Raw genomic sequence first — 71,623 nt, 5'->3', positions numbered from 1 at the left:
AAGTTGTGCATGTACAGGCTGAAACGCCATGAGTATGGGCAAATAATGATTACCAGGGAGCTGTAATTTCCAGAGTTTAGACTTGGTTGGGGACATGCATACTCTAGCTGGTTAGAGGGGAGAGAACTTGTTTAATATCTGGGGTATTCAGTAGAGACTTCAAAGGGGTCATAATAATAAAGGCTACTCTAAAGCTACCTTAATAAAGTTTAAAAAAGAACCACACTGATCCATAAGTAACTAAATTGCTTGCCCAAACAAAATAAACTTCAACATTCTTTAAAGGAAGCAAACGAAATTTAAACTCTCAACAATGGAACATTCACAATATTTAACACCTAATAATATTCCCACTTGTGCATCCCCGTGTGTGGAATGATGCCAGGCTTGATTCTGTGCCAGTCCTGAGAGCTGAGACGAGAGTGCAGGTGTGCCTTCAAGAGGTGGAGTGAGGCACCTACAAATCATTACTGCAGACAGAGTCTCTATTAATTCATTTCTCCTCAGGGTCCAGGTCACGACAGGAAGACTCAGTTGGAATTTTTGGCAGACAAATCCCGGAAGACTTTAACACTCCAGGTTTCAGGAGCACAAGGACAGGGAAATCACAGATCGGGAGACTATCAGCCCTGATCTAGCCTGATAGGATGACCTCATGATTGCTCTTGCCTCCTTCCTAGTCTTCCTGGCCACAGGCTCACCGCTCCCTAACCTCCATTCCATCCCACAGTGCTACACAGCAATCTTTCTACATCAGAGACCTGGGTGTTTTGGTGAAAGATGGTCTTGGGCGGTATGTCTGGCTCCACCTCTGTTCAGATCACCAGTGTCATATTTGCTTTGATGAAGTCTCGCTGGTCCAACAGATTGAGAACAGCTTCAGGCCTAGGAAATGGGGGCCTGACTTAGTCACTTTCTTAGTCCCCATCCTACCCCTATGGTTGAGGCTGTTGGAGGTGGCTCAGGACCTGTATAGTTCCTTAGTCTTGTTTCTCACAGTGGCCTAGTTCCCCTTCTGCTCAGCAGATATCCTTAGCAACCTGTAGGATAAAATGTACTGGCCTTTTTTTTCTTTGAATGTTAACTTTTTCTGAAAAGCCCTTTCTTGTCTCTTTTACCTGGATACATTCTAGGTGCTCTTCAGTGCTCAGCTTAGGTGTACCCGGTTCTGGAAGCCTTCCCTGATTCCTCTCAGGTGGCTGAAGTGCTCCTTCTTCTCCTCCTCCTCCTTCCCCCCTCCTTCCCCTGCTCCTTCTCCTTCTTATCTCCTCCTCCTCTGTCTCCTTCCTTTTTCTCTTAATTAACACCAGCTGCACAAAATTGGCTTATCTATAATCTTGACTCATGACACTATCATTAGTCCTTGTACAAACCTCCTCTCCTTCCCCCTTCCTTCCTTCCTTCCTTCCTTCCTTCCTTCCTTCCTTCCTTCCTTCCTTTTCCCTCCCTCTCTCTCCCCCACCTCTCTCTCTCAGAAGCTTACAACTCAACCCAAGAAGGAACACCAACAAAAATTACATTTAAGTATCCATTCCCTTTTCCATCCCCAGAAAACACCATCTTGGAATTTGTATTTGTTATTTTTTTGTTTTTAAACACACACACACACACACACACACACACACACACACACACACACACACCATGCTTTTAATTTTTTTGAAATTTATAAAAAGTATCATTCTGCATGCAATATTCTGAAACTTGCTTTTTTCTTTCAGTATGTTACTAACTTTCATCCAAATTGTAATATGGGCTGTGGCTAATTCAATTTTGCTGCTATACATAAAATATTTTTTTGTGCAAATATATCACAATTTATTATCCATTTTCCTGTCAGTGGGCATTGGAGTTGCTTCCATTATTTTCCTATTATGAACAGTACTGATAAAATAGTATTGTACATGTCTTCTGGTGCGTGTCTCCTTGTACACACTCACACTTACATACTCATATGTACATATCTTGAAGAGTAATTTCTGGGTTGTAGAATATATGAAAATTCAACTTTACAAGATAACACTAAATTGTTTTTCAAAATGGTTGTCACAATTTACATTCCCACCAACAATGGATAGTAGAAAGATTGACTCACATTCTCTTACATTGCTTTTGTTAGACTTCTTACTCTTTGTAAAATGAATAGGGGTAATTGGGATATCATTGTAGTCTTTATTTTCATTTGCCTAATTACTAAGGAGGTTGAGAAAATGTTTACTGAAGATATAGTTTCCTTTTCTGTGAAAAGCCTGACCATGATTTTTGTTCATTTTTAATTGCTTTTCTTTCTCTGAGTATTATAGGCATCATGTAGATTCTTGGTATAAATCCTTTGTTAGCTATCTGTTATAATTCTTTTTCTCCAGTATGTAAATTATTGCTTATCTTTCTTTAAAATATCTTTTATGAACAGAGGCAATTATTATTATTTTTTTAAATAAACCTTTATTTTAGAACAGCTTTCGATTTGTAGAATTACTGCAAAGATAGTACAGAGTTTTCATGTACCTCATGCCCAGTTTTTAAAATTTTTTTTTTTATTGCTTAAAGTATTACAAAGGGTATTACATATGTGTCCTTTTTTTCCCCCCCGCCCTTGACGATCCCCTGGCCTCCCCTACCCCCTAGTGTCTTATGTCCATTGGTTATGCTTATATGCATGCATTCAAGTCCTTCGGTTGATCTCTTACCCCCTCCCTCCTGCCCCCAACCCTCCCCGGCCTTCCCGCTGCAGTTTGACAATCTGTTTGAGGCAGCTCTGCCTCTGTATCTATTATTATTTTTTTAATATATTTTATTGATTTCTTACAGAGAGAAAGGGAGAGAGAGAGAGTTAGAAACATCGATGAGAGGGAAACATGGATCAGTTGCCTCCTGCACACCCCCCACTGGGGATGTGCGCAACCCAGGTACATGCCCTTGACCGGAATCGAACCTGGGACCTTTCAGTCCGCAGGCTGACGCTCTATCCACTGAGCCAAACCGGTTTCGGCCTCTGTATCTATTATTGTTCAAAAGTTTATAATGGTCTCTATTATCCATGAATGAGATCATGTGGTATTTTTCCTTCATCGACTGGCTTATTTCACTTAGCATAATGCTCTCCAGTTCCATCCATGCAAATGGTAAGAGTTCCTTCTTTTTTATAGCAGCATAGTATTCCATCGTGTAGATGTACCACAGTTTTCTAATCCATTCATCTACTGATGGGCACTTAGGCTGTTTCCAGATCTTAGCTATGGTGAATTGTGCTGCTATGAACATAGGGGTGCATATATCCTTTCTGATTGGTGTTTCTGGTTTCCTGGGATATATTCCTAGAAGTGGGATTACTGGCTCAAATGGGAGTTCCAGCACTTGTCGTTTGTTGATTTGTTGATGATAGCCAGTCTGACAGGTGTGAGATGGTACCTCATTGTTGTTTTGATTTGCATCTCTCAGATGATTAGTGACTTTGAGCATGTTTTCATATGTCTCTTGGCTTTCTGAATGTCCTCTTTTGAAAGGTGTCTATTTAGGTCCTTTGCCCATTTTTTGATTGGATTGTTTATCTTCCTTTTGTTGAGTTCTATGAGTTCCCTATAAATTTTGGAGATTAGGCCCTTATCAGATATGACATTGGCAAATATGTTTTCCCACGCCGTGGGTTTTCTTGTTGTTTTGTTGATGGTTTCTTTTGCTGTGCAGAAGCTTTTTATTTTGATGTAGTCCCATTTGTTCATTTTCTCTTTAGTTTCAAGTGCCCTAGGAGCTGTATCATTGAAGAAATTGCTTCGGCATATGTCTGAGATTTTGTTGCCTTTGGATTCTTCTAGAATTTTTATGGTTTCCCATCGTACATTTAAGTCCTTTATCCATTTTGAGTTTATTTTTGTGTATGGTGTAAGTTGGTGGTCTAGTTTCATTTTCTTGCATATATCTGTCCAATTTTCCCAACACCATTTATTGAAGAGACTATCTTGGCTCCATTGTATGTTCTTGCAGAGGCAATTATTTTAATGTAATCCAATTTATTATTTTTTCTTTTATTATTAGCTCTTTTTTGGTAAATTGTTTAAGAAATTATTTCCCAGGTCAAAGTTATAAAGGTATTAACCTATATTTTATATTAAGTGCTTTAAAGTTTTATATTATCCATTTTGGTTCTTAGTCCATCTTAAATGTATTGTGTGTGTGTGTAACAAAATATAGATTCAATTTCATGTTTTTCATTTTAAAAAACATTTAAAATATGTTTTTATTGATTTTAGGGAGGCCAGTTGTAGAAAGATCTCTTGGCATCCCTCTTTCCTTGGAGAGGTTTGAGCACCAAGGTCTCCTTAGGAAATCCCAGTGCGGGCCCTCCCCCCCCCCCCCCCCCCCACACACACACATAATGAGGCCATATTAGATCTGGGGCCCTTCCAGCTGTGCTTGGGAGCAGTAATTTGCTAAGGGATCAAGATCTCGAAAGGCCATCACAGGGGCTGCTATCCTTGGATAGACCTTTCCTATTCAGTCAATTTGAGAGATAAGCTAAGACTTTTCTATGGGCCCCAAAGTGACCAGTTAGCTCTGATTCCTCAGAGATCATTGGGTCACCATCTACCCTAGCAGCCCATTCTCCCTTGACCTAGCTGTGACAGCAGATGGCCTGTAAGCCTTCAGCCTGGGAATTCCTGGAGGTGGGGGAAAGTCCACAAAGGGCCCATCCCAGGATCCTAGCCTTAGGCTGCAAAAGACCAGTTAAAGTTGCATCTTCAGCCTAAAGCTGTGCAGCTTTTGTCAGGTTGGGAGTAGCCAGACCTAAAGTTCAGGGACTCATATTAGTGAAAATAGTCTGGAGCTTAAGGGTAGCCATGGGTGAGAGGAAATGTTCCCCCATCTATAGCAACATCTGTCTTATATTGCTATAGAAAAGCAGAAGTCTCATCCAGAAGTCCTGAAATATTATTGGGGGAGATAAGGATGCCTCAAATAAAAGCTACATTGGGAGCATTATCTCAATCCATTGAGGTACTGCTTCCCAGCAATTGTCGACAGTTTGGCTCAAATCCACTCACAAAAATTCTTAAAAAGAAAAAAATCTCAGCTACTTTCTACATCACAAATGAGCATTATGGTTAGTACTGAGCTCCCTGGAAGCCAAGGCACAAGGGGAACCACGACAGATATCAGCATTTTGTTTCATGAAACCCACCCATAAGCTGTTAATAAAGGTGCCTTCAAAGGAATGTGAGAAGCACTGCATGGACTACACGCACATTCCGTTTGCAGATTCCTAAGGCATTAAATAGTGAAGGCTCAGAAGCATCTTGCAATAAAATTCCTTTTACTCAGAGTTTCCCACATGGAGATCCTTTTTCATATAAAATTTATTAACATCTTAGAAAAAAAGGCAGCATTTTGGGGATTTAAGAAAATACTCATTTATATAGTTTTCCCCCTGATGCTAAACTCTCAGGGAGGACCAAGTATGTCTCTGTTTCCCCGCCAGTTTGTCCCTGCCCATCTGTCCGATCCTCTCTCTGCCCATGTGACTCTTCGTCAGTATCCATGTCCTCCTAAATTTCTGTGGGTTTTGGAGCCCAGGATAAATTTCCCTGGTGGAAACCCACCTAACACGGCTTGCCAAAGTTAGCGAGGTGGAGCCAAAGCAAAGCTTTGTAGGTGAGCACAACGCCCTCAGGAGCTGGTCCAGGAATCCCAGTGGGAAGGTATTACAAAGGGCAGCAAGGTCTTGAGAACCTTACCTGAATACAAGATGGGTTTATGCTCAGAGACAGCTGTGGGTCTAAGCAGTTGACTTTGGTGACCCCCTTCCACATTTCCCTGTTTGCTTCTTTGGGGGAGATGGGCTCGAGGAGCAGAAAGAAGGATTATGCCAAGAGATGCGATGATTAGAGGCCTGCAGGTCACCCTGGACTTGGTTTTAGCCTCTTCCTTTTCAGGCCTAAAAAGCTGGGTCCTTGGAACAGGCTAACCCAGTGGTCGGCAAACTGCGGCTCGCGAGCCACATGCGGCTCTTTGGCCCTTTGAGTGTGGCCACGAAGTTTCAATCGCACTGTACATGTGCGCCTGCACGTGGTATTTTGTGCAAGAGCCACACTCAAGAGGCCGCAGTTTGCCGACCACGGGGCTAACATAACAGCAGGTCTTTCCTTGACTCCTCCAGGCACACACAGTCTGCATCCCACCCTATTTGCCTGAAGCATGACTGTCTCTCCCACCAAGAATGGAGCTCCTCAAGGGCAGAGCCAGCTTCTTGTGTCATCCTGGGGCTCCCAGCACCCAGCATGGGGGGGAAGGGGCATCAGGAAGTGCTTGGCTATTAACATTTGTGGGGTAGCTCAGGTTTTCTAAAACTTCCACAGGTATGATCTCATTTGGGATTCCCAGCTCCTCTGCAAAACATGCCAGGGACTGTCACCCCATTTTATAGCCAAGGAAACAGAGGCTCAGAGAGGTGCTGGTAAATGGCTGGTCTATATGGTACACCCTATGTGCAGCTTCTGGAGGGATTCCCATGTGGGATGCTCGGTATAGGGGGGTTCCTACTTATGAGTGAGGAGACAGGGGGCTCTGTCTGGTCTTAGCATCCTGTGATTTTCTTCCTAGTGGAATTTTCCCATTTTGGCCAGCGGAGGGAAGCATCAAAACACAGAACTTTCTGAAGCCTAGGACTCATTAGGGAGCACTCCCACGTTCCATTAGAACCTCAGCAGAGTTCTAAGCAAATATAATGACTGCTATTTACTGCCATGTGCCACAATTATATATATGTTATTATTTCTAATCTTTAAAATAACTAGGCATGGAAGGGATGGCCATCTCTATTTCCCAGCTAGGGAAACTGGCTCACTTGCTTGAGGCCATGGAGTTAGTAAATGGTATACCTGGGGTTTGAACTGGGTCTGCTGGTCCCAAAGGACTGCTGCATCAACCTTAGCAGGCCCAGCACAAATGCCTGTTGAATGAACTTGTTGAATGAAGTCAAAGCAGAATCCTCCCCCTTCCCAGATACCCTGCTCCTCCCAGCCATTGTGCTTCTCTAGTCAACACCACAGCAGATCCCCAGCTCAAGGAAGAAACCATCCTGCTCCTGGCTCCTACCTCCCAATCTGCCGCTATCGGACGACTCCCAAATGCCTGCTTCTTTTTGAAGGTGCCTTCAATGCTTCTTTTCCATTCTAAGCTGCCACCGAAAACAAGAGCTGGGGAATAGAATCTGGGACGTTCGATCAGGCTAGATCCTGATCTCTGGCCTCTGGCCTTCCTGCTAGTCCCACATCCAGGTGACCCTCAATGGCCACTGCCCTGTTATAAGCCTCCTCCTGCTCCCCCATCCTCCAGGTCTTTCTACCTCCCCACATTAATCCTCATATCATAACCAGAGTGGGCCTTGCTGGCAATGCCTCAATTTCCTTTAAACCTTCTGGTATTCCCCATGGCCTCTAGGACATGATCTGGGTTTTGCCACCCTCTCCATCTTCTTCCTTCAGTCTCCACCCTCATGCCCAGTCCCCAAGCTTCTCCAACAACTGGCCAGCTGTCCCCTGTTTCTGTGGCCTTGGTCACCCACATTACTTCCTTCTAGACTCAGCTCTAGTCACGAATCTCCTGGGAAAGCTTCCATGACCTCCCTTTCCATCCTAGCTAGAACAAAGTCTTCCCTCCACTCCCCTCCCTGTGGTTCCAACACCAAAAACATGTGACCACCCTAATTTGCGTTGTGTCTTTCTCTCTCACTCCTCTGTGAGTTTCTGGACAGCAGAAACCATGTCTGAGATTGCTCTGTGTCCCAGCCCTCAGCATTGGGCCCAGCACACAGTAGTAGCTTAGTGGGTGTCTGTAGAATGCATTCTGAGATGACATTCATCTCAGATGGCTTAACTGCTCAGGCCGATGCTTTCAGGTTGCTGCTGCTCTAGTCTCCTCTGAGATTATAAAAAAACTGTGCAAAGTGGTATAAAGAATGATCTAGCTTCAGCGTCCTGTCTCTGATCAGACAGCCCCTTCTTCCAGACATTCTTCCACAATAAAGGCACATCTTCCACCCCATCCCAGCATGGCCAGATGGAGACCCTGCCTTTGAGTTCTGTCTTGTCATAAGCTTTGAGGCACATTCCCTGCTTCCTTCTTCCCTAACAACTCCCCTTTCCAAAGGTCTGTCCACAGTCTTTATAAAGTCTCTGCACAGCTTCTAGCCTCCCACATTACTCACCCTCTGCTGCTGTCATTTATCAGGAGAGGAGAAAGAGAAAGTGAGGTTGGAGATAGCAGAGACTGAAGGTACAGAGGGTGAGTAATACAGTAGTCACCCCTTACCCACGGGTACACGTTCCAAGATCCCCTGTAGATGCTTAAAACCATGGATAGTACCAAACCCTATATACAGTATACAGTTATGTTTTTTCCTTATACATACCTATGATAAAGGTTACTTTATAAATTATGCAAGTAAGAGATTAGCAGCAATAACTGATGATCAAATAGAATAATTACAATGATATACTGTAATAAAAATTATGTAAATGTGGCCTCTGAAAATATGTTATTGTAGTGTACATACAGTGTGGATACACTGGACAAGGGATGATTCATATCTCAGACAGGACACAAAGGAATGGTGCAAAATTTCATCACACTCCTCAGAATGACATGTAATCTAAAACTTATGAATTGTTTATTTCTGGAAATTTTCATGTAATATATTTGGACCTTGGTTAACTGTGGTTAACTTAAACCTTGGAAAACAAAATTGTGGATAAGGGGGGACTGCTGTGCCTTTATATTCTAGGGCTTCACTTCTTAAGAAGTGGCAAGCACTGGTTAAGAAGAAGTAATTCCTCCTCTTCAGCATGTGCTGCAGGGAAGGGGGTGAATGATTTACTGCCAGAATCCTCAGCATCTTCCCTAGGGAGTGCCCTCAGAGACAGCAGGAGATGACAACCCATACCTTCTTCTTTTTGGTCTTCTTTTGGCAGAACTGGATTCACATCTTTTGCCCTTGTCTTGTCCTCTCCATTCACATACGTAATACATACAGTCTGATTGGTTTATTATTAGATACTAATCATGGTGTGGAGGAATTCATTTTTTAATGTATCTGTGCTGATTTTAGTTGCCTGATTTAGTTTGGGGGTTTTGATCATGGAGGAAATATTACCTAGCTCTGGGTATGTCCAGAAGAGTCTGTGTCAGTCCCAAAGTCAATTCCAGATGCTCGTTCCCAAGTCTGGAAATTGCTCTATCCTCTCTTGTGGCAACATTCCATTAAGCATCATAAATGTTACACATTTATCAGATTCCATGTGCATTCCATGAAAACAAACCCTGAACACTTCCAATTGCCCTGGGTTACTTATTTACCAATGTTTTCCAATGCCCAGGGCAGGGGGTGGTGAGTTTACTGTCTACTAGGAGTGTCAGATGAACTGGTGTCACTGCCTTGGGTTCTTCAAAGTCCTCTAGCCTCTGAGATCACCCTGTCCTTTGCTACTCAAATAGAATCATCTGGGACCTACTTCCACACACCGTGGGAAGACTAGCATGACCTTCACAATCAATATTTCAGAGATTCTCAGGGGCTTGCATTTTTCCTGGAGACCTTTTGTTTTTTTGTGTGGTGATTTTACACATGTCTTCGAATTCTTTGATCCTCTCCCTATCAAGAGGTGGAGTCTAACTCTCCTCCCCTTAACTATGGGCTAGACTTAGTGATTTGCTCCTAATAAACAGAATGAAACAGGTGATACTGCTTGATGCCTTAGGCTGGATCATACAAGATTTTGGAGTTTCTGTCAGGCTCTCTCCCTCTCTGGAAGCTTGCTTTTGGAACCCAAGACATTCAGAAAGGCCATGTGCAGGTGTGTTGGTCGATAACCTCAGCTGAAGTCCAGGTGTCATGTGAGTGTCACATGAGTGAGGAAGCCTTTGAGAGGACTCCAAGCCAAGCTATGTCCTGACTGCCATCACTCTATGTCCCGGTGGTTCTGTTCTCTTTCTTTGCTGTTTAGGTTCATACACACCATTGCCCTTCTTCCTTCAGCCTCATGAAGCATCACTAATATGAGGCTACTATGTGTAATGGGTGATGCTAAAGACTAGGGGGCACAGAGGGGAGCTGCATCAAAAACCAATGAGACTGTGGTCATGGGCGTGAGAGACAGCATTTTGTGGGTGTGGAGCCAATAGGCTGGTGCTTCGATATTTTGGAAAACAGAAAGTGGAAGACAGGAAGTGGCAAATGATGGGAAATCTGGCTCTCCCCTAAGGGCACGGTTTCTCTGAAGACTTCAGAGCTGGTGGCTACTATCTATTATTCTTAGAGTCTCTGAGCCTGGAGGCAGGATTCAAGAACTCACAAATTCACTGTGACCTCTTCAAACGTGTGAGTGAGGTGAAGCAGGCAGAGAAACACATGTTTTAGTGTTGCCTGAATCTCAAAGGTAACCACAGACTCTGAGTTGAACAAGACCACCAAGATGGTCTGGTTCAACATCTTTACACTACAAGATAACCATCTGCTTGAATTGTTATCCAAATAAGGTCCATATAGTCAGGTCATGTCAGATGAATGGCAGTGTGAGAGATCCCTTTTGCCTCTCCCTTGGAAACTTTAACAAGTTGATCAACTATAACTCAATAAAGTATTCCCTGCTCAATATAGAGGCATGTCTGAGAGACCCACACATTGAAACATCTGAAAGCGTCTTTTGTATGTTTTTGTTTTGTTTTGTTCTGTCCGCACCAGCACAACAGCTCACACAATGCAGTCAGGGGTGAGCCTCACAGTCAACCAACGTGAGGAGAAATCCCACCCATGAACAGGACAACATTCAAGACCAAATGACAACAGGAGAGCTCAAATAACTCATCAAAGGACATTCCTAGAGCATCCAGCTCAGAAGATCAAAGAGACTGAACCACTGGCCCCTACAGGACAGTTACTACATAAGACCACTCCATGAAGACTGGGAAGCATAGCGGTTCTATCTAATACATGGAAACAAACACAAAGAGACAGCAAAAAGGGGGAGACAAAGAACCCCAAAATGAAAGAAAAAGAGGAATCTCCAGAAAAAGAGCTAAATGAACGGGAGGCAAGCAATTTATCAGATATATAGTTCAAAGTAATGGTTATAAGGATGCTAAAGGAACTTAGTGAGAATAACTGAAGGTTGCAGGTAGGGAGGGAACATCAGAGTGACCTGCAGGAATTAGAGTGTGCCAGGCCTGAGTGGCAAAGGGTTTGGCTTCCATCCTGAGGGTAAGAGGTACAATTCCGTTGATAGCTTCTAGACAAGGGGGTGCCATGTTTCAAATAGTTTTCTCTCTGTTCCCTCTCCTGTTATTTGCTCATTCCACTCTCCCCATCTGAAGTGGCCAGTAGTGGCATTCTCTTCCTTGCATGGGAAGGATTTCTGGTCTCGCTCAGTCCTGCATCCCATCTTCTTCCCCTTTACTCCTAAGCCCTGCATCTCATGGCATCTTCATTCAGCTACCCTGAACTTGCAACTTATGAATATCCTCCTCACTTTTCTACCTCCAGGTCTTTGCATTTGCTGTCTCCTCTACCTGAAACACCCTTTCTAGACCCTTCTCTGCCTGATTATCTTTTACTTATCCTTCAGGCCTTGACTCTGTAGCTACCTCCCCAAATCATATCAAGCTCTCTTCCCACAGATGTTTCTGACCTGTGTCTTCTCTAGTGCCTTAAAGGGGGACCCACACTAGTGCTTGGCCTGTAACCTCAGCCCCCAGCTCAGACCTACCTGGGCAAGCTGGCTGAGTTGTTTCCTGCAGTGGTTTTCTTGGGCAGAGGCAGCAGAGAGGTAGGTGTGGGCACCTGGCACCTGTTTCTGCCCAAGGTTAAGAGCACATAGTGTACAATAGGATTATGGTGTAAATAATTTGGCAACTACAAGGGAGGATGTGGTCCCAGGGAGGGGAGCAAAAGCTCATTCTCTGGCCCTTACTCCGGCTTCAGAGTCAGAAGATCTGGCTCCTAACTCAGCACCTATAAGGACTTGCTATGAAACTGGCAAGCCTACTTTCTCCTCCCCAATTTCCTTATTTACAAAATGAAAGGGTCAGACTAGATAGATGATCTGTCTCTGGGGTCTTCTCAATAAATAATCCTGAGTACCTTGCTGAGTCTGCTGGCGACACGGGGATGAACAGACCCCATTCCTGCCCTAAAGGAGCACACAGTCCAGAAGTGGGGCAGATTCATACTCAGATGGTTCCAACACAGAGACAAAGTTTAAAGGATGGACTTTGTGATCAAACTGAACTGGATAAGTTCTGGCTGAGTCATCTCAGGCAATTGCCTTTACCTGCCTGAACTCCAGTTTCCCCTTTGGTAAAAGGAGGATGATAACTTCTGTTTATGGAGGCTGTGTTATGAAGGATAAATGAAAAAACAACAACAACATGTCTAAAAAACTTGGTGCTCTAGTCATTATTGTGGGAATTTCAATTATCAAGAGAGTCCTGTGGAGAGAGGGGTTCATTCTGCTTGGGCTAGGCAGGTCCACCTAGCCCACCATTGCTAGCCAAGGGGCTGAGCTTTCCATCCAAGGTGTTTGCCATCCCTGTTCTGGCATATTCTGCTCTCCTTCAGCTTCCCTCAGTATTCTGGGTTCCAGCTCTGCCCTGTGTCCTTTCTGACTGTCCTGAGCTTCTCTGGATGGCCACCATTTCCTACTCATCTTTCCTACTCTGCTCTGCCCAAAACCTGCCTCCTCTTGCCTAAAAAGGATCCAGCAGTATCCTTCTTGGTTCCCTCAAAATTCCAACCCCATTCTCATGCCTCTTCTCCACGTAGGAGAAGCCAACCCTTACACTGCAGTTCTCATGTCCTCTCTCATGCTTGGCACCTGGACCCACCTCTTCTGCTCCCCTCTGTCCTGAATTCACAACCTTGTTCTCTACTAGCATCTTCCCTTCAGCATTACAAATATTCTCAGGTCTCCCGCTCTTCAAAGTCAAACACCTTTTGGTGCTCCTCAGCTTCTCATCACAGCCATGCTCAGAGTTCACTGTTGACCCTCACTATTTACATTCCTCACCTTCCACTCACTCCTCCCCCCAAACTGCGTTCTGTTTTCTGGCCCGAGTGGTTCCTAGGTTAGCAAGGCACTCCCCCAACTCGCTATTGTTGCTCAATCCATAGGACCTTTCTCTTTTCTTAAACTATTAAGTTTCCCTGAGGGCCAAGCAGTGTTTGTTTACCACAGAAAAGGGAATCTTTCCCAGGGCAGGGCAGAAGGCTGAGCAGGGAGCCAAGGTACTTAGTGAGCTCTCAAAGGTTTTGGAAGCTGTCCTAAGCCTACGTGTTCTTCACTTGCCTGAGCAGGACCCATAGGATAGTGTTACTATAACCTGAGCCAGTAACTTGATCACTTGCCCTGACCTGCACCTGACCCAGCATCCTTGGTTGTCCTGGTTAGAGACGGGACCACCACTGGGCCTGTTTTGCTGAAGTGGAGCCCTGCTCCCTGAATTAGAGAGGGAGGAGTTTCTGAGGGCATTGACTGGAACTCTGTCTCACTGACTGGAACTTCAGCTCTGCTTGCTCACTTCCAGTGATGGCGAGCTCACCATCTCATAGCTCAGAGGTACCTGCTTGTCAGGCTAGTTGTGTAATGGGCCTGGCATGGTAAGAGCTCTGTAACAGTGAGTTCCTGTTCTCTTGTTCCTTCTCTCTCTCCAGGAAGTGCTGCATTTTCCTACCATTGGGTGTGATACCAAGCCTTAAAAAAATTATCTTTACTGTTGAAAGTATTACATATGTCCTCCTTTCCCCCCCATTGACCCCTTCTAGCCCACCCAGGCCTTCACCTCCCTATTGTCTATGTCCATGGGTTATGCATATATGCATACAAGTTTTTTGGTTGATCTCTTCTCACCCACTCCTGCCTTCCCTCTGAGATTCAACAATCTGTTTCATGCTTCTATGTCTCTGGATCTATTTGTTCAACAGTTTATTTTGTTCATTAGATTCCATATATGAGTGAGATCATGTGATACTTGTCTTTTTCTGACTGGCTTCTTTTGCTTAGTTTCCCTCTCTCTAAGAAGTGCTGCATTTCCCCCCACTGGGTCTGATACCAAGCCTTTTTGATGAGTCCCTACAATTGACTCAGCCCTGCCCCATGGCTCAGGAGAAGAAACCCAATGAAAGATGCACTAAACTGCATGGAGCACCTTATTCATATGCATATGCAAATGAAATCTTGGCATCTAATCTTCACAAGAATCCTGGTTGGAATAGGTGGTATGTTTTGGGGGTGGAATGCGGAGTACCTGGAGTACTTGTTTTTAGCACTTACATAACAAGTACTTCACTTTTTACTTATATTGTACTTCTAAGGGACATGTTTATGGGAGACTCTTGGAGATTATTCAGGGTTTGGGTGGGCTAGGACACCCAAATTGCTTCTTGGGTACTGTCACCAAAAGTGTCCTCAGTATGCTTCTGTAGAAATCCCCCACTATCCCCCTCTCTGCTGGGTGCAACATTGTTCCCTGCCCCACCCTCCCTCATGGGGTTATATCATCTTTCTTCCATTTTATTTTGTGCTTTTTAGTTTTTATTTCTATAAAAGTTGGCTTTCCCTACTTTTTCTGTATTGCTCTTTCTTTTCTTTCTCACTTTCTTCTGGATTAATTGATCATTTTCTCATTCTATTTTTCACCTTCAAGTTTAAAAGTTGTTAAATTATATTCCTCTTTGTTTTTGTTGTTAATTCTCACTGGACGATATTTTTTCCATTGATTTCTAGAGAGAGTGGAATTGGGGGGTGGGGGAGGGAGAAAAACATCCATGTGAGAGAGACACATCAACAGGTTGCCCCTCGCACCAGCCCTGACCAGGGTCAGGGATTGAGCCTGCAACTGAGGTACATGCCCTTGCCTGGAATCAAACCCACAACACTTCAGTCTGAGGGCCAACACTCCAGCCATTGAGCCAAATGAGTTAGGGCTAAAAGTTGTTAAATTATATTCTTAAGTGGCTACCTAGAAATTTTAAGGTGTATACTTTACATAGCCAATTTTAGCATTAAAGTAAAATCAAGACTTTATCCCCTCCTGAATAATTTAAGGACCTCTGAACACTAACTCTTACCTTCCCCTCCTGCTGCCTACATATTATTAATATCTCACTAATTAATAATTAAATAATAATTTCCTCAAATTGTCTCTCCTCTGTGCTCTCTCTCTTCTTATTGTAGAATTCTGATCAAAGGGGAGCGAAAAAGGAAGGACAACAGCATGAGTAGAGGCACAGGGCTGGTATGATCTGGTGAGATGAGGCAGATTTGTGAGCAGATGTCTTCAACTACTCACTGGAAAACCTGTTTGGAGGTGAGATGGGGCCAGATTGTCATCTTCCCTCAGTCCTCACCTCCCCATTGTTCTACTGGAGCTGGAGACTTGCTTTTCACCTTTGGCTCCAGGTTGTACCCTCTGGATAGACTAGAGAATTAGAGAAGGTCCTGGAGTTTGTTCCTAGGGAGGCAAGATAGTAAGAAGCTAGGGAAGTTCCTGAACAAGTGAAATGGGGAAACTGAGACAAGAAAATTAAACACAGCCAAACAATTGGAACAACTTACAGCCAACTGGTGAATTGCAAGACCTTATTTTCCTTAAACAAGGACACTTGAGAGCAAATGGTTTATACTTCTTCTCCCTAACCAGAGAATACATGGCTTAAATTACCTTGGTTGGGGACACAGAGGCCAGAGACCCAATTAATGCCATTTGTGCCAGCTAAACCCAAGGATGGATGAAGTCAGAGAAACAAACCACAAAAACCCCATTAGAGCCAGACAGGCCCAACATAAAAGTAAAACAGTAAAGCAGACCAAAGAATAATCCCAAACTCCCCTATACGTTCATTTTTTTAATTTTAATTTTTAAAAATTCTTTATTGATTAAAGTATTACATATGTCTCCTTTTCCCCCTATTGACCTCTCCCTGATCACTCCCACCCCCCAGCACATGCCTTCACCCCCTACTGTCTGTGTCCATTGGTAATGCTTATATGCATGCATACAAGTCCTTTGGTCAATAACCTCCCCCTCCCCCTCCCCTGCCTTCCCTCTGAGGTTTGACAGTTCATTTGATGCTTCTCTGTCTCTAGATCTATTTTTGTTCATCAGTTTATGTTGTTCACTATATTCCACAAATGACTGAGATCATGTGGTATTTATCTTTCTCTGACTGGCTTATTTTGCTTAGCAAAATGCTCTCCAGGTCCATTCATGCTGTTGCAAATGGTAAGAGTTCCTTATTTTTTATAGCAGCATAGTATTCCATTGTGTAGATGTACCACAGTTTTTTAATCTATTCGTCTGCTGATGGGCACTTAGGCTGTTTCCAAATCTTAGCTATTGTAAATTGTGCTGCTGTGAACATAGGAGTGCACCTATATGCTCATTTTGATGTATTAGCATATTAAAACTGCAACTAGAAAGCTAATGAATTTTCTACTGAAACCCTCCCCTAAGACTCTCTCACCCCAGAAGAAAGATCAAAACCCTTAAGACAAACGTTCATTGCAGGCACACTCTAGAGCAGTGGTTCTCAACCTTCTGGCCCTTTAAATACAGTTCCTCATGTTGTTACCCAACCATAAAATTATTTTCGTTGCTACTTCATAACTGTAATGTTGCTACTGTTATGAATCGTAATGTAAATATCTGATATGCAGGATGGTCTTAGGCGACCCCTGTGAAAGTGTCGTTCGACTGCCAAAGGGGTCGAGACCCACAGGTTGAGAACCGCTGCTCTAGAGCATACCCATACCCCTTTTTGGGCATAAACTTTTACTTTCTCCTAAACTCTAAGTGTTCTCACGATACTTTCAACCAGTGGAGCAGCAAGCAGTGGCAGCTTGTCCCTGGCTTACTCCCTTATCTGCCTCCAAGTTCCCCTTTTTTTTTCTGACTTTCCAGTGAGCTAACAGCAGTCCACCTTGGCTCACTTCTTTCTTATAATGTTTCTAGGGAGCCAAAGCAGAGCACTGTCTAAACCAGGGGTGGGCAAACTTTTTGACTCGAGGGCCACAATGGGTTCTTAAACTGGACCGGAGGGCCGGAACAAAAGCATGGATGGAGTGTTTGTGTGAACTAATATAAATTCAAAGTAAACATCATTACATAAAAGGGTGCGGTCTTTTTTTTTGTTTGTTTTATTCATTTCAAACGGGCCGGATACGGCCCGCGGGCCGTAGTTTGCCCACCCCTGGTCTAAACTCTCTCCTGTTGCTTCTTCTACCCTTAGTCCTTTCGTTGTTTCACTGTCCCTACCTTTAATAAACATATAAATATCCTGGACTTGTATTTAAAAATCTTTCCTACTCAAAGTCAAGAACCCACACTACAGGCTGGCCAGAGGCAGACCTGCTTTGGGCTGGTTCCTGTCTGGTAACGCTAGGACCCCTGCCCTTTGAGCCACAGAACTCAGGACCCTCGGGTTTCTCCCACTTGCCAGGGACTCTTTCCAATGAGGTCTGCCTCCCCACTCTGGGCTCCATCCCCTGAATAGCTGAGACTTCATGCCCCCCTTCCCTGTGCAATTTTCCCTCGGGGCTTCCAGCTCTATCAGGGACTTTTGTCTCAGAGATGGAACAAATCTAGAAATGGAAGTTCTCTTCCCAGCTCTTTCAGTGACTTTCTGGTTAAGTTCCTCACCTCTCTAGGACTTATCCATAAGCTGAAGGACTTACCACTAAAATTCCCAGCCCTAAACTGGGTAGTTTTGATTGTAGGAAACGGATACATTGATCATTGGCCAAAAAGCTGGGAGTCAAGATGGAGGCATGTGCCTGTGTGCTACTGGAGACAGAGCACATTTGCTGGAGGGATCTCAGATTCTGAAGAAGGCTTCATGGCAAAGAGAGCTGCCTTAGTAGTTGGCAACTTTAGGCAACAATCCCACCCCATTGCCAAACTGGAACCTTCCTTGATTCTGGGACTGTGGAATGTTGGGTGCTTGCTGAACTGGCAGCAGTGGGTCATCTGGGAGCCAGGGCTCTGAAATCTACTCCCAGCTCTGCCCAAGACCCTCTGGGTCATCTCAGTCTGAAAAAGTCACTCTCAGCCCTGGGTTCTGAGTCCAGGATTGGGATCTTCAAGCAAAATAAAAGTAGCATTACTTTCTATCTCCTTTTAATACTCCAATGAGAAAGCTGGATTTCCCACCTTCCACGTCTCTGAGAACGCCCTTTGCTCCTCTCTGGATGTCCTGCTGCTGTGACCATCTCAGGAAATCCCCAGGAACTGGCTGGGATCAAAAAAACACTTCTGGTTGAGTTTTGCTCAGGTGAGTCCCTCTGGAGCCAGGAAGACACCATAACTATCATTAGAAGCTAAAGAGACCATCTCCTCACCGTATTGCCACTGCCACTGCTGAAACCTGTCACGAAATCATGTCCCATCTGAGGCCACTGTCACACTGCTCCAAGCCCTGCCACAGACCTAGTACACACCTCATCCTTACCAAGGTGATGCTTTAAATTTAGGTCTTAAATTATGAGACAATAGTTCAAACAAACTGAAAATACAAAAAACAATATAACAGAACCTATTAACCTACCTCCCAGATTTAATTGAACAGATGTGAATATTTTGCCAAATTTATTTCAGATGCCTTTTACTCTTTTAAAAGCAATTAAATGTTACATATAGCTAAAATCCTACCCTCTTCCCTTCCTCTCTCTACAAAAGTCTAACCTGAAATAAAGAATGTTTCCATATAGGTTTTATAGTTTTTAAAAGTATGGTATGTGTGTAATACATACTATTGCTTTTTGTGTTTCAGTGATATTGAAATATCATCTATGACAATAGTATAATTACAAATCAGGAGGGATAAATGAAATAAATACTCAAATAGTGCTGTGACTATTGACTGTCCATGTGGAAATGGGAAAATTAGATCTCTATCTTATATCATGCCCAAAATTTCAAATGGATCAAAGACCTTCACACCCCACACTGTTTATTCCCAGGGACCTGATTCTGGCCTTCCAGCGAAAGGCCCTGATACCATTATAGAGGCAGAGTCCTGGCTTGCCTTCCTGGATAGTGCCTTCATGGAACACGGCTGTCTTCCAGGCCTCCTGATCTTGCCCTGCCCTACCCACACTCCACAGTCAGAGCCTCCTCCCTCCACTTTATATACACCCAGGCTTAGGCACCAGCCAGGGGCAGCTGGGATTATTCTGAAGCAACTCTGTCTTAGTGAGACAAGCCATCTGGAAGACAAAGGAACCTCAGAATCCCGACTAGAGGCTAGAGGTTATCTCACCCATTCTCTTTTTATTAACTATCCATCCAAAAAAACAGCTATGCAAATATTTAACTTAATTGTACTGAACACTCCGTGTAGAAGCTGGATGCTTTACACATGTTATCTTATTTAATCCTCCAAATAACTTTATGAAGCAGATACTATTATAACCTGTTTTCTACAGACTAGCATCTGAGATTTAGAAAGGTTAAAAAACTTGCCCAGGGTTGGATGTGTAGTCAGAAACTGCAAGATGATGTTCTTATAAAGCTCCTGTCTGTCTCAGGCATTTGGTATGTCTGATGAAGAGGCCAGTCAAAGCTTAGGTAGTGGGTGGCCTGAATGCTAGGGTAAGGGTTTGGCTTTCTCCTGGCTGCCCCCGTCAGGCCTCAAAGGATAGAAACCATTGGAACCATATGTCTGGAAGACGCCAAATTGGGTAGAGTTGGACTGGGAATTATAGGAGGTCTGTAAGCCCACGTGCCAAAGTTAATTCTCTATCTGGGTTCCTCTAGAGGGGAACAAAAACACTGTTTGCTTGAGGTCACACTGCCAACTGGTCTAGCTAGCCAATCAGGAAAAATTCTGAGTCCTCACCCCTGAAGATAAAAGGGAAAGGAAAAGGAGAAAAGAAGAGAAGGAAAAGAGACAAGGAAATAGGTGTCTCCAACCTTTGGACTACCATCCTCAACTTGATCCCTACCCCAAATTCCCAGGGATATTCATCAAACTGAGGAAGTGGTAAGTGTGAATTCCTGATAGGGAGAGGAGGGACCAGATTACATTTAGGGGAAGGAAATGTTATGTCTAGAATAGTAGTTCTCGATCTTGGCTGCACACTAGAATTACCTGGGGAGCTTTAGAAGCATCTGATGCCTTCACGCATCCCAATCCTCTATGCTTGCCCACATCTGTATCTCCTACTTGCATGGCCTTCTTCATGGGGTTGTGGTGAGGATCTTGAGAGCATGGCATTGCTTTGTGCACATTATAAGGCTGGTGCAGGGCTGAAGGGTGGTTTTCATTGCTACTGTGGTTAGTGCTCAAGGTGAGTTGGGGGAAGTAAGGGGTCAGGTTGAGGTGAACTTTGAACTTTGAACTCCCCACCAGGCTACTGGAACCCAAGCACAAAAGGTGCCAAATGCACTGTCCAGTCCTAGCTGGTTTGACTCAGTGGATAGAGCACCAGCCTGCATACTCAAGGGTCCCAGGTTCAATTCCGGTTAAGGGCATGTACCTTGGTTGCGGGCACGTCCCTAGTGGGGAGTGTGCAGGAGGCAGCTGATCAATGTTTCTCTCTCATCGATGTTTCTGACTCTCTATCCCTCTCCCTTCCTCTCTGTAAAAAATCAATAAAATATATTTTAAAAAATGCACTGTCCAGGAGGGCACAGATTCTAATATATTTTGCATTTGCCAGACAACCTTTCCTCACTTTCTCCTCCCCACACCTATAATTGCCAATCCCTCTTACATCCATTCAACAAAAAATTATTTATTAAATGCCTACTGTGCCAGGGAAGTGGAGAGGACCTGAACATGGCGCCTCCCTGAGTGTGGTAGGTGCACATTGCCAGCACTCTCTCAACTCACACAAAACTCAGCACCTGCAGATTTCTCAAGGTGGTCCATTCTCTCATGTATATACTTGATCATGGGTTCACTGCATGCTGGTGTCTTGTCGGATTTCAGCCAGTGAGTGGAGAGCAGGATGTGTGACAAATAGACTGTGAGTGCTGGGCCAAATTGCTGGCAGGAGAAGGAATGCAGGACCTCTAAGGCCATAATCAACAGCTACCCTGCTGGTTCTCTCTGACTTCCTCTTCCTGATTGCCAACCGAGGCCCTATACCGCTTCCAACTGGGCTAGCTCAGGGCTACTGACTGCACCCACACAGAGGGGGACATCGTCCTGAAGCATGTCAGTTGTTCCTCTGTTTAAGACCCCTCTGTGGCTCCCTGCAGCACAAAAAAGTCCAACCTCCTTACTCCTCTGTTAGAGACTTCGTGTTAACTCTGCTCTTGACACTCCAGTTCCCTAAGATGCTCCTCTGCTTATGTTTTTGCTTCATACCTCATACTCAGGTAGTGGCTTTTCCAAACCATGCCCTTCACTTTCACCAAAATCAGATTATTTCTTGCCCTTACTTATGGGAGGCTTGCCCAGGGCAATCTCATTTAGAATTCCTCTATGAGCCCTCTCAGTACTTCTCAAGTTAGCTCCACTACTCCAAGCATACCAGGTTCATCCCGCTTAACCCTTCCCATGTTAATTCCATTCAGTTTGTCACAGGCTAGCCCCCTAAATATGTTTCAGCCCAACTAAACCAAGTCTTTGCCACTTTCCTGGGCTTTCCCCAGTATGCCACTTAGGAAACCTTTGGATTCAAGTAACAAAAACCCCAACTCAAATGGAATTTAAGTAATAAAGTAGATTTATTGGCTCACATCATGTAAAGATCCAAAGGCATTCCTAGCTATAGGTGAAACTTGATCCAGGAGTTCAAACAATGTGACTAGTATTCAGTTTTTCCCTGTATATTTCTCAGTTTAGTTCCTTTGGCATTGAGTATCTTTTTAAAAAATATATTTTTATTGATTTCAGAGAGGAAGGGAGAGGGAGAGAGAGATAGAACATCTATGACGAGAGACAATCATTGACGGCTGCCTCCTGCACGCCCACACTGGGGATTGAGCCTGTAACCTAGGCATGTGTCCTGACTGGGAATCAAATCGTTACCTCCTGGTTCATAGGTCGAACTCAACCATTGAGCCACACTGGCTGGGCGGCATTGAGTATTTTCTTGTCAGGCTTTCCTCACATTGATTACTCCTGAGAGCACATGCTTCCAGGTTCAAATCCAATATCAGAGAGTCTGTTTACAGAGGGCTTAAATTATAGACCAAAATTGAGTGTCATTAGCCCTGATTGACTGACTTTGGTTGAGAGCCTACCCTTGACACAGACTATGTGAATGCAGATTGTCATAAAGAAATATGGGTCAAGCCCACTGCACCCCAAAGGCAATAAACTCATGGTACTGCTTGAAAAGGGGGAAGCAGGGCATGGATACTGGGAGTCAATCAATAAATACCCACTGTACCCACTTACCATCTTCTAGGCTAGTCCTATTCACTTCCCAGGTGCATCCTAAATGGTTCTTGCCAGGATCCATGGCTCCTTCAAGAGGTGGGAGCTCCCTCAGGCTCTCCTCAAATACTCCATTATACCATCAGGCTGAGATCATATGATAAACAAATTCACCTTAAACTATGGAAGTCTTCTGGTAGCTCTTTATGCACCCCTACTCTCTGACCTGGATGACTTCCATTTTAAAAGGAGCACTCCACGTCCTGATCTAATGAAATGAAGCACAAATGTGGAATTTCAGGAACTCCCTGCGGTTTCTCTGCTTATGGGTAGGACTAAATAGGGTGTCTCCCAGGGGAGGAGTTGGAGGCCTTGTTGGCATTGTATCATTCTCTGAGTCAGAACCTGTCATCTGAGTTCTAGGTTTACCTGTTTGCTGGTTCGCCCACTGCTGCCTCCATGCCAGGCCCAGGCTTTGCTCTTTGCCGTGCTGGGAGGTTGATTTCTGCATGCTGACTCCCTCAGGCTCCCTTGCCATCTCACTTCCGGTTGGGTTTGGCTGATCTCATCTCACTCAGAGAATGGAGGGGGTGGAGAGGAAAGGTGGGACATTTCTTCTCTGCTCCTCCCCTCTCTAGAGTAATTTCTCTGGCAATAGCTGCCCCCATCAGCTACAAGAATGCTATATTTTCCCCTTGTTCCTTTAGCTTAGGGGTGTGAATGGGCTTCCTGCTGCTGCTAGTCTCTGGAAGCCACACCCTACCTTGTTTGATTCCTTAACTCTGCCTATCCCTCTGAAAGGAGCCCTGCATCCATGTCTTTTCATCTGAAACATATGCAGTGAATTGTTTCCTGTGGGGCCCTGACTGTTACAACCTGGGACTAGAGGGAGAAATAGCAAACTCTCCCCAGGAGAGTTATACAGCTGGGACCTGGATCAATCTTGTTCTTTAACAGACCTCTGGGCTGGGCAATTGAGAGCTACAATTGCCTTGCTGTGAGGCTTTGGACAATTCCCTGCCCCTCTCTGGGCCAAAGTGGCTCCCTTCATCAATCCAGGAGGGATTGAATTTGGTGATCCTCCTCATCACTCTGAAGGTAATATTATATATTCTTTAGTGTCAAGTTTGTACTATGATCTTGGGGTGAAGTTGGCCCTTTTCTGACCCAGATCTCCCTTCTGGGGTTAGAACCTTGTTCCTGAAGTGCCTCATAAAAAAGGGACTCAAAGCATCATGAGCCTGGCATAAATGCAAGCCCTCCCAGTGGCCCATATGGAAAGGGACAGTAGAAAGCACAGGCAAGCTGAGCCTCAGGTTCATTATCTGGAAAATGGGTATAAAGAGTCGTACCTGTGTCCTCCTTGTTTGGGTTAAATGAGATCGTGTGTAGAAAGCACCTGAAACAACAAGGTGCTTATAGGCAGTCGTTATGCCAATGATTATAGAAAGTATTGCCTTCTGTTTGCTCCTCCAAGGAACCAAGGCAGGATAACCATTGTCTGATCTCTTTGGAACCCACCATCTGTTTTCTCTCTAGCCCTTTGGAACTAGTCAGCCAGGCAGACTGTCTCTGCTGTTGTCTGTAACTTTTGGGGCTGCTGTCTCTGCCTTATGAAGCTCTGCCCATTCTGGGCTGCTATTGGCAGGGCTGTGGGAGGAACTCTGGCAAAATGCCTGGGTCTAGAGTATAAAGGAACCCGAGGGCAGTGGGAGTAGACTGGTGGCTGCAACTCCAGCCATGGTGCCTGCCTTGCTCTCCCTGAGCCTTTCCCGCCTGGGCCTGTGGGCTTTGGGACTGATCTTGGTCTTAGGTTTCCTCAAGTTCATTCGTCTGTTGGTGCGGCGACAGTTCTTGGCCAAGGCGATGGACAACTTCCCAGGGCCCCCCACCCACTGGCTCTTTGGGCATGCCCTCGAGGTACGTGGGGGATATGAGGAGGGAGGAGTAGAGAAAGAAAATGGCCTCTTTTCCTTTAGAGAATCCAGTCCAATCTCCTGGGGGCTATGGAGGGAGACCTAGTTGGGCAGGGAAATGATATCCTGGGAGCAAGCCATGGTTCCCATTCAGCTTTCCCACCTCAATTTCCCATTCAGGATCTCCACCTCAATCCTGCCTTCTGAGCTGGCCTGGGCGGGGGCACTTTTTAAAAAATATGTATTTTTATTGATTTCAGAGAGGGAGAGGAAGAGCGAGAGAAAGATAGAAACATCAATGATGAGAGAGAATCATTGATCAGCTGCCTCCTGCATGCCCCCCTCTGGAGATTGACCTGGCAACCTGGGCATGTGCCCTGACCCGGAATTGAACAGTGACCTCCTGATTCATAGGCCGATGCTCAACTGCTGAGTCACTGCAGTGGGGCCACTTTAAAGTTGAGGACCGGGCAGGCCACAGACTCCTTTCCATCATTCTGAGGCCCAAGGTTCAGACAGAGCTCTCTGATAAGGGCTTGTTTATGGTATCAGTGCAAAAACCCTGGATAGTCATAAAATTAGGCAATCTCATTTAAAGCTTAGCGAGTGTCCTTTTTGTTCTGTGCAATGTAAATATTTCAACTTTTAAGGCAGAAAATTAAAGTGAAGGCAAAGATGAGTGCTATTACCTGAGAGACCTCCCAGGGCATCTAGCCATTGGTGCCCACAAAGGTGGGGTTCTCCTGGCCACGTCTAGAGGCTGGTTCAAGAGCTGTGGCATCTTCCTGGGTTCAGATCATGACTTGTCCTCCCCAGTTACCTAAGGGTGGGGAGACCACCTTAACACTCATTGTCAGGAACACCCCTTTGCTCCCTACCTAGATGGGGAAGTAGACCAGAGGTTTTTTGAACACAGGGCAAGGAACACCTGCATTGGAATCAACTGGGAGAAGTAGATTCCTTGGTTCCCAGTCCCTGGAGATCCTAATTAGCATATTGCAAGTACCAGCCTCAATTTAAAAACCTTCATGAGTGTTTTGCTCTGCAGCTGGGTTTGGAGCCCAGGTATAGATGCCAGAGTTTAAGACTCAGAGAGAGGCGTAATTACTTCTTCTACTTCCTGAGTACCTTCCCCCATTCTCAGTCTGGGGAATTGCCTCTCCTCTATGGTTGATGCTGGGAATGAACTTGACTTTTAAGTGAGGATTGCCCAGGCTTATTTTTTTGTCCCTACAAATAACTCCTCTCTCAGGATGGCCTAGTAATCTAAATGCACCTTGGAGACACCCAGAAAGGAAAGGATGCATCAGGGAGATGAATCAGACCCAGGCCCTGCTCTCAAGAAGCTTACTGTCTATAGAGGGGAAAATTGACACTAGAGCGTCCCCTGCCCCAGGCTGGGTAGGGTGCCTAACCAGGAGTTTACATCAGCCCATGCTCTGTATCTCAGCACTTGTCTCATTGGGTTGTCATCTTCTGTTTATTTGTTCATCGTCCCCACTAGACTGTGACCCCTAGAGGATGGAGATCTGGTCAGATTAATCCCTGTACCCTCTGGGTCTAGCTCAGAGTAGGCATCACTGAATGAACAGTGAATGTTGGAGAGTAGGGAGGGGTATCTATAGAGGAGAAAGAGTGATGGAGAAGACAAGTGGAGGAACCAGGAGGGGTTTGGAAGAGGCTTTGCTAAGTACAGAAGGAGGTAATGGAAAGATTGTGGTCTAACCCTAATGATCTGAGAGGCATTTGAGAGACCTTCAATCCCTTTTCTCTCATATCCCCTCTACTTCCTCTTGCTCTATCAAGCTGGGTTTTCTAGAAGAGGGACCTTGCTCTCCTACCCCCATATCAGACCTGGCTGTCTTTTCTCCCCAAATCCCCCCATGAACCAACTTGAGAGTGCGTGGAAGGCCTGGAACATGGCTTAGTTCTGGCTTCTTGACCCTAACACAAATATGTGAAAGGTCCTGGCACCAGGAAGGGCAGAGAGGGGTGGTTGTTCTCTAGCCCTATTAAGGTTTCCTGGGGAACCATGGCACACCTAACTCCTCTGCATTCTCCTGGGACTTGGCACCTCTGGTCTGGTTGGATCCACACTGGATCTTAAGAAATGGGAGGGGAGGGATAATTTTTCATAATGTAAAAAGTAGAAAATTGAACTTCATAAAGGGCAAGGAATTTACCTATGTCCATCTAGTAGTTCAGAAATTGAGTCAAGGCTGCACCCTAGATTCCTGCCTTTTCATTCAGCACATAATCAGGTCATAAAAATCAGGTCTAGGTTTGATTCCTAGACCTAGTGATGGTGGGAGTAGGAAGGGAAGAGGAGGACTAGTGATGAAAGGAAGGGCCTGGGGCAGGGAAGAGCTATCTGTTAGAACTAACTTCTACCTTCTGTTCTTCAGTTACAGTCTGGAGGTCTGGAAGCATCTACCTGTCATCCTTCTCAATTCTCAGAATGTGTCCCCTTGAGGTGGGGTTATGTCCTGTTCTTCTAAGATCCTGTTCATTCCACCCTGGGGCTCAGGGAGGGCTTTGTACATAACAGATGCTCAGCCATATTATTGGCCTAAAGTTAGGGATCTTGGGAGGGACCCACAAATCTGACCTGCATGTTGGGGTTGGGAAAAGGAATTCCAGCTCTCAACCCAGGAAAGGCACTCTCCTGAGACTGCATGGAGATGTTGGTCCTCTCCTTACCTGGGCCCAGCAGAGAAGGGTATGAAGGCGAAAGGGTGGCATTCAGTCACATTCTCAGAGAAATGTGCAGGGGATCAAAGACCTGAACGGTCAGGCCTTACTTAAAAACTTGCCAGGTCCAGGGGGTGGGTGACTCCCACATCCTTCTACCACAATTCACCTCTGGGCCCAGGAATAAGGTACCGCAGTGTTGGGTCACACTGTGCTGTACCTATGGAGGGCATAGATGTGCAGAGAGACCAGGCTGCCTATGGACAGAACAGAGGGCAGGTGACCAGTTGTGTAACTTAGAGAAGCTGGCTAGGTGTGCCCTGTCTCATCCCACCCTCTGAGAAAGGACACCCTAGACCCTAGGCCTTTTGATGGGGATGCAGCTCCAGTAGCGGGGTCAAGAGCTGTCCTCAGCCCTACCAGATTTCTGAGGCAATCGGGAGTACATAGGAGAAAGCTGGGCATGGGGAGCCAGAGGGCTGGTTCAAGCTGTGGACATGGTCAACATGAGGTCACGGTCTCCTGACCCTGGTGGAGATGCTACAGAGGGGCACACCCATGGCTGATGTGGGAAGGAGTGGAACTCAGATGAACCAGATCAACCTAGGGCTCCTTCCACTCCTGAGATCCTGTGAGTCTGGCTTCTTTGTGACTTAAGCCTCTCCCTGCCCCTGTCCACTTGGGCTCTCTGAACCTGGGAGGGATGAAGAGAAGGGGAGCAGTCAGGGTGATCAGAAAGTAAATTGGTAAGGAAAATTGAGGAGGTCAGATGGAAAAATAAGAGAGACACAGGAGGAAGGAGGCAGAAAAGGGGTTGGGAACACCAGAGTTCCCTCTTACTGGTAGATGGAGATGATGTAGTGATAAACTTTTTGACATTGTGTACACAAGGGCACTGAAAACTCTTACACCCCCACCCGCCCCAGTTAAACTCATGATGGTAAATTCAGAAGCAATGAGTGAGGAGATCTATGGGGAGATTACATTGGACTCTGCAGCTGGCTTGAAAGGAGAAGAGCCCCAGAGAAGGCAAAAGATGGGTAGCTGGAGACCAAAGTAGCCAGGCCCAGTCCCCAGAGTTCTTTGGGAAAGTGGCTTGGGTCAGGCAGGATCCCTGGGGATACATTGTCAGATGCTCAGTCTCTTTCTTCAAGGCTGTTTCCTGGAAGATACATGGGTTAGTTGGGTGGGTGAGGACCATGAAAGGGAACTTTGCATGAAGGAAAAATAGGGCCAGCACTTGCACATGACTAGCACACCCTAGGACTATGAGGTGCACAGCTTATGCCACCGAACACCACAGCTCTGACAGACTTCAATGTGCAGAAGACAATGTAGAGCAAGCATGTCAAACTCAAAGGCTAACACGGGATAAATAAACAAGGATTAAGTTTATGTGGGCCGCAAAAAAACAAAAGCTTTAATTTTCATAGAGACGTAGGTTTATTTTGATAAAGACATGTTGAATACAAAGGGCTGAAATAATAGAACATTTTAATAAAAATTAATATTTTTTCTTGAACGTTAACTTACCAGACACTAAGTAACTGCACAAATTAACAAGCATAACACAAATAAACCTGTTTTTCTTGGTCTCTGAAAGTGAAATATTTCCTGTTGCGCACACCAAACAAGTCAGTACAAGACTAATGATGTGGCAATCGGTGGCTGAAATATTCGCTGCTAGTATTAGTGGGGAGAAATAGTGCACTTGCGTGTAAGGCACTAAGGGAAATAAATGCAACACGATTATAGTAATCAGTCATTAGCGAATGATGTACTTCATTATTAATAATCCTATATAATAAAGAAGTAATATGCAAATTGACCATCATAACCTCGCACAAGATGGCTGCCCCCTGTGTGGGCACAAGATGGCCGGCAGAAGAGGGCAGTTGTGGGTGATCAGGTCAGCAGTGGAGGGCAGTTAGGGGTGACCAGGCCGGCAGGGGAGGGCAGTTGGGGGTGACCGGGCCAGCAGGGGAGGATAGTTGGGGGCGACCAGGACTTCAGGGGAGGGCAGTTGGGGGCGATTGGGCTGGTAGGGCAGCAGTTAGGCTTCGATCAGGCTGGCAGGGGAGTGGTTAGGGGGTCATCAGGCTGGCAGGCAGAAGCAGTTAGGGGCAATCAGGCAGACAGGCCGATGAGCGGTTGGAAGCTAGCAGTCCCGGATTATGAGAGGGATGTCCGACTGCTGATGTAGGCCCAATCCCTAAACGGCAGTTGGACATCCCCTGAGGGGTCCTAGATTGGAGAGGGTGCAGGCTGGGCTGAGGGACACCCTCCCCCCCCAGTGCATGAATTTCATGCACCGGGCCTGTAGTTATGTATAACAGGCATTGTAAAAATTAAGTTATGAAATTTTTATTAAAGCATTTCTTATATACCATTATATTGGCTGGGCCGCAAAAATATTCATTGTGGGCCACATGTAGCCTGTGGGCCGTGAGTTTGAAATGCTTGATGTAGGGGCTCTCATCTGAGTTAGAGCAGCTCTAACCTACAAGAAATGGACAAGTCAGTTCACATCTCTGCACCTTAGTTTTCTCATCTGTAAAATGGGAGTAATTACCTATTCTGCACGAGACAAGCTATGAATTCACTCACATAATACTTGACATAGGAGACACTTAATTCATTTCTGTTCCCTTTCATTTCCTATGTTAAGAGATAGAATGCAGAAATGAGCAGCAAATCTGGACATTAGCCAGAGCAGGCAGCTTAGGGCTGGCTGGGAAAAACAAATAAAAATCTGCAGCTGTTTGCCAAACTGCCTGTCCTCATTGAGCAAGACTTTGGGCTGGTACCTCAGGAGTGTAACTGACTTTGGCCAGTGTTTACATTAGTCAGATGCTTGGTGTGCTCGCTCCCCTCCTTTCCTGCCTTACTTTTTCTTCGTTTCCTTTATTTACTCAATTCACTCAACATGCACTTTATCAAGTATGTACTATTTCCAAGGCCCTGGGGTGAGGCCCTTGGTGACCTGGAGATGTCACCTGGAGATGTATCTCTGCACGTGGGAAACTCACAGCCAGAGTAGAATCAGGGGTCTTGGTTGTGAATCCTAGTTCCATTGCTACCTTGCCATGTGACCAAGCTTTTTTTCCTCATCTATAAAGTGGGAATTATGACAGTGTCTATCTTGTAGAGTTTTCTGAGGATTAAATGAAAAAATTTGTAGAGCAGGATTAGTGCAATATGCAACCACATTAAATGCTCAGTGATGACCAATTATAATATTACTAGTGGCCAGTGTATGAATTCATGCACATTGAAAGGAATTTAATTAGAAGAAATATTTTAATATCTCTATTCACCCTTTCTCTATAATAGAAGTGTCAACCAAATTCACGATCGACAATGACAGATTGAAACACATGTGTGCAATTGGCGCCAGTGAGAGTTTTAAATGTATTGCGCATGCACGAGTCAACTTAGCCTTTTATATATATAGATTAAACTTGCTTAATTAGACCTGCTTTCTGATGTAGCTAAACTTTTTCCAGCCCAGTGAAGCACTCCAACTTCTCTTTCAGGTAATTGTCAACAACACAGCAGTAAATATCAACATGAAGCAGATTATTATTGTAGATCACGCAGGGAGAACAAAGGGTAAAATATTTAACTGCAGCAGTGTTTAACTATATTCTGTGCAGTGAGAAGACCAGAAGTAATTTTCAAGGTCCACCATTTCTTACTTCTTTTCAGTTGGGTCAAGTTTCTAACTTTCTAAATCTCCATTTTCTAGCTAATGAAAAGAAAATAGGATTCTACCGAATCTTCTCTCTACCTACTCCAGGACTTCTGTGAGGATCAAATGAGATGAGGCACGGGAAAACGCTTCACAGACATTTGGTTAAAGTGTGAAATGTTTGCACCTGGCTATAAAGCAAGTCGGTTTCCTGGGCCTCTAGTCTAGTATAAAAGGCTAATATGCTAAGTGTCCTTCTCACCTTCTGACTGGTTTCTATGACATGCACTGACCACCAGGAGGCAGGTGCTCAATGCTGGAGCTGCCATGCCACTCACAGACAAACAGAACCATGGACCTGGTCCCCACAAAGCAACACTAGGCTTCCCCCAAGTGGGACATAGGCCCTGTCACCACCCCAAAGCAACAGCCCACCAAATCACAACTGATGCTGCTGAGAATCCATGGCTCAAATTGTGGCCCACAGGTACCAAGTGTCCAGGGGGACAGAGTTGCAGAATGTAAGCCAACGTCAGTTTTCTGTTTGACAGGGGATAAGGTTTGGTTAGGCCTTTATCCAAAGGTGGAAATATCTTAGGGCATGTTCAGAGCACATTCTCCAGTGTAGTTGTGGGTATTTGGGAGTAGGATGTGTCAGGAGATGCAGGGAGGAGGCTTGGGGAAAGTAGGCATGAAGAGGAGGGAACTACTTGTCAAGGGCTCACCTTGTGCAGGATCCAGCTCTAGGTCCTTGAATGTCACATGACCTCATCCAATAACACATGCACCTGCATGATTTCACTAATGTCAAAGCAGTCCTATAAGCTAAGTATTGTCATCCCCGTTTTACAGATGAGGAGAGCAAGATTCAGAGAGCGTAAAAAACTTGCCCAAATTCACATACATTAAAAAGTAGGGGAGCCCTAACCGGTTTGGCTCAGTAGATAGAGCATCGGCCTGCGGACTCAAGGGTCTCAGGTTCGATTCCGGTCAAGGGCATGTACCTTGGTTGCAGGCACATACCCAGTGGGGAGTGTGCAGGAGGCAGCTGATCAGTGTTTCTATCTCATCGATGTTTCTAACTCTCTATCCCTCTCCCTTCCTCTCTGTAAAAAAATCAATAAAATATATTAAAAAAAAAAAAAGTAGGGGAAATCCATATTCAAACTCAGGTCTGTCAAGCTCAGAAGTTTGCTGGCCAGGGAGTCAACGTTCCTGATTCAAATCCCCGCTCCCTTACAAGCTGTGTGATCCTTGGCAAGCAACCTCAGATCTCTATACCTTAGGCTCCTCTTCCCTAAAATGGGGCTTCATAGACTTTTTTTTTTTTAAATATTTTTATTGATTTCAGAGAGAGATAGAAACATCAATGATGAGAGAGAATCATTGATTGGCTGCCTCCTGCATGCCCCCTACCTGGGATCAAGCCTGCAACACAGGCATGTGCTCTTGACCAGAATCGAACCTGGGACCCTTCAGTCCACATGCAGGCCGATGCTCTTTCCACTGAGCAGAACCAACTAGGGCGACTTGTAAGCATTGGATGAGGTCAAGATGCAAGATGTGTGGAAGAAGGCCTGGCACACAGCAAGTGCTTAATAAAGATTAGCTATGCCTCCTCACAAATAATGAAGCTCACACTTTATTCTGAGACCCTTGGCCAGGCTTCTGAAGGGTCTGAAAGACCCTCTCAAAATAGAAAAAATGGGTAAATACATAATGATACATTCTTATAGTGGAATACTATGTAATTATGAAAAATATTGAGGGACAGTAAATTGCACTAGTTTGAAAAGAAGGACAAGATACATTAAATGAAAAAACCGGCAGGTTTGGAAAAGTGTTTACTGGATACTCCATTTTTACATAAACACCTCTGTGTGAGTAGGTGTGGTTAGAGAAACTCCCAGAGAGCACACACCACGCTCTGAATGGTCTCTCCAACCTCATCTTAAGTCACTGTCCCACCTGAGGCAGCTGTTGGAAGACACCATACTTTTTCCCACCCCAGAGCCTCTGTACTTGTTCCCTCAGCCTGGAATGCTCTTCCCTTACTCTTCACATGGCCAACTCCTTATCATCCTTTGAGTTTCACTTTAAATGTCATCTCCAAAGAGAGGCCATCTGGATCACTCTTATCCAGGCAGACCTCCCTATTAGTCTCTTGTGTAGCACAGTGTTTACTTCCTTCTTAGCACTTACTATTGTCTGAATCATTCCGCTTAACTGTTTACTTGTTTCTTATCAGTCTTCCCCATAGGATGAAAGGGCAGGACCATGTCTGCCTCATTCCCTTGAGATGTCTAAGCAATGCCCTGCACATACTTGGTCCTCAATAAAAATGTGTCAAGTGATTTAACAGGGCTGGAATTAAGGTGGTTTCCTTCTTGCACAGCAAGCTGGTATTATCTTTCTAATGAAAAGCTTCAATGCTGAAAAAAAATCCCTTTTTGGCTGCAGTTTAGATAGAGGGGTGGTGGCACCAGGTGGAGGCAGGTTGACCAATTTAGGGCTGTTGAGCTAAACCAGGTGCAAGTAGGTGGCTTGGACTTAAAGCAGTGGCTCTGGGTCTGGAGAGGCACCTGGGCCCAGAGATCGATAGGCCTGAGTGACAGGCTAGGAGAGGGCAGGCTCAGGGACTTGGGGCATGGCTAGTAATGTCAGGTGTCTGAATGGCCTGGCCTTCTGTCATCATTACAGATACAGCAGACAGGGAGCCTGGACAAGGTGGTATCCTGGGCTCATCAGTTCCCCTACGCCCACCCACTCTGGTTTGGACAGTTTCTTGGCTTCCTGAACATCTATGAGCCTGACTACGCCAAAGCTGTGTACAGCCGAGGGGGTGAGCATTCTTGGAAGAAGGGGGTACTTCCTGAGACCAAAGACACCATATGGGGAGGAGTCCTGGGTCTGCGCCCTAAATCTGCGCAGATGAAGCTCACATCCTGCTTACCAATAAGCCTCTTTTAGGAATCTCCCAGTTTTGGCTTTACCTAATCTTCTCTGTCTCCTACAGACCCGAAGGCCCCAGATGTGTATAACTATTTCCTCCAGTGGATTGGTAAGTGGTTACCTTCCCTGCCCTTGGTGCTGGGTGACCAGGATCCTTCCCTGCCCGGTTCCCACTCAGTCAGTTATTCATCCACTGGACCACCTGGTCCCATGTGCAGTTCCTAACCTCATCTGCTCAGTGAGGGGAAGACAGGGAGGAGGCAGGAGAGTTCCTGGGTAGTCAGGGAAGTAGGGCCCAGGTACCTTCTCCTTCTGGGTGTCTTCTCCCCTGGAAAGGCAGGGCAAGGGATCTGGAAAATCTGAGTGTAAGGAACAGCACTCAGGAGAGGGTGGCACAGGAGTTGATCCTAGGAGATATTACAGATGGCGCTGGCCAGGGTAAGGGCTTGAAAAAAGGTATGGTGGTGGGTCCATGGCTGGTGTTACTAGAGGCTGCGTGGCTGGAAGGCAGAGCTGGGTCAGGAGATGAGGCTGGGTGGGGAGGACTTGGGTGGGTGAGGTGGGGTCAGCTTGGCCCCAGGCTGCCAGAGATGGGGCCGGATGGTGTGCACTGACAAGCCCTTCCTCTCCCATCCCTTCCCCAGGGAAAGGCCTGCTGGTCCTGGATGGGCCCACGTGGTTCCAGCACCGCAAGCTGCTCACACCTGGCTTCCATTATGATGTGCTGAAGCCCTATGTGAAGGTGTTTGCCGACTCCACACACACCATGCTGGTGAGCTCCACATGCCAAGCTCTAGGAGGCTGTGCTGTTGGCCAGCCCCTCCCCACCCCAATTTCCCCTGGAGGAGAGCAGCGAGGAGAATTGTGAGGCACTGAGGTCCTTCCTGCCGGAGCAGTGCCAAACCTTGTTATGCAGACTCCTTTTCTCTGCTGGCTGCTCACTAGGTGTGGAGCTCCATGTGGCCAGGCATCGCTGGCCCCTGTCTCCACCAGGAGACCCAGCCATTTCTCCCACACCAAAGGGCCTCTGTGGGACCTGACAAGGCTCCTACTGTAGCAGGAGGGGGTGCCTATATTTGGGAATATGAGGACATCCATTTATATCTAAAAAGTGTCTCCTCGTTCTCTTTCTACCACAACTGCCTAAAGCAACACCATTGACAAATCATTTCTAAAAGCATGCCAGGGTTCCGGGTCAGGCTCAGCATCTCAGGGCTGGATAATCCCTAGAGGTTATTCAGGGTAGTCTTTCCCCTTTAGAAAACTCCTCCCCCAGCATCACGGCTGGCCTGATTTACACACTCACTGTGCGGGGCAGCTCACCACCTCTTTCTTGGCTCTTCAATTTCCTTATATGATGGCTGCTCTGACAGGGAGAAAAGTGTCTATGTGTCTGTGTGCTGTTCAAGGCCTGCCTCCTAGTCCTGCCCTGTGAGCCTGAAGCCCTACCTGCCCCACCCCCACATTCCAGCAGGGTCCTGGAGGGCAGGGATGGGACATGAAGCCTGCTGGCCCCCACATTACTTCCCTTCTCTGGGTTCCAGGACAAGTGGGAGGAAAAGGCTCGTAAGGACAAGAGCTTTGACATCTTCAGTGATGTGGGCCACATGGCGCTGGACTCACTCATGAAGTGCACCTTTGGCAAAGGAAACAGCGGCCTGGGCCACAGGTCAGAGGGCACTTGGAGCTGTCCATAGTCTCAACTCAGGCCAGCTCAGAGGGGAGAGTTGGCAGGACTCCTGGGTCCTGGTCTGAGAGGAGACAAGGTCTTGCCTCAGGGAAGACACATTCAATGGGGAGGCTTAATGGCAGGGAGGGTAAGGGAGAAAGCACTGTACCTGGGGCTAGATGCCTGGAATGGGGCAGCCGGGACTCTACTGTGGGTCAGTATCTAAGTGCTCCCCCCCTTCTTCTGCTGTGCAGGGACCATAACTACTACCTGGCAGTCAGCGATCTCACTCTGCTGATGCAGCAGCGCATAGCGTCCTTACAGTACCATAACGACTTCATCTACTGGCTTACTCCGCATGGCCGCCGTTTCCTGAGGGCCTGCCAGGTGGCCCATGACCACACAGGTGGGCCTTTCCCATACAGTCTGCCCACAGGAAGTCAAGGTCTAAGCTAGCTCCTCTGGGCCCCTCTGAGATGTTTTTCATGCAGACTTCTGTTCCCCTGGGGGCAGAGGATGAACCCCAAGCAGTGACACCCTGTACTTCTGACCCAGATCAAGTCATCAGGGAACGAAAGGCAGCCCTACAAGACGAGAAAGAACAGAAGAAGATCCAGAACCAGAGGCACCTGGATTTCCTGGACATTCTCCTGGGGGCTCGGGTGATTGCACAATTGCCCAGCTCCTTCTGAGAACTGGTCCCAGAGGGGTCTTCAGACCATCCTCCTGGGACAAGGATCACTGGACAGCTGCAGGGGGTGTTAAGCATTTTCCTCTTCTTTCCCCAGAAAGTATGATCTGTTCCTAGTCTCATGACACACATCAGCAAAGGCTCAGAGGTGGGGAGGTGCAGGATGTGTCCGGCTGTGGCAATGGGGAGAGATATAGTGGCAGGGACCTTGGGTAACATGTCAGAAGGCCCAAAGACCCATTCTAAACTTCTAAGACTCTGAAGAATCTCAGAATCTTAGAATTTTAGAATCTTAGACTTCATTCATTCACTCATTTATTCACTTCATAAATTCACTGAGCCCTGCAATGGGTTAGTTACTGTGCCAGGGATGCAGAAGATGAGGAAGACCTGGCACTACCCTCCAGATGCTTACAGTCTAGTGAGGAAGGATGTTGATAAAGATCTCTTCCTCTGTCTGGTGGCATTCTGTGTTTCAAATGAGCAGAACCAACAGTACAGGCTGGTTAAGGTTGCAGGTCACTAGCCAGAGGGGTCAGGAAAGGCTTCCTGGAATAGGATGCATCCAAATGATTTTGGGAGATCAGATAGAAATCTGGGGGAGGGTTCTAACTTTCAGTCTGAAACACAGCTTTCACAACCTCCCTCAGACCTTCATTTGACAGCTGCTGTTATGAGTACTTCTTGGTCCCTACCCCACATGCCTTGGTTTGCTCCATTATGCCTACCTTAACATAGGATGAAAATGGGATCAAGCTGTCAGACGCAGACCTCCGGGCGGAGGTGGACACATTCATGTTCGAAGGTCATGACACCACCACCAGTGGCATCTCTTGGTTTCTCTACTGCATGGCCCTAAACCCAGAACACCAGCATCGCTGTCGGGAGGAAGTCCGTGAGATCCTCGGAGACAGGGACTCCTTCCAGTGGTGAGTGAGTCTGCGGGGAAGCGCAGTCTGTCCCGCTCAGCTGCAGGCTGTGTCCGTGCTGTCTGATGTCATCGCAGATGACACAGAGCCATCCCTGGAAACCAGGTGAAGGCAGCAGCAGCTGTCCTGTTACCTGCAAGGCGTGGATGCTCCCCAGAGCCCCTTCTCCAACGGCAGGGTCTTTTCCAATGTGAGTAATGTAGAGAAGGTGGTCAACAGGAGACCAATTTCTTGTGTGTTGATTCTGATGGTAGAACCTGACTACCTTTCTGGGTTCCCGGAGAGAAAGAGGTGCAAATTGAGGATGAACAGAGTTGGGAAAACCAAAGGAGCTGACCCATTCTCACCTGCCTTTGGATGGTCATGTGCAGCCTCCAGACTCCTATAGTGAAGGAGAAAATACTGTTTTCTAAACTCCATCAATAAGAAACTGAATTACTCTGTCTCCTGGTTCAAGTTGAACTCATTAACTCAATACTATTGATGCTGACCTTTCTTTGTTGTAGGCTCTCTGGGAACCTCTCACACCTCTGCCTCCACATCCCTCTCTCCCTGCCTTCTCCCCTCTTGTCATTACCTGGACTACATATTGGGCAGGGGTTCAGAAAGTGCTCAGCGGATGGGAGAAAGTTTAGATTTATTTGAGGGAGACACACAATTCCAGGGTCTAAGATTTAGAGGATGAAGTCTCCATTACTTATTTTTATTGGTTGGCTGTTGGAAATCTTCCAGGGTGTCCAGCCACATGTCAGGTGCTGTTGAGGTTGTGGGTTAGAAGAGGAGGAAGAGGGTCCAATTTGCTGTCCTTGGACATTTTAGAGAAACTAACTCACATAAGTAAAAAGCTAGAGAAAACCAAAGAATGAGTGACCCCATGTTACAGGCAAAGAAATCAGAAGGGGTGGGGCTTAAGTTGACTTTCTAAGGAGAGGTGAAACTCCTGCAAAGGGAGAGAGCTGGGCATTCTAGGTTGGGAAACAAGGTGAACACAGGCTGGAGGCATGGCATTGAAATATTTATTTTATTTTCCTTTATTCCATCTAGAACTTGAAGCAACTCAAAGGATACTTATTCAATAAAATAGTAAAACACAAATAAAAAATGAGGACTGGAGGCAAAACCTAGGGGTTATGTAATGATGTATTGCATAGCAGTTATATTTGGACATCACAGTTGGGTCTGAGCTTCTTACTGGCAAAAGGGAAAAGAAATATATATTTATCTGAGCTTGTCGTTATTAATGCATTTATTACTTCATTCAACCAATGGATATTAGCTTCTGTTCCTTTCCATTCCAGCTCCAGAAGGGAATCTAAGCAGAACCCAAACAACTGTCTTTTGTGTGGCTTCTGTGGGGCTCTGAGAGACACAGGAGTGACCTTGTCTTTGATGGCTGGGTGCACACACTTCTCTAGGGTCCTGGGCTTTCCCCTCCCAGCAGTGAAGATGGGCGAGGGATAGAGAAACGTAGAGTCAGAACCCTGGGTCTGAGTGGCCACCCCATGTCCAGTGTGGCCCGACCACTTGGTGCACTTGTGTTCCTCTGAGTCCTGGGGTTGTGATGGTTGTGGAGGGGGGCAGTTGGGGCTGGAGCCTGCCTTCCCAGAGAGCCCTGTGGCTCCCCATCTCCAGAAAAGACTGGTTGTGTTGCCGGCAGGGATGATCTGGGCAAGATGACCTACTTGACCATGTGCATTAAGGAGAGCCTCCGTCTCTACCCGCCCGTGCCCCAGGTGTACCGCCAGCTCAGCAAACCTGTCAGCTTTGTGGATGGTCGTTCTCTACCTGCAGGTGAGATGGTGTGGATTTGGGGCTGGACTGGAGTTCTTGAGGATGCTTCTCTGACACTTGCTGTGCCTTTGGCTCACTATTTGCAACAATGGCGGAGAACTCATGCTTTGTGTTTGGCCTGGGTCCAATCCTGGCTCTTTATAATGAGCAAATTTCTCCACCTCTAAGCCTCTTTTTCCTTCTCTGTGAAATGGCTGTGAGGAGAGCACCTTCCTTACAGGGTTAATTTCAGGGTTGTTATGTACCACCACGCGGGTAGTGCCTTCTTCAACAACTTCAGGAGGCGGAAAGTTTAGATTTATTTGAGGGAGACACACATAGCAGAAAGTGTGTAAGAGTCTTTGCCTGTCCTTTTTGTGTTGGGTTAGTCCTTTTTGTTCCATTCCACGAAAGTCTGTGTTGGGTGCTGTGCTCAGTGCTGGTGCTACAGGAAATAGGTATGATGATGATCATAAGCATGGCGATGTGCTGAGGGTTGTCATAAACCTTCCGTCATTAGCAGAGCTGAGGCAGGGGCTGGCGCCTAGTTAGGCAGATATGAGAGGATTTGGGTCCTGTGAGGAGGTGGGCCTGGGTGTCCCAGGACCACCTGGTCACCTGCCCTCTACTCTGCCCACAGGCAGCCTGGTTTCTCTGCACATATATGCCCTCCATAGGAACAGCGCAGTGTGGCCCGATCCTGAGGTACCTCATTTCTGGGCCCAGAGGTCAAATGGGGTGGGAGGCTTGGGGGTCACCCAGCCCCTGAACCTGGCAGCTATTTAAGCAAGGCCTGTCCCCTCAGGTCTTCGACCCCCTGCGCTTTTCCCCTGAGAATGTGACTGGACGCCACCCCTTTGCCTTCATGCCTTTCTCTGCTGGGCCCAGGTAAGGAGATGCCAGAATTCCAGGTCCTCAGGACTAGGGAAGAGAGGATGGACGATGTTGTGGGCAAGGCATCACTTTGGGGAACTCTGTGATGAGGGGAACCATGCTGGGTGATCCTAATGCTGGCTATGTTCCAGGAACCTTCTTCCTACCATCAATATATTCATGTCCCTCGCAGGTGGTGGGGTGGGTGAGTTATTCCAAGAGAGACCCCCCAATGTGGATCTCCTTAGTCTTGGACCTATTATGCTCCCAAGCTCTGTTTCTTGAGTCCAGCCAATGATTCACACAAACATTGTTACTGATTTTTGTTGGCCCCTGAGAACACTGGATTTCATCACTCCAGACACTCCATGGCCCAATGCCTCTTTATGTGCTCACTGCAGGAACTGCATTGGGCAGCAGTTTGCCATGAACGAGATGAAGGTGGTCGCGGCCCTCTGCTTGCTCCGCTTTGAGTTCGCCGTGGACCCCTTGCAGCCACCCATCAAATTGCTGCAGCTGGTCCTGCGCTCCAAGAATGGCATCTACCTTCACCTGAAGCCACTGGGCTCAGGCACTGAGAAGTAGTTCTGCCAAGAGTAGGGCCTAAGATAGCTCAAGTTGTGGTCTCTCGCTGAACATTGCTCCCTCCAGGCTGGACTGTGGAGCAGCTGTGGCTTCCTGTCTTTGGGAGGCTTGTATTATAGACGGTGAGTAGGTACCCACATACAGAGTCACTGTCAGGGCAGAGTCATGGAAACATGTGTGTCTATAAATGCTTATCATACATGTAGTCTAGAGCTGACTCATTCATTCAACAAATGTGGTGAGCATCTATTTGTTTCTAGGATCTTGCTTTTTCTCCCATAATTTGCAATCTTTCTAAAATGCAGCAGAAACTTACATTCCAGCCTGGGTGATACAGCAAATGCAATGCAAGGTGTTCCGTGGGATTCATGGTTATGACCAGGCATTCACTCACTGCACATAATAGAAGAATGCCTTTTGAGGCTTACCCCTTAACTGAGATGGCTGTCTTTGTTTAACTATATGTATGTGTTTTTGGAAAATAGCATATGGAGAATTTGCCAAAAGCAAAAAAATATATAGAGCAATACATTTCTAAAGCAAGCACCCAGGAAACCACTGCCAAGGTCAAGGAATATGGAGTATGATTTCATAGGTATGTTTTATGACCTCTTGAAATGGGTATCTGTGACACTCATGCCATTGTAAATGTCTGTGTCACCCCATGCTCTGGGTGTATGGGCTTTGGCTGGGGGAGGTGGTAGGATGACAGACGGAAGCTTTCTGAAAAGTTGGTGCCTGAATTAGGCCTTGAGCCAGGTATGAGATGCAGAGAAGGAATTTGGGGTAGAACCTCAGGCTGGGGCCACATGAGGAATCAGAGATCCTTCCCCAGTATAGGGAGGCAGATGAATGCATCCCATCACAACAGGAGGTGTGACTATGGCATTCAGGACCCTGACCTAGGAATGACATAGGATGGGACAGAAAGGGGACCTATGTTCAGAATCGGCAAGAGAACAGGCCTGGGTTGAGAGAGGCTGGTGGAGTAGAAAGGGAACAGAGCCCAGGGTCAGGGGGACCATCGGGCACATAGTCACCAAATGTGGCAGGAAAGGGAAGACAAAGGAGATAAAGAAAAGACGGACACATCACATGACGTTGTAAACTTTATTCCAAGGAGGAAGGAAAAAGGAGAGGGTGTGGAGATGACAAATGGGCAGGAAACACACAGAAGGCCACCAGAACGCAGACTGATGGTAGTCACATGAGGACCAATTCGGCTGAAGAATGGCTCCCAAGATGTCCACGTCCTATTCCCTGCCAGGTGTGACTATGTCCTGTTTTATCTGTGTGGCCCATATAATCATAGATGTCCTCATAAAAGAGAAGGCAATGTGAAGATAGAAGCAGAAAGATATTTGAAAATGCTGCTGGATTTGAATATGCAGCATGGCTCCAGGAGCCAAAGATATAAAAATGTAGTTCTAGATGCTGGAAAGACAAAGACAGGGCATCTCTCCTAGAGCCCTGGAGGTTGGGTGGCCTTGCCCACACCTGGGTTGTGGTCCAGTGAAACCCATGTCAGACTTCTGACTCCAGAACCCTAAGAGAAGAAATTGGTGGTGTTCTAAGTCACTGAGGCTGTGGTAAATTATTATAGCAGCTAAAGGAGACTAATACAGAGAAGCACAAGCAGTCAGAAAGTGAAAAGTACAGAGAAAGGGCCAGACAGGCAGAGGACGGAAAGGAGGACATCAGGTGGAAGGGCAGGTGGGCAGGTGGAAAGCAGGAATTGGGGAGATAGACAGGGAAGGGCAGGAAGGATTTCCTCAGAGCTTGCCCTTGTCCCAACAAGGACTAGAGGAGCTTTCTGAGCTTCAGGTGGATCCCATTCTTGGAATCCAAGACGATCTTTGGGACGGGGATGGGAGCTTGGAGAGGATCTGCCGCCAGCTCAAAGCGAAGCAGGGTCAAAGCCACAGCCACCTTCAGCTCCTTCATGGCGAAATGCTTCCCAATGCAGTTCCTGGGCCAAGATGACAATATGAGGAAAACAACATGAGAAATGGCATCAAATCCTGTTTTCAGCTGGGCAGGCATCTGTCACTGAGCCCATGCCTGGAACAGGGCATTCTGATGTGAGTCAATCCAGTCCCCTTCCTTTTAGGTCACGCACTTCTACCCACAAGCCTTGCTTCACATTCTGCCCCACAAAGCCTATCTCTCTTCCAGATGTAGCTCCTAACTCCTACTTCTGTTCTCAGCAGCCATGAAATCCTGTTAGAGAAATTCAATGCCCTAAGTCCTTGAATCAAGTCAAGGAAATCACTACAAAGCTAATTACTGGTTTGTTTACTCCTTCCACAAGTAACTTCTGGTTTCACAATGTGGTGGCCAGGTCAGGGCATGACATGGAGTGGGGTAGGCAATGCACTCAGGTCCTCACCATTTAGGAGGATGCCTGGGACTTTGATGCTCAAAGAGAAGGGGAGATGGGATTGCTGGTGGAAATCAGAAATGCAACAAGGGAGTTTTCTGGGACAATCAATGGCTCCACCTGCCTCCCAATGAATGTTCTGGGCTCCTGCTTCTCTCTCATCCCCTCAGTCAACCAGCTTCTGTAGCCTTCCTATTCTACTTCAGAAATGTCCCTCCTTGACATCCATTAGTCTCCTCACCTGGACTTTTCTGTCTCCCTGCCTCCCCTAACACTTCACTGAAGCTACACCCAGCTCAGCCCCTTCTAGGCCCCCAATCACAGGTAGGACATGTCCAATGCCTCAGCTGGCATCAAAGCCCTCCATGGGTTGTTGCCTCACTCACCTCTTACCTGTCCAGCTCCACTTCCTAACTCAGCTCATGCTGTTGAGATCACAGAGAATGCCCGCCCTGCACCTCTGCCTGCCACATGTTCAAGTCTGATCCCAATGACATGCCATTCTCACCCCCCCCACTAGCGGTACCCCTTCCTCCCAGGACCCCCAAAGCAGAATTAGTGTTTTATTTAAGAATACATCACCATCTCGTGCCCTGGACAGTGCAAGGAACATGGAACATTCAACAGTGTGCTCAGTGAGTGAATGAGCAAGTGAAAGGATTGATGAGTATTGTGTCATGAGTACAGGTATTTGTTTCTTGACTGTGAACTCCTGGAGGCTGGGACAGTATCTTTCCCATCTCCTAGCACAGGACTTGGCACACAGCCACAGGCTTAAGAAATATGTTTATATGGGAGTAGAGTCAATTGAATTGAAAAAGTAAAATAACATTGGAAGAAGAAGAAAAAATAAACCTGAGTTCTGAGCTAGGGATTGAGCTGCCTAGTTCTCTCCTGCCCTCTAGTGGCAGGCACACGACTTCAAGCCAAGGTCTATGAGGCAGGACTCAATCCTGGGAGAAACCAAATGGTACAACCAATCAATCTCTGGAAGAACAGTTTTGGAAAAGTGTGTTCTGTGAAAGTTGATTCGCCATTTGAAGAATTCACAGACACATGGATTCAGAAAAATCTTGTTTCTTTCTTTTTTATTTTTTGTTACTCCTTACCCGTGTTGGGTTTTTTTTCTGTCCATTGAATTTCAGAGAGAGTGGAAGGGACAGGGAGAGACACACAGAGAGAAACATCGATGTGAGAGAGACACATTGATTGGTTGCTTCCCTCAAGCACCCCAACTGGGGCCATGGATCAACCCTGCAATCATGGTACGTTCCCTTGGCTGGCCGGAATCAAACCCACAACCCTTCAGTTTCTTGGCTGACGCTCTGACCCCTGAGCCAAAGCAGCTAGGGCAGAAAAAGCTTGTTTCTAGTAACCAAGTACAAAGTTTATGGAAGTTACTATTTCACAAGAGGAATTCTGTAGTCTTTGCAGATTTTCAAACAGCAGGCCATCTGGAGTGTACTTTTCCAGCTCCACGGCTGTTTCAACTATGTTTTATATTTTACACACCAGGGACCTTTCTAATGCTATGTGTCATGTGCAAAGTAGTGGGTTTTCTCTCAAAGCAATAATTGTCCTTATTTTTATACTTCTTGCCAATGTTGGACAGTGTTGACTTTGGAACTTTGCTACATAAAACCAATTTTATATAAAGAACTAGAGGCCCGGTGCACAAAATTTATGCATGGGCGGGGGGTGGGGGGGTGTCCCTCAGTCCGACCTGCACTCTCTATAATCCGGGACTCCTCGGGAGATGTCCAACTGCCAGTTCAGGCTCGAGCCCTGCTGGATGGGGCCTAAACTGGCAGTCAGACATCCCTCTTGCAATCTGGGACTGCTGGCTCCTAACCGCTCACCTGCCTGCCTGTCTGATTTCTCCTAACCACTCGCCTGCCTGCCTGATCTCCCCTAACTGCCTCTGCTTGCCAGCCTGATAGCCCCCAAACTGGTCCTCTGCTGGCCTGGTCACCTCCTAAGTGCTTCCCTGCAGGACTGCATGATCTCCCCTAACCACTCTACCTGCTTGCCTGATCACCCCTAACTGCCTCTTCTTGCCAGCTTGATTGCCCCCTAACTGGACTCTGCTGGCCTCATTGCCCCCTAACTGACCCCCTGCCGACCTGGTTTCCCCCTAACTCCCCCTGCCCCCACCAGCCTGGTCACACCTAAACTGTCCAGAAGGAAGTCAGACGTCCAGAAGATGTTCAGTTGACCTGGTCTAATTAGCATATTACCCCTTTTTAGTATAGATTAGTGGCCCAGTGCATGAAATTCCTGCATGGGGGGGGGGTGTCCCTCAGACTGGCCTGCACCCTCTCCAATCAGGAACCCACAGGGATCGGGCCTAAACTGGCAGTGGACATCCCTCTCATAATCCGGAACTAATGGCTCCTAATTGCTCACCTGCCTGCCTGCCTGATCGCCCCTAACCACTCTGCCTGCAGGCCTGATCACCCTCAACTGTCCCCCACTTCCAGCCTGATCACCCCTAACTGCCTCCCCCTGCCGGCCTGATAGCCCCCAACTGCCCTTCCAGACAGCCTGCTACCCCACATTTCCCCCCCCTCCCCCCCGCTGGCCTGCTCGGCCCCAACTGCCCCTCCGCCCCCCCTGGCCTGATCACCCCTAACCGCCTCTGCCTTAGCCCCGCCACCATGGCTTTCTCTGGAAGGACATCCGGAAGGACTCCCAGTCCAACTAGCATATTACCCTTTTTTTAGTATAGATTTTACCTCCTGGAAAGGTAGTCATGCTTATTTGAATATCAACATAGAGTCAAGCTTTTGTAGGATTGTCTACAAAATTAAAGAGGCAGACATTGGAGTGAAACTCTCTTCAAAGGGCTAGTGCACCATTCCTGATTAAGGCTTGAACAGTTAGGACAAGGAAGGTGCTAGAAACCCAAAAACACACAAATGTCACAGATACAGTGAGTGGCTGATCAGTGAAGTAGAAAAGACAGTGGTTTGACTGCCCTGTGGGAAGAGAAAAACCCATTTTTTAATAGTACTGATAACTGAGAAAAGTAATCTGAAATTTAAATTTGTATGAAAAATTTTAACTTGGAGAATTCGTATTTGTGAAATGAGAAAATTGCTGGACTCACTGAACTTTAGAACAATAATTGACAATGAATTGTGCAAGCCCATTGGGAAAGTAGTCATTTGAAGAGTTTTGGAGCAATATGTGCCTCTCTATTTTTGCAGTCTCCCAACAAAAGTTGGACTTCACATTAACATTCACATAACCATGACATTGAGAGTAGGCAAAATTCTGTATATGAGGTGGGATTTATATACCATAATTCCACTGTATACACAGTCCAACGTTGGCAAAAAACAAAAAAAATGACAATCAATTGCTTTACAGAGAAAATTAGTGAATCAAGTGTTTGTGCCCTGCCCTGAAATGCCACCTTTCTTTTGTACATATAGAAAAACACCTCCTTCTCAACACAACAATATACAAGGGCATAACAGCAGACACCATATAAGTGTAGGTCACAGTCATCAAGGTATGCCCCCAGTGATGCCCACCACCCAAGTACAGGATGCCTCACCTTGATCCTCCTGAGAAGGGCAAGAAAGCATGGCTGTGTGAATCAGAACCCGGTGCAAAACGGGAAGGGTCAAACACCTGCAGAGAGAGCAGTAGGGCCAGGACAGGTAGGGTCAGCCCCTCCTTCCAATCCATGAGGGCACAGGAGGAGGTGTTGTCTAGAGAGATCAGCTTATCCTCCCTCCCACAGCCCATCCTCCCTCCCACAGCCACCATACCTCTGGGTTAGGCCACACCTTTGGATTATGGTGAAGTGCATAAAAGTTAAGTGAGACATGGATTCCTGTTGGACAGGTAGAGGAGAGAAGACTGATTATACACATGCCAGCAGGGGGCAGGTACATGCACAAAAAGCTTGGGAGCCACAATGAGAGTCACTCTGAGTGGATTGATCCTATTTCAATAGAGGTGGGGTGAAAATGGCAAAGCACATGTGCACACATTAGGAGTCTATAACCATGACCAAGGAGTGAGGAGGAAGAAAGAAGTGAAGACCTGCTTTAGGAGCAATTCAAAGTAAAACTCACATTTATGAAGTGCCATCCACGAGTCCCTTGGGGATTATGCTTTAACTCATCTATCCTCACCACAACCCTCCAAGGAGGGTGCTAATACTCTCATTGTTCAGATGAGACACCTGAGCTTCAGAGAGGCCGAGCAACCTGCCCATGATCACACAGCTAGGACGTAGCAGGGTTGGCATACAGACCACCAAAGGTGAGGTAAAGAGTGGCCTCCAACCATGGCAGTGTTCTCAGATCTGGTCATCAGCTGCTCTCTGACATCAACTTGAGGGCTCCTTAAAGACTGGCCCATCAGTCCTATGACCTTGGATTTCCGGATTTCCCTCATTTGCCTAGAGCCAAGATCACATAAGAAAGAAACCACAGCTACACCTACCTCTGACTGATTGTCTCTGCCACCCTCACATCTCAGGGAATTAGACAGAGTAAAAAACAAAAAGCTACATCAAGTATCCAACATCTTGTGAAGAACATTCCATGGACTGAGTCAGAATTATATTAACTGCCATTTATACAGTTCTTTGCATTTTTCAAAAAGGACTTATGCATACATTACCTCAGATATGGAAGGGAGTCAAATAAATGTGACCATGCAAACAAAATTGCCCCTAGAGTCTTGTAATCTGGAGTTGGGATTGGAACATGGAGTGTTAGAATCATAGAGCATCAGTGCCATAGAGTGGAATTACTGTAGCAGGATAAAACCATGCATTCTATGTGTGATGGAAGGCTAGTCCTGGAGAATGATATTTCTTAGGATTCTCTTCATGTGAGGTGTCACATAGGCATGGAACCTATTTAGGTGAATGTACTGAAATGACTTATTCTCTCTGAGTTGGAAGGGGAACTAATATTTATTGAACTTTTGCTGTGGTCCAACTCAGTGCCAGGCATTTTATATTTTTCATCTAAATTATATAGTAAGCATCCAATTAATAATGAAGAAACTAGACCAGAGAGGTTCAAAACTGCTCTAGGACATGTGGATCTGATCTGCCACGGGATCTTGCAGAATTCCTAGGTTAGTAGTATGGTAAGGTTCAGACCTCTGGGTAAGGAGCGTCCATCAGGGAAGGTGATGGGCTTGCTGAGTTCTCTGCCGACATTTGGTATAGGTGGATAGAGTCGCAGTGACTCCTTGATGCACATGGTGGTGTAGGGCATCTGATCCAGGTGATCCCTGAAATGAATGAAGCCCAATTTGAGGGCAGGCAGGGCCCAGGCAGACCAGGGCTTCTTGTCTTGCTGAGTGGGCAGGGCTCACCCATCTCCTGAGCACTCACCAGGTGATGGAGGCGCCATCCTCCAGGAGGCTCTGGATCTCCTTGCGGCACCTCTGCTGATGTTCAGGGTGGGTAGCCAGAGCATAGAGGGTCCAGGAGATGCCACTGGCTGTGGTATCATGGCCCCTGAACATGAATGTATCTACTTCAGCACGCATGTCCTTGTCAGTCAAGCTACTTTCATTCTTCATCTGGAAAAGGAAGGTAAGAGTGCACTGCTTGCCCCTTCCTCTTGTCTTCTAGGCAAAGCCTCAGGATCCCCCTAATGCACTCACTCTGGCAAAGAGGAGGATGTCCAGGAAATCCAACTTCCTCTTTCTCCTGACCTCCTCAAGATCTTCCTCACCCTGCAGATGTGCCTTTCTCAGTTTGATCACTTGGTCTGCAGCAGAACAGTGGTTCCCAGGCAGAGTGGAAGGCTCTGGGTGCCCCAAAAGAGCAACCCACAGTGGCCCCATCAGCCCCTCAGCCTGCTCCAATATGGGTGCCAGTGAATCAGGATGGATATGGGAGAGGTGTCCACATGAGGGATGAGAGGTCTAGCACCATCTGATTGCAAGTTAAGCCTCCCCTCTATAGTACACGCATGGAGTAGGCTCCGCTTGAATGCTGCTTGGTGAGGGTGACATCACTATGTGGTGACACATGTGAACACCAGCACAGTCCATTGCACCCTGACATTTTGGTTCCCAAGCCCTGCACCTGCTACGTATCCAGTGGGGAATGTCCTAGCTCCCAAAAGACAGTAGAGGTCAGGGCCAGTCTCTCTGAGATGTGCATGATGAAGGAGGGGAGCAGTCCAGGAGGGGGAGTCCAACCTGTGTGTTGATGGGCAATCTGGCAGGCCCGCTTGCTCCGGAGGCCATCAGGCGTCAGCCAGTAGATAATGTCATTCTGGTAGAAGAAATTCCTCACTCGAGAATAAAAAAGACTTTTCACATCCCTAATGGCCTGGATGTAGGATTGGGATTGGGATTTCCTGCAGGGAGAAGACACAGAACTGATTAAGGTACTGGGAGGTGAAATGGGGCTCTAGGTGGGAGTTTCCCCAAATAGTGGGTACAGATGACACTGAGGCATGCATTGCTCCTGTCTTACAGCCTTTGTGACCCTCAATCCTTCATAACCAGAGGAACTAGACTTCTCCCTGTGCTAGTGATCAGGGATCTGTGGCTGATTCAATTTTGGTCTGGTCTGGAATTATCTATGGTCAGGAGCTCTGGACAGACTCTGTCTTTTTGTTCTCATGAGCATCCAAGTTGCCTGAACTGCCTCTCCAGTAAGTCCATATCAGTTGGTAAAACAAAAGCCCAGCAGCTGCATGATTATCACTGACCTGTCCATCTGGATGCTGCTCTGCTGGCTGAAGGCGCACTTCATGATGGTGTCCAGTGTCATCAAAGAGATGTGTTCAAAGATCTCCAGATGAGAGTCTTGAGAGTCTTGACTGATGAGCTCCTCCCATTTGTCCTGTGGTAGGAGGGGGACATTGACCCTACTCTGCTCCCGCAGAGGGCCTCTGCTGACCCAGCTAAGCTCTCTCTCTCTCTCTCTCTCTCTCTCTCTCTCTCTCTCTCTCTCACCTCACTGTCCTGAATAGAGGCATTATAACATATTAAGACTGTACAGCAAACATTAGTAATGTGAGTATTGTACTCTCAGAAACTGTGATTATATAATTAAACAGGTTCCCTCATAAGAGTCTGAATTTTAGGAATAAGTTCTGATAATTACTACTTTTTGCCAAACCAGAAAACATTGTTATTCAGGCAACAATTTGGGAATATTCCTGTCCTGTGTTTGAGCTAAACCTGAGGGATAGGTACACTTCAACTCTAGGAAGCAAATGTGTCAAGATAAGAGGTAACCTAAGAGGCCAGTACTGGGGATCCTAAGGACAGGGCATCAGGGACTTTAATTTCTTCCCTCATCAAATGTTAGCTGAGTATAGCTAGTAGATAAGGATCCGGTCTGTGAGTGCAGATGTAATCTCCATTTCCTTCCATGGAGTGTCTCCATTTCATGAAGCCCTGGCACCCAGGCCAGAGCCCACCTGAAGGACATTCTAGGATGTCCACCCTGTCACTGAAGCTGCCACTGTCCATGCCTACCAGTGTCCAGGGGAATGACTATTGCTCTAGTCCACTGCTCATGTCCCCGCTGAAGACATGGGGGTGAGAGGAGAGCAGACCCTGTTTCTACCATGGTTCTGCTTTCTCTTGTCAGTGACCAAAGTAGTGTGGATCCAAGCTGGTGCCCAGGTACATCCTGTCCCATTCACTTTTGGGAAGCTCTGTCACATTGTGGGATATGAGCATGTTATTCTAGCTGGTCGTGTGTGATGGAAGTCTGAAGGACACACGTATCCTAGTGTGGACTATATGAGCTCTACTGTGAGTGCATGTGATCAGGTGAGAGAGGGATGGACTTACCAGCATCACTCGGACAGAGTCGGCCATGAGCCCTACGTAGGGCTTCAGAATGTCATAGTGGAAGGCTGGGGTCAGCATCCTCCGGTGTTGGAACCAGGTCTGCCCATTCAGCAGGAGCAAACCATATCCTGGACCACAGAAAGGTGTGTGTACGTGGCAGGGGAGGGGAGATGGAATCAGGATGACTCGGGACATTTTGGGAGGAACCAAGGGTGTCAGAAGAAAGCAAATGATGGGCAAAGGCAGGAAAGGCCAGTACATTTCAGGAATGTGAATTTCCCAAAATAGCAAGTAAATTGGATGTCATCACGACAACTGTGAGTTAAAGGCTGAAGTAGAGTAGGCAGGTCATAGAAGATCATAAATGAATATTACCCTGAAAACATTGGAGAGCACTGAGAAGTGATGGGAAGAAGCTGAGTTTCAGGGGGGGGGGGGCATCACCATTACCCAGAGGGGTGAAGGTTTTATTAGAAGAGAAATCAGACTTGATTAAGAGATGAGGGTTGTGATATAGTGCTGGTTATCTGTTGCTCTTTGTGAGCCAAAGAGATAGCTCTTGGTAAGTCTACCTGGCAAAAGAACAACAGTCCTGATTACACATACTTACCAATCCAGGGAGCCAGGAATCTGTACCAACCATGAAACTTTGGGTCTGAAAGGAAAGACAGGGCAATGTAGGAACCTGGAGGGGACACGCTCCTTGAAGCAGCTATGGTCTAGAGCACGGGCTGCTATTCCTTCCTGATCATTGTCAGCTGGCAATGTGTCTCAAGAGAGTGTCCTCAATCTCCCACCCCAAGTTTCTCTTTTCTAATAGTTAATGTGGGCTCAGGAAAGCAATCCCAGCAGCAGAACACCCATAGGATGGTGAATCAGCCAGAAATAGTCTCTATCCTCAGTGCCAGAGAAACAGAAATCTGTGGTCTTCCCACTTATTTGTGGGGGCTTAGTCATTCCATGACTCAGGATAGGCACCAATGAGGGTGCCAAACCCAACTCAGCATGGATAGGAAATTATTTTTTAGATCTGGGCAAATTTACACAATTGTTCATCTCAATCTGGTTAAAAGAAGAATAAAAAGAATGAAAGAATGAGAGAGAAATTTTAAAAAGTGGCCCCACACCACTCTTTAAGCATTCCCTTTCAGCAGACATTGTTGGCCTTAAGCTGGCTTGTGGGCTGGCAGGGTAGTTGTTAAAGGGTTCAGATAATGATGGTAGAACTGCAAATCTATTCTGGAATTATCAACTCAAGGTCATTTACCCAAGTAGAAAGAGCTGCTCCAGCTGCAATTCAGGTTTCTGTCTCACCTGATCTTCCCAGGACCACCTTCATGTAGTCAGGGTCATAAATGATGATGCTGACTCTGCTCCCCCATAGCCAGCGAGGACAGGCACATGGGAATTTCTCTACCCATTTCTGAAGCTGTTGTAGCTCCTGGTCCGTTTGGAACTATAAGCAAGGGAAAGACAAATCACTAAAACCTTTCTCTTTAGGTCTGGATTTTGGAGTGATGGTGAAGGGTAGAATGGCCACAGGGAGATAATTCAGGATCCATCAGCAGTTATTAGGAGCTTGGAACTGTATCTGATGAGCCAGGATCTGATCTGGATTCTCACTCTTCATCAAGCCTTGGTCTAAGGTTAGATTTTGGCTTCTAGTTGGACCCTGACTCAGTACTGCCTTTAGAGTGTTACACATAGTACATGTTTTATAAATGTGCAGTTATGGACTAAGTGGTGTACACACTTTTTTCACACACTTAGAGTTATTGGTTGAACTATATCCCTTTCAAATTCATATGTTGAAGACTTAATCCCAAGTATCTGAGAATGTGAAGATGGGGTCTTTATAGGAGTAATTAGTTAAAATTAGGTCATTAGACCTAATCCTATATAATAAAGAACTAATATGCAAATGGTCATCATGCCCTCATGCCATCATGCTGTAATGGCTCAGACACTCGATAATGGGAAGTGAGGAATGGAGACCAGCCAGGCACAAATGAGCTCGCAAGAGAGGAATGGGGACCAGCCAGGTACAAATGAGCTTGCAAGAGAGGAATGGGGACCAGCCAGGCTGTGGCCTGGAAGTGGGGCAAGCTGCATGCTCCACAGTACCAGGCGCCGGTGGCTGAAACTGCAACAGTGGCCCAGAAGGGAGAGGGACAAGCCACACACAGCACAGTCCCGGGTGCCAGGTGCTGGGGCGGCAGCCTGGGAGAGGGACAAGCCGTCAGCCCCATGGTCCCGGGAGCGAGCTGTTGCATCTGTCGCCTGGGATAGGGACATTCCACCAGAGCCATGGTCCTGGGCATCAGCAGCTGCACTCGCGCCTGTGGCCCAGGAGAGGGACAAGTAGCCCACTTCACGGTTCCAGGCTCCTGTGGCTGTGGCCCCTGCCGAAGACGCCCTCCCACGTTCCCCTGTGACTACGGCCGGCCCTTGCGAAGTTGATGCGGGTCCTGGGTGCCTGCAGCTGGCCAGAGGGAGAGAAGCCCGGATCCAGGGTGCCACCCACTGAAGTCCCAGGTGTGGGGCGAGGCATAGGTGGTTAGGGGTGATCAGGCCAGCAGGGGAGCAGTTAGGAGCGATCAGGAAGGCAGTCAGAGGTGATTAGGGGTGATCAGGCAGGCAGAGGTGGTTAGGGGTGATCAGGCAGGCAGGAAGAGGGGTTAGGGATGATCAGGCAGGCAGGAAGAGGGGTTAGGGATGATCAGGCAGGCAGGAAGAGGGGTTAGGGATGATCAGGGAGGCAGGCAGATGAGCTGTTAGGAGCCAGCGGTCCTGAATTGCAAGAGGCAGTCAGACATCCCCCAAGGGGTTCCGGATTGGAGAGGGTGCAGGCCAGGCTGAGGGACATGCCCTCTGTGCATGAATTTCATGCACTGGGCCTCTATTCCAATATAACTGTCTTTATAACAGGGGGGAAGTTTGGACAAAGAAATAGTCTCTTGGAGAGGGATGATGATATGAAGAGCCATATGGAGAAGATCATGGTTTGCTAGTCAGGTAGAGCGACCTGGAGCAGATGGTTCCTTCAAAGCCTTCAGAATGAGACAACCCTACCAACATCTTGATTTGAATTGTAAGACTATCAATTTCTGTTGCTTCAACCACCCACTTTGTTAAGCAGCCCTAACAAAGTAGGACAATTGTGTAATGTTCAAGCACACTTATGAGTGACTTATGAGTGGGGATGGATTATTACATTATCCTGTTTCCCTGAAGAATGAGGAAACTGTTAAAGCATATGCCCAGGTGGCTGAGGACCCCAGGGTGTTTCACAGAGCCCAAGGGCTGGAAGCAGCAGGTTGCAGAAGGAGTAGATCCTGGGACTGGAGAGCTGCCAGGGCTGAGTCTCTCATTCTTTCTCTCTGCATCCATTCTCTTACCAAATGTTTATTGGGACTCTACCTGACAGTTTTCTAGAAGCTGGGAATATGCTCACAATCGACAACAGTCCCTGCGTGCGTGGAGCTAGGTCCACAAGGTGAAGAGCACTTGAACCCTTTCTGGATGGTTGTCATTCTACCACATGTCCTATCTATGTGACATTGTGAATCCTATTCGAGAATCTAATTGTAATATAGCCAAGGTGTTCACCTGCTACAAGCCACTGTGGCTGGGGTTGAATAAGGCATTCAGAGGCTCACTCATGTTGGGGAAGAGGTCTCAGAGCTGGTGGGCTGGGAAGACATCTCAAAATGTTTCCACTACAGTGAATGATCAAATACATAAATGAGCAGATGAGTAGATGAATTTACTCATTCATTTATTGGGTAACTGTATTGAGCACTTACTTTGGGTCCATTGCCATCCTTGTTGCTAAAGATGCAGTGATGAATGACACATGTCCCTGCTACCGTAGAGTTTGTGTTTGAGTGGGGGTGATGGTGGGCAGACAATACTGCTGTGACCTGGGAAGTGTCCTACTAGAAGGACTTAGGAAGAGACTTCATGCTCCAAGGTCATGTACATTATTGGGGCTGCCCTTCCCCTTTGACCCCATGTGTGGACAGATCAGTGGGAGCCTCTTTCCACCCCAGCTATGTTACCTGATCCTCTAGGGTCCCTCCTACTGGCCCAATAGGGGCCTGGAAGACCCTTTTCAGCACAGTAGCACGCTCTCTTTCTAATTGCTTGATGCCCATTCAGTCAGCTTCCCGAAAATTCCTGCTGCTGGACACTGTCATTACTTCCCTTTGGGGACCCAAAGGAGGTAAAGTGTATTCTGCATTTTCTTTCTCCTATCTAGGCCATTTGGCATCCACTGCTCTGTCAGCCCTCCAGTCAACAAGTTTGGAATGCCATCTGTCCCTGAGCATGTGTGACTAGAGCCAGTGGAGACTCTTGTAAAGGGAATAGTGCCCATGGTGGCAGGGGTGACAACCTGTGTGCAAATACCCAGTGCCCATGTGGCAACCACACTTCAGTCACTCCATGCAGACAGTGCTGCCCTGGAGTCATCCTCACTTGGCTGACCCTGGCAACTGCCACACCAAGAAATTTCCACAAAGGGAGTAAGTAGGTGGACAGGTAATAATGTGGCCACACGGCCATCCTCAGATGTGCACTCTGCTGGCCTGGCATGGACTCCTGGATTAGAGGGAGGACATGAGAGTTGGGGGTGAAAATAGGGCGGTTTGGATTATTTGAAACACAAAGATGTTAGAAACTCAAAGATGTTAGTTCCACTTTCCATAGTCCCTGTGAAATACCATATCAACTAATACAGTGATTTTGTACCTTTAACGTGTTTGTCCTTCATAGGCATTAATATTATTGTAAATTCATACAAATTAGAGTGAGTGGAATGGTGGCCTTGTTCTGTGCCAGGGACAATTCTAACATTACTAGGGGCCCGGTGCACAAATTTGTGCATGAGTGGGGTCCAGTCTGCCCGCCCCAATGGGGTCCAATCAAGGCCAGGCAGGTAGGAGGGGATGTGGGATGTTAATCGGTCAACACCACCCCCAGTCAGGGGTGATGCTTGAGTGTGGGGCTGCCCAGGAGGTTGGGAGGCCAATCAGGGGCAGGGACAGGCTCGAGGGTGGGTGGGGGGGCTTCAGGAGGTTGGCCAGCCAGCCACGCCCCCCATTGGGCCGGTTGGCCAGCGCAGTGGGCCTCATAGCGACTGGTCATTCCAGTCATTCTGGTCGTTCCAGTTTTCTGGTTGCTGGCTTTATATATATATATAGACTAGAGGCCCAGTGCACAAAAATTTGTGCACTCAGGGTGCGGAGTGGTCCCTCAGCCTGGCCTGTGCCCTCTCGCAGTCTGGGACCCCTTGGGAGATAACGACCTGCTGGCTTAGGCCTGCTCCCAGGTGGCAGAGGGCAGGCCCAATCCCTAGGTGCAGCCCCTGGTCGAGATCAGAGCAGGGCTGATTGGGGAGTTGGGGCACCGCCCCCTGTCATGCACAGAGCAGGGCGGATAGGGAGGTTGCGATGCCACTCTCAGTCATGCTCAGGGTAGGGCCGATTGCGGGGTTGGGGCACCCCCCCGTCACACTCAAGGCAGGGTCGATGGGGAGGTTGCGGCGCCACCCCCTGTCATGCACAGAGCAGGGCCAATCAGGGGGTTGGGGCACTGCCCCCTGTCACTCACAGAGCAGGGTCAATCAGGGGGGTTGGGGCTCCATACCCTGTCACGCACAGAGCAGGGTTGATCAGGGGTTTGGGGAGCTCCCCCCTGTCACGCACAGAGCAGGGCAGATCAGGGGGTTGGGGCACCGGACCCTGTCACACTCAGGGCAGGGCGGATGGGGAGGTTATGGCTCTACCCTGTCACACACAGAGCAGGGCCCGTGGGGGGCAGTTGGGGCGCCACCCTCTATCACCCACAGAGCAGGGCCGATCAGGGGGTTGGGGCACCGCCACTGTCACACTCAGGGTAGGGCCAATGGGGAGCTTATGGCTCTACCCCGTCACACGCAGAGCAGGGCCCATGTGGGGTGGGGGGGTTAGGGCGCCACAACCTGTCACACACAGAGCCGCAGGGCGATCAGGGGGTTGGGGCACCTACCCTTGTCACGAACAGAGCAGGGCGAATAGGGAGGTTGTGGCCCCACCCCCTGTCACACACAGAGCCGCAGGGTGATCAGGGGGTTTGGGCGCTACCCCCTGTCATGCTGATCCCGGTGCTGGGAGGCCTCACGGCTCCGCTGATCCCGGTGCTGGGAGGCATATTATCCTTTTACTATATAGGATAGAGGCCTGGTTCACGGCTCGGGGCCAGCTGGTTTGCCCTGAAGGGTGTCCTGGATCAGGGTGGGGGTCCCGCTTGGGGACCTGGCCAGCCTGGATGAGGGGATGATGGCTGTTTGCAGCTGGTCACACACCCTTCAGGGTGGGGGTCCCTACTGGGGTGCCTGGCCAGTCTGGAGGAGGGGCTGAGGGCTGTTTTCAGGCTGGCGGGTGACTGAAGCTCCCAACCGCTTCTTTTTTTCTTTTTTTTTTTATTCTGGGCCAGCTTTAGCTCTGAGGTTTGGCTCCAGCTCTTAGGCCTCTGCTGCTGAAAGCAGGTATCTGGTTTGTTTGGGTTCTATAATCGAAACACTGTTTCAACTCCAGCTCTGAGATCCCGGCCAGTTGAAAGCAGGTTTCTGGAGTTTGTTTAGCTTCTATATTTGTAACAATGTTTCAAACTGCAAGCTCAGAGGCCGTCAGCAGCAGGCGGGGAACGTTGGAGTCCTATGTCACTGAAGCAAGCAAGCCTCATGTTCGCTTCAAGCTGCCTGACTGACGGTTGCCATGTTGGCTGGCAGTTAATTTGCATATCTCCCTGATTGCCCAATGGGAAAGGTAGCAGAGGTACGGCTAATTACCATGTTTATCTTTTATTAGATAGGATAGACTAGAGGCCCTGTGCACGAAATTCATGCACTGGGGCAGAGAAGGGTTGTCCCTCAGCCCGGCCTGTGACCTCTCGCAGTCCAGAACCCCTTGGGGAATGCCTGTCTGCCAACTTAGGCCCAGGGTATCAGGCCTAAGGTGGAAGGCTGACATCCCTCTCACAGTTCGGGATCCCTCATTCCTTACCATCCACCTGCTTGCTGCTTCTTACTGCTTGGCTTGCTGCTCCTCAGCACTGCCGCGGAGGCAGGAGAAGTTCCAGCCACCACTGCTGCACTCGTCAACTGTGAGCCCGGCTTCTGGCTGAGTGGCATTCCCCCAGTGGGAGGACACTGACCACCAGGGGGCAGCTCCTGCCTTGAGTGTCTGCCCCCTGGTGGTCAGTGCGCATCATAGTGATCGTTCGTGCTGGCTGTTCCACCATAACAGTCACTTAGGCTTTTATTATATAGACTATTGGCCCAGTGCACGAAATTCATGCATGGGGAGGGGGTGTTCCTCAGCCCGGCCTGCACCCTCTCCAATCTGGGACCCCTTGAAGGATGTCCTACTGCCGGGTTACAGGGATTGTTTCTAAACCGGCCGTTGGACATCCCTCTCTCAATCCGGGTCTGCAGGCTCCTAACCGCTCACCTGCCTGCTTGCCTGCCTGATTGCCCCTAACCACTCTGCCTGCCAACCTGCTCACCCCCAACTGCCCTCTGCCACCAGCCTGCTTGCCCACAAATGACCCCCCCCCACCAGCCTGATCACCCCCAACTGCCCCCTGTGCCAGTGTGCTTGCCCCCAACTGACCCCTGCTGGCCTGCTCACTCCAAACTGCGCCCCCCTCGCTGAACTGATCACCTCCAACTGACCCCCACTGATGGCCTGCTTGCCCCCAACTGGCCCCCCTGCTGGTCTGCTTATCCCCAATGGCCCTGCCCCCACCAGCCTGATCACCCACAACTGCTGTCCAATCCTGGCCTGATCACCCACAACTTCCCTCCCCGCTTGGCCTCTAACCGCCTCTATCTTGACCCCGCCACCATGGCTTTGTCCAGAAGAATGTCCCGAAGTTCTCCCAGTCTAATTAGCATACTACCCTTTTATTAGTATAGAAGATAGAGGCCTGGTGCATGGGTGGGGGCCGGCTGGTTTGCCCTGAAAGGTGTCCCAGATCAGGGTGAGGGTTCTCTTGGGGCATGGGGTGGCCTGGGCCAGGAGCCTGTGGTGGTTTGCAGGTCGGCCACTCCCCCATGGAGTGAGGGTACCCACTAGGGGGGGCGTGGCCAGCCTGGATGAGGGGCTGAGGGTTATTTTCAGGCTGGCCACACCCCCTTCAGGGTGGGGGTCCCCGCTGGAGTCTCTGGCCAGCCTGAGTGAGGGGCTGATGGCTGTTTGCAGGCTGGCCACACCCCCTTCAGGGTGTGGGTCCTCGCTAGAGTGTCTGGCCAGCCTGAGTGAGGGGCTGATGGCTGTTTGCAGGCTGGACACTGCCCCTGGTGACCCAATCTCCCAGCCCCTCCTTTTTTTCTTTTTCTTTTTTTCAGTGTCTCCTTAAGTGGAGGGAAGCAGGTATCTTGGATTTATTTATCTACTTATATAAAAACCCTGGGTGTAACATCATGGCCAGAACCACAACCAAGAGGAAGGAAGTCAGTCCTGCAGCGGTTGTCTTGGAAATGGCTGCACCCTCACCCCAGCTGTTTCCTGAAGCTGTTTACTGTAAGGAGAGGGTTTGAGGCAGGAACCTGCCCTCAGAGCGTGGTGGCATATCTTTATAAAGTGTGCCGCGCCAGCACAGCCAAGGGTGAACTTGAGTGGTGGCGGCTGAAAGGCTTAGAAAAGACAGAGAAAAGAATGAAATCTGGGTCTCGATGGGACGCTGCTTCTCTGAGAGACAGCGACCACGCACATAGCCGTGTCTTTATTTTATAGCAGATGCCACAAGGCAAAGTAAGAGTGTGACCAAGATATTTACAACATTCTCCTGGGTTTCAATTCTACTCGACTACATGCACCTGAACTCTATCAAGCCTACATCACTCAGGCAGGTGGGGCCACGTGTTTGGACCATAGGTTCAAGCTTAAAACTATAGCTGTTGGCTATAATTGTGCTGGGAGGGCCCTGCCCTCCAAGCTGGGACTTGCACGAGGACTGTGCCCTCTCATTAGTCCAAGGCTTGAACCTGTGCAAAACACTGTAGCGGCTCCCCACAATAAAGTTTTAACACATTTTGTACCGCCCAGGAGTTTTCTGGTGTTTCGCGCACCATCTGTTAAGGACCGCTCACGAGTGTTCTCGTTTTTCACGCCCATGGAAAAAGGAGCGAATCTAGATACTTATGTAAATTTTGTTTGGTCCCTCTTCATAGAGGAAAATGTTTTACGCAGTACCATATATTAAAGAACTACTAGGAACTTTAATTGTTTAATTGTTTTTGTAAATAAAAATGTTATAATTATTGAAAAACAACACCTAAAGAGCATTATGATGATTTAAATAACGTGCAGTTTGCCCAAAAACGTGCGGTCCCTGGCGTATGTCTTAGAGATTTCTATGCAGTACGCAATGTGTTAATACATTATATTAGAGGTTGTGGTGGTACTGTTTTACCCACAGCTTCTACAGGAATTGCTGCAAATTTACCTCTCAGTGGAAGAACCTTTCATTCCCAATATAAATGACCAATTCCATTAAATGAAACTTCAATTTCTAGACTCAATATTAACAGTGAAGTTGCTAAAACGATTAAAAAGGCCCAACTTCCCATTATTGATGAATGCATCATGGCATCCAGTCATGCTATAAACCAGTGGTTCTCAACCTTCTGGCCCTTTAAATACAGTTCCTCATGTTGTGACCCAGCCATAAAATTATTTCTGTTGCTACTTCATAACTGTAATGTTGCTACTGTTATGAATCGTAATGTAAATATCTGATATGCAGAATGGTCTTAGGTGACCCATGTAAAAGGGTTGTTCGAGTGCCAAAGTGGTCGCGACCCACAGGTTGAGAACCGCTGCTAGAAACGCCATAGACAGATTACTAAGAGAAAGTATGAATTTGAATGTTGTATTTGGTGGGAAAGGTCTCCTTCTTGGAGAGGATTTTCGACAATGTCTCAGTACTGTACCACATGCTATGGGATCGGCCATAGCACAAACAAGTTTAAAGTACTGTAATGTTTGGAGATGTTTCAATAAATTGTCTCTTAAAACAAATATGAGATCAGAGGATTCTGCTTATAGTGAATAGTTAGTAAAACTTGTAGATGGCAAACTTGATAGCAGTTTGCATTTAGGAATGAATATTATTGAAATCCCCTGTGAAATGATTTGTAATGGATCTATTATTGAAGCCACCTTTGGAAATACTATATCTATAGATAATATTAAAAATATATCTAAATGTGAAATTCTTTGTCCAAAAAATGAGCATGTTCAAAAATTAAATGAAGAAATTTTGGATATACTCGATGGAGATTTTCACACATATTTGAGTGATGATTCCCTTGATTCAACAGATGATGCTGAAAAGGAACATTTTGCCATCAAATTTCTTAATAATATTACTCCTTCGGGAATGCTGTGTCATAAATTAAAATTGAAAGTGGGTGCAGTCATCATGCTACTGAGAAATCTCAATAGTAAATGGGGTCTTTGTAATGGTACCAGATTTATTATCAAAAGATTACGACCTAACATTATCAAAGCTGAAGTATTAACAGGATCTCCAGAGGGAGAGGTTGTTCTGATTCCAAGAATTGATTTGTCCCCGTCTGACACTGGCCTCCCATTTAAATTAATTTGATGACAGTTTCCTGTGATGCCAGCATTTGCGATGATTATTAATAAATCACAAGGACAAACTCTAGATAGAGTAGGAATATTCCTACCTGAACCCGTTTTCGCACATGGTCAGTTATATGTTGCTTTCTCTCAAGTATGAAGAGCATGTGACATTACAGTTAAAGTTCTGAATACTTCATCACAAGGGAAATCAGTCAAGCACTCTGAAAGTGTTCTCACTCTTAATGTGGTGTACAGGGATATATTAGAATAAGTTTAATCACTTTATCAGTCATTGTTTGCATCACAGCTGTTTTTATATTGTGTTTTTGTTGTTTTCATATCATGTTTTTGTCATTTTTATATGAGGCCTCTGTTATATCCTTTTGTTACTGTTTATTTACTAATAAATTTATATATTATTTTCATATACATTTTACTAATTTCCTTTCATCTCTCACACTTCTATTATAGAGAAAGGGCAAATAGCAATATTAAAATATCTCCACTAATTAATTGCCTCTTGAAAAAATATATTTTATTGATTTTTTACAGAGCGGATGGGAGAGGGATAGAGAGTTACAAACATCGATGAGAGAGAACATTGATCAGCTGCCTCCTGCACTCTCCCCAATGGGGATGTGCCCACCACCAAGGTACATGGCCTTGACCGGAATCGAACCCAGGACCCTTGAGTCCACAGGACGATGCTCTATCCACTGAGCCAAACTGGTTAGGGCAATTAATTCCCTTTTAATGTGCACAAATTTCGTGCACCGTGCTACTAGTCTTCTATAATTGAAACTTTGTAGCCTTGAGCGGAGCCCAGGGCCTGACAGGGCAGGCAGGAAGCTTGGCTTCCTCCATCACCGGGGCAACCCAAGCCTCCTGCTCACTCCAGCTCTATGGCTGCCACCATCTTAGTTGGTTTAATTTGCATACTCGCTCCTGATTGGCTGGTGGGTGTGACTTGTGGGTGTAGCAGAGTTATGGTTAATTTGCATGTTTCTCTTTAATTATATAGGACTAGAGCCCTGGTGCACGAAATTTGTGCACAGGGGAGGGAGTTGTCCCTCAGACTGGCCTGCATCCTCTCGAAATCTGCGATGCCTCGGGGCATGTCCAACTGCAGGTTTAGGACCAATCCCGCAGATCGGGCCTAAACTGGCAGTCGGACATCCCTCTTGCAATCCTGGACCACTGCCCCCTAACTGCTTGCCTGCCTGCCTGATCACCTCTAACCCCCTCTGCCTGCCTGATCATATACCTAAGCACTCTGCCTGCCTGATTGCCCCTAACCACCTCTGCCTGCTTGATCTTCCCTAACCGCCTCTGCTTGCCTGATCACCCCAAGCACTCTGCCTGTCTGCCTAATCAACCCTAACCACCTCTGCCTGCCTGATCCTCCCTAACCGCCTCTGCCTGCCTGATCACCCTAATCCAGTGATGGCGAGCCTAAGACACACGTGTCAGAGGTGACATGCGAACTCATTTTTTTGTTTGATTTTTCTTTGTTAAATGGCATTTAAATATATAAAATAAATATCAAAAATATAAGTCTTTGTTTTACTATGGTTGCAAATATCAAAAAATTTCTATATGTGACACAGCACCAGAGTTAAGTTAGGGTTTTTCAAAATGCTGACACGCCGAGCTCAAAAGGTTCGCCATCACTGCCCTAATCACTCTGCCTGCCTGATTGCCCCTAAGCACTCTGCCTGCCTGCCTAATCACCCCTAACCACCTCTGCCTGCCTGATTGTCCCTAACCACCTCTGCCTGCTTTCCCGATTGCCCCTAACTGCTTGCCTGCCTGCCCAATTGCCTCTAAACACTCGGTGGTGGTGGTGGTGGTGGTGGGGGTAGGGGTGGCCAGCCAAGGTGAGGTGCTGTAGTCATTCTCGTCTCTGGTTGCTCTGGTCGTTCCACCATTTCGGTGACTGGGTTTTTATTATATAGGATAGGAACTCACTTGAGTGCTATCATCATCATCATCATCATCATCACCCCCAACTTACAGATGAGAAAATTAGGTTGTAGAGCAGGCAGTTAAAGTATGTGTAGAGCTGGGATATGAACTCAAGTAGCTCGGAAACAGAGCCCCATATGTTCAACTGCCCACCTTGTCCCTTGTCATCTTGCCTGATAGATCAGCTTCAATCTGAAACAAACATATGGCAGTCAATTCCAGACTTAGCCAATTACAGAGATATTGAATAAATGAAAAACTCAGGCAGTATTATAAAATCAAGGATTAGCCTGAACTGGTTTGGCTCAGTGGATAGAGCATCGGCCTGTGGACTGAAAAGTCCCAGGATTGATTCCGGTCAAGGGCATGTACCTTGGTTGTGGGCATATCCCCAGTGAGAGGTGTGCCGGAGGCAGCTGATCAATGTTTCTCTGTCATCGATGTTTCTAACTCTCTATACCTCTCTGTAAAAAAAAAAAAAAAATCAATAAAATATATTTAAAAATAAAATAGAATCAAGGGTTATTTATCTGCACTATCTCCTGCAGGATTACAGAGATGATTCACACCATGCATAATACTAGTTATGGAAAGAGCATTACTCACTTACTGAGTTTACATAACATCTAATGCCATCAGTACATGGAAAAGTCACTGTTGGAATATTCAGTGGTTCCTTCAGACAAATCCCAGCTCAGAAAGGTGACTCCTGCATCAATAAAAGTCACAGTTTCTCCAAATCAACAAATCATCTGGAAGTCCTTTGTACCAAATTTGCATGAAGCAACTGGGCTTTGGTTGTCTTTCTGTGGCTGGTATGAGCAGTTCCCATTTGGGGCTCCACACTGCAGATAATCTCTTGGCATCCTTCTCTGAAACCTTCTCAGGTTTCTGCCGCACCCCACCTCCTAAGGCTTGTTCAACCCACACACCCACCCAGATGAGCCCCTGTCCATGCAGCCCCCTCACCTTGCTCTGTGCCCTTCCCCCAGGGACTAGTGCTAACAGAGCTGGTTGGGGAGCACTGTCTGTCATCCAACCTGCCAGCTGCTCCTTTCTGTCAGTCCGCACACCTGAGTCCAGCTCCCTCTGTGTCAGGTTCTGTGCCGGAGATGAGCGCACAGAAAGGGGGATGATATCCTCAGCCTCAAGGAGCTCACAGGGCAGGGGCATGGAGAATAGGAGCTGGCAGGTAAAGAGATTCTCATAATTGGTGAGCCGCAGATTCCAGTGCTCCTTCCCTTGGACCATCCTGGAAGCCTTCTTGCTCTGATGTGCCAGTAACTTGCCAGGGTTATAGCACTGTAGTCACCAGTCTGAAAAACCCCATGGTCTCAGGCCAACCAAGCTTGTTGGACCCCTACACCCAATTTTATCCCTTTTCCTGGTTCCTCATATCTTCTCTAAATTCCTGCCTATCATCCCCACATGCTGTGAACCCCCACAGGCAGAGATCCTGTGTTCCTAGGCAAGCTCAGGGCGAGGCGGACAGGATGGAATTGAGTGAACATGGGCAGGGAAGCATGGAGAAGTTCTGTTCTGTGAGCCTGGAGCAGGGAGATTCAGAAAGGAGCAGCCCTTGTCCTCAAAGGCTGCCTGACAAAATAGCTTGCAGTCCTACCTAAGGAAGGAGGATCTGACAGACTGAGAACACCAGCACATGGGATGAGGAGCCAAGATCTGAGGGGTAATCTGGGTTTTGCTCCCATGTCCACGTGCTTTTCATAACAAGGCTTTGTCCTATAGACTTGCTGACCATGACCTCGCTCAGGGAGCCTCTGCCCTTCTTGCCCTCCCTCTCCCCTGTCCCGTTCCCATTTACCTCCTGTTTGTGCCCGAACAGCCAGTGTGAAGGAGGGGATGGGAACTCCCGGACAGCTTTGAGCAGCCACTGCCTGAGCAGGTAGAGCTGGGCTGCCTTGAGCAGCAGCAGAACCAGAGCCAGCAGGGAAGCCACCTGCAGGAGCCCAGAGATACTGCCCAGGAGCTCTTTGGGGCTCAGCACAGAGACACTCATGGTGCAATGAGTCTGGACCTCTGACTGGCTCTGACCACCTCAGGCCAGTCTGGAAGTTTTGTCCCACCCACGTGTGGGGAGGGTGAAGGGTGAGGGCAGAGCTTGGAGCTGAGCCACCAGAGTTGATTAACTGTGGAGGAGGTATCTTGGAACCAGGAAGAAAAGCTTTTTTAGTTGACAGTGACAATGGTTGTGTACATTTCAACTTCCACTTATCACTTCCTAACAAACACTTAATGAGCACCTGTTATGTGCCAGCTAGTATGCCAGGTGCCAGGAAACAGCTGCAAGCAAAACAGACATGACCCCCGAGTTCCAGAAATCTCAGTCTAGTTCATCAAATGTTCAGTAGGTGTGGTTACAGAATTGTATTATCCTTTCCATTTCAGATATAAGCTAGTTACAGATACGTAAAGTAAAGTGGCCAATGGAAAGCAGCCTTTGACAGCTTGAGTTGGGGTTAGAATCCTTCTCCTTTGTCTCCAGAACTGCCTGCCTACCTGCCTCTGAAGTTTTCCCCAGGGCTTGTCCCTGTCCCATGTTCCATTGTGACCCAAGGGGGAGGTGCTGGCGGACAGAGTACTGAATCTGGACTCACAACGTTTAGCCCCAGGTCAGGCCCACCTCATATGAAGTCACCAACTGACTCCCTCTGTGCCTCAGTTTCTCCTTTTGTAGGTAGAATCATCATCATCTTTCTAAGAGCGGCATAGAAATGCTCATTCATTCGTACATTCATTCACTCCGCATGTTTCTTGAGTGCACAATTTAGTAGGTAAAGTCAGAAACACTCAGTACAATGAAAGAAGAAAAGTCTTTTCTTATACATCAGGGAGGGGAAAGAAAGATGTGAGCTGTTTTATTTATTTATTTATTTATTTATTTATTTATTTATTTATTTTTTAGTAGCACAAGAAAAATTTTATTATACTTAAAGTTAGGTCCTTTTCCATCATCTTCTTAATATCAGGACTTTAGAATCATGCTATAAACCATTATCTTGTTAAAACTTCTCAGCATTTAAGGTCTCTTCAATCTGTTCACTTCACAAAGATATGCAGAAATAAGAAAGACCCTGGAGAATTGTCTTCCAATACTCAGGGCTCTTTTTCCACTAAGTTATTCAATGAATCCCTCATTATTTTGGTGAATTCACTTCACTTCCATTGTGTGGTTCACAGCATTACTATACATTTCCTGTTGGGGTCCAGCCCCAGCAGGTCCAGGGGTTCCCAAAGGTGTGGATAGAGTCGGCGAAGAAGGAATGACATGGAGACAGCGTTCAGTTGATCAGCATAGCGAGGTTCTCTAGCCAGGTTCTGTCGATGTGAGCTGTTTTAAAGAGTTTACATTGTCTACAGTTAAAGGGGGTTGGTGGGGGGCGCTGAAGCAGAGCTAGCTCTGGGATAGGTGCAGAGTTCATCAGGAAGAAATGCTTGCTCCTTTGGATGGTGTGGGCAACAGTCTGGAAAGTTCATGACTAAGCAAGAAGCATAGGTTCCTAGGGCTCCATCGCACCTAGCTGTTCTCTTTAGGTAATTGGAGAAATAGACCCCTGAAAGTTAACTCAAAGTTTCAATGCACACTCAGGAAGGTAAGTAGTCTTTGTTGGTTTGCCCTGCAATTGCTAAAGGATTAACCTCTCTTTTCTCATCCTTTCACCCTCTGGATGCCTGTAATTAGTTAAGGACAACTCAGATTTTTTTCCTTTTTAGTAGAAACCATAAGACTCCAGATCTGAAAGGTAAGGAAGGGCATTATAGGAAAACTGGAGGGGACCAAACAAGGCAGACAGGCCCTCGAGGCAGCTGTGGTTCTGAGCTTGGGCTGCATCCATTCCTGATCATTGTCAGCTGGAAGTTTGTCTCAAGTGGCCCTCTATGTGCCTGCCATCCCAATTGGCCATGTCCTGATAGTCACTGTGGGTCAGGAAGGTGGACTCAGTGTCCCAGCAGCAGAACAGCCAAAGCACTAGGATGGTGAATCTGCCAGAAATATAGGCTCCATCCTCAGTGCCAGAGAAAACACAGAAGTCTGTGGTCTTTCTACAATTTGTGGGGTTTTAGTTATTCCATGACCAGGACAGGCAAAAATTAGTGGTGCCAATTCCAACTCAGGGTGGGTAGAAAATTACCTTTCAGATCTGGGGTAATTTATATAATGGATCATCTCAATATGGCTGTGAGAGAAAGAGAGAGAGAGAGAGAGAGAGAGAGAGAGAGAGAGAGAGAGAGAACAGGAAGGAAGAAAAAGAGGGAACAGGGAGAGAAAGAAATAGCAGAAGGAAGGAAGAGGCAAGTAGAGAGAGGGGGGAGAGAGGAGGAGGGAGAAAGGATGGAACAAAGGAAGGAAGTTAGAAAGAAAAGAAATTGTGCCCCACATAGCTTTATAAGCATTGAGTTTATGTAAATACTAGAAGCCTGGTGCACAAAATCTTGCACCGCTGGGGTGCCTCTGGGTGGCCTGCAGGGATCAGGCCCAAACCTGCAGTCTAACGCTGCCTGCAGCTCCTACATGCCGCTCTTGCTCATCCTGGCCACACTGTGCCTGCTGTGGCTCCTGCCCAATCAATCCCAATCCAGAGAGGCTCTCGCTGCCACAGTAGTGCTCACCAGCCATGAGCTTTGGTGTCTGGAGCCCTCCCAAGGGGCGTGGCCTGCGGTATTGGGCTGAAACCAGCTCTCTGTCATCCCCTGAATGGTCCCGGATTGCGAGACGGTGCAGGCCAGGCGGAGGGACCCCACTGGTGCATGATTGGGCTGTGGAGGGACCACAGGTTGGCTCCAGGGTGTGTCCGGCCCATCTCACTCAGTTCAGATTGGCCGGACTGCAGGAGCAAGCTATCCTACTGGTCAGAGCATCTGCCCCTTGTTGGTCAGTGCACGTCATAGTGACTGGTCAATAGGTTGACTGGCCCCTGGTGGTCAGTGCACGTCATAGTGAGTGGTTGAGCAGCCTTAGCATATCATTAGCATATTATGCTTTGATTGGTTGTTCAGTTGTTCTGCTGTTCGGTCTATTTGCATATTACCCTTTTATTATATAGGATTATTGTCTGTAGGTTGGGTTATGGGCTAGGAGTGAGGTTGGTAGAGGGCTTAAGTAATGGTGGCTGAGCTAAGTCCCCTCTTGAATTTCACAACCCAGGGCATGTACTCAAGAGAAAAGAGCTGATTCCCATTTAGCTCTCACTGATTTTCCCAGGATCACCTTCATGTTGTCAGGGCTGAATCTGAACTTGTTCCCCATAGCCAATGAGGACAGGCACATGGGAATGTCTCTACACTTTTCTGAAGCTGTTCTAGCTCCTGGTCCTTTTGGATCAGGAGCTACAAGGGAAAGAAAATCAATAGAACCTTTCTCTTTAGGTCCAGCTCTTGGAGTGGTGGTGAAGGGTCGGTTGGCCACAGTTTGGAGCTGTTTCTGATGAACCTGGTTCTGATCTGGATTCTTGCTCTCTTGCCAAGGCTTGGTCTAAGGAGGGAAGGAAAAGCAATGGCAAAGGTGTTTTAGGGAATGGTGACAAGTTCAGTGTAGATGAAGAGTAAAATGACAGGTGAGCAGTGGGAGACAAAGATGAAAGTAAGGGAAGGGGCGTAATGTCTGATGAGCCATGTGTTCCTTAATGAGCAAGAGGACATTACATAGGCAGTGCCTACTTAACACCCATGGTGGTTCTGAAGCAAGGTATTGACATTATCCCACAGGCCACTGAGTGAAAGGCATTTTGCTGTCAGAGTGTCTAGCTGGAGGTCTGACCTATAACCCTGGCAGCAGCATGACTTGAGAGGAGGGATCAGATTGGAAATAGTTTTCAAAGGTAGAGTCAGGAAGTTGTTAGTCAGAACAGGAAGAGAAAGGACCTGTCAACACTTCAGAAAACTTACCAGTAACCCCTCAGGGTACATAGTGCCAGTTATCCCATGGGCACCACTAGGCTCATTAAGAAGTCTGAGTCAGACCCTGTGTAGAGCCTACGTTTCCTCAAAAATACCAAGTACCTATAAGAAGCAGCCGTACTCGGGTGGGAGCGGGGAGAACAAATACTTTCTGAGCCCCCAAAATAAAGAGAATTGACTTAGGGGCTTCCACCCTGAATTTTAAAATATGGACTAATGATAGGCTTTTGGATTAGGAGTGGGTTATCTGTTCCACTCTGGAATCTGGGAGATTTGGGTCTTTCCTTATCATTACACCCTAAGGTTCTTCTCTGGATCTTGATCCACACCTTGACCATGACTTCCTCATCTGGGCCCAGATATTGGTATCCTTTGTACCTCCTCACGTGGGTCTCTCTGACTTATGTAACTTAGCCCCTATTTCAGACATTGAATTTTTGTCTGACTTCTCAGCTCAGTCCATTTCAGAGTGGCTAGTCATCTGATCTCCACTCTCTCCTTCCCTACATCCTCCTTCCTTGGCAGCTCCTGCATGCCCTCCAACCAGTTCTCAGAGAATCCTGGCCAGAAAGGGCTGGCACTAATGTGAAACAATACTGTTGACTTTAACAAACAGAAAGCCAGATATTTCTCCAGCCAAGTGGTTTTATTCAGGAACAACGAAGAATCACAAGTTTGGATATGCAGTCTAATGGTTAGCCATGTGCAAGTTTTAAGTAACTAGGAAAGGAAAATCTGTTATAGAGGAGAAAAGGAAGTTGGGAGAGCCATTATTAACTGAGTTCTTCCTGTTGTGTTCCTTGATCCATGTACTGCATAGAGCTCCCCCTTCTGACCTTCTGCCTTCATTTTAATGAGGTTTCTGTTTAATTTTTACATTACACATGCCAGTTCCTTTGGAAGACTTTTAAGAGCCCAAACTGAGACCAGGGACACAGATTTAGTCTCACTTTCACTTTTGGCTTTCCCTAGGTGTCACTGTGTCCTTATCTGTGAAAAGATTCTTTTGTTGCCTTACATTTCAGAGTGGTCTGGAGGATTATGGAGTGACTATTTCTGAAAGTGATGTATTTTGTCTAGCTTTTATTATTACACTTCCTTATGTTCCGGGAGTGCGTTATTTCTTTTTTACATATATTTATTTTAATTTTTCAATTACAGTTGACATGCAATATAGTGTTAGTTTCTGGTGTACAACCCAGTGATTAGACATATAAATTATAATGACCCCACAGATCTAGTACTCACATGACACCATACATAGTTATTACAATATTATTGATTATACTTTCTATGCTGTACTTTACATCCCTATGACTATTCTGCAACTACCAATTTGTACTTCTTAATCTCTTCACTGTTTTTACCCAGCCCCAGTCCCCTCCTATCTGGCAACTATCAAAATGTTCTCTGTATCAGGGAATCTATTTCTGCTTATTTGCTATTTTGTTTTTTAGATTTCCGTAGAAGTGAAATCATGTGGCATTTGTTTTTCTCTCAGCACAACCCCTCTGGGTTTATCCATGTTGTTGCAGATGACAATATTTCATTCTTCTTTATGGCTAAATCATAGTCCATTGTATATAGACACCACTTCTTCTTTATCCATTCATCTGTTGATGGACACTAGGCTGCTTCCATAACTTGGCTATTATAAATCAAGCTGCAATAAATGTATGGATAGATGTATATGTCTTTCTAAAAATTTTTAAAATAATTTTATTTTTCAATTACAGTTGGCATACAATATTATATTAGTTTCAGGTGCATCCCAGTAATTAGATATTATATAACTTACTAAGTGATCATCTAGAAAAATCCTGTATCCATCTAACATCACACATAATTATTGCAGTATTATTGATTATATTCCCTGTGCTGGACTTTACATCTCTATGCCTATTCTGTAACTACTGTTATAATGTACCCCGCGAATCACAGAAGGACGCCTCAAGAAGTCGAATTAAAGAGTCACATTTATTGCAATCCAGGACTATGAGGGGGCATTCGCTTTCCGAAATCTCGCAGTGATAAGATGGCTGCAACACCAGATTTATATAGGCAAAAATCACAAAGGTATTGATTACATCCCAGGTTTTGGAATGAGGACCCTGATTTGCACAAAGCAGTTACAGAAGCGAGAGTGAGCCGATTAGTTATCTACAAAGATTAATTATAGTTTTGGGTCTTTGGACCACTGAGTTGACAGAAACACATTATCTAGAGCCCTCAGTTCTCGGGACCACTGAGTTGACGGGGAAACATTATCTGGAACCCTCAGGTCTTCGGATAATGGTGCTGTCCTGGTTCCCAGGTACAGAGGAATTTTCTTTCTAAAACAGTAAGAACACAATCAATGGGATATTCACATTACAATCAATAAGGCATTCAATCGAATGGGATGATTTATACAATTCAGAAAATCAAAGTAACTTCTCTATTGTTAAACAAAGCAAATAAGTACAGAAGCCAAACAGCAGGGTTAAAGTTAAACTACAGTTTCTACCTGAGATGATTGCTACTATACTTCACTACCATATGTTTTCTTTGCTGGTTAAGGTATTACATATGTGTCCTTACTGTATATGTCTTTTTAATGTAGTGTTTTGGATTACTTAGGATAATTACTCGGAAGTGGAATTGCTGGGTCCTTCTTTGTCTGCTGTTATAGCCTTTGTAATAAAGTCTATTTTGTCTGGTGTAAGTATTGCTACCCCAACTTTGTTTTCATTTCCATTTTCGGGCAATATCTTTTTCCATCCCTTTACTTTCAGTCTGGGCAT

At 46.8% G+C, this 71,623-nt stretch overlaps 2 protein-coding genes across 3 annotated transcripts; one reads left to right on the top strand and one right to left on the bottom strand.

Moving 5' to 3' along the window:
* Positions 1–24,098: 24,098 nt before the first annotated feature.
* Positions 24,099–43,351, top strand: CYP4B1 (cytochrome P450 family 4 subfamily B member 1; the record flags this gene model as incomplete). Of its 2 annotated transcripts, none has more annotated exons than XM_081085773.1 (12): positions 24,099–24,295; positions 33,374–33,515; positions 33,690–33,734; positions 34,270–34,397; positions 35,170–35,294; positions 35,549–35,700; positions 35,850–35,956; positions 36,724–36,914; positions 38,572–38,705; positions 39,325–39,389; positions 39,490–39,572; positions 39,959–43,351. In XM_081085773.1, the coding sequence occupies 12 exons, from the start codon at positions 24,116–24,118 to the stop codon at positions 40,140–40,142; spliced, it is 1,536 nt and encodes a 511-aa protein (XP_080941899.1). In that variant the 3' UTR covers positions 40,143–43,351. The 2 variants fall into 2 exon arrangements, with proteins under 2 accessions (XP_080941899.1, XP_080941900.1); XM_081085774.1 differs by having other exon boundaries at positions 24,116–24,295; positions 38,648–38,705.
* On the bottom strand, positions 41,943–64,941 carry LOC308515212 (cytochrome P450 4A11-like; the record flags this gene model as incomplete). Its single annotated transcript, XM_081085776.1, has 12 exons — positions 41,943–42,111; positions 46,085–46,161; positions 46,302–46,366; positions 47,654–47,787; positions 47,891–48,081; positions 48,166–48,272; positions 48,709–48,869; positions 49,227–49,360; positions 50,323–50,450; positions 50,933–50,977; positions 51,637–51,778; positions 64,747–64,941. The coding sequence occupies 12 exons, from the start codon at positions 64,939–64,941 to the stop codon at positions 41,943–41,945; spliced, it is 1,548 nt and encodes a 515-aa protein (XP_080941902.1).
* Between the last annotated feature and the right edge of the window lie 6,682 nt (positions 64,942–71,623).

This window comes from Myotis nattereri (assembly GCF_964212035.1).
Source record: "Myotis nattereri genome assembly, chromosome: 3".
In the NCBI taxonomy this organism is placed as follows: Eukaryota; Metazoa; Chordata; class Mammalia; order Chiroptera; family Vespertilionidae; genus Myotis; species Myotis nattereri.
Note: the sequence above shows the minus strand (reverse complement) of the source record. Positions and strands in the feature narration are given on the sequence as shown.